Source organism: Culex quinquefasciatus, chromosome 1 (genome assembly GCF_015732765.1).
Source record: "Culex quinquefasciatus strain JHB chromosome 1, VPISU_Cqui_1.0_pri_paternal, whole genome shotgun sequence".
In the NCBI taxonomy this organism is placed as follows: Eukaryota; Metazoa; Arthropoda; class Insecta; order Diptera; family Culicidae; genus Culex; species Culex quinquefasciatus.
The window spans coordinates 7690962-7763050 of NC_051861.1; positions in this window are offsets into that span (position 1 = coordinate 7690962).

The window sequence follows — 72089 nt, forward strand, 5'->3', positions numbered from 1 at the left end:
ATTGATTTTAAATTGGATAGTGTGAGGATAAATCATGCTTAATTAATTAATCTAACGAGGGACCTCCGGACACGGCGTGGGTTGTGCGAAAACCCGCGCTGCCAGATAACGGAACTGGACGGATTGATCTGCGGTGACCCCCAGGGTGCAGCTGGGTGTGTGGGTGGTGTGACCTAGAAATACGGTGTTGAAATGGAGATGAGGAATTGTAGATTTTCCAAAAAAAGGCTGCATAAGATTTTTTTTTTTTTTTTTTGAAAATCTACCTTTAAGCTGAAACAGTGAAAGCCTTAACAAATAAAGTAAAAATTATGAAACAAAATCAAGAAGTTATGTGACATATTTGTATTACTACAAAAATTAGAATAAAATTAATATTTATATCGTTTTAATCATAAATGGTCTTCGATTTTCGTAAAACTTTACTTAGAGGTCATTTTTGTCCCTCCTCACGAATCAGAGGTCCATGTTTCATTATCTCGTAACGGTGGGGCGATACGACTCCTTCCAGTTCTTTTGGGTTTGGATTTCGTTTTTCAATTCTTTATAGCTCAAAACCTTGACTAAAATCTTGAGATTGAATTTTCTAAGGGACTTATTTGTAAAATTGCACACTCAATGTGATGGTGTGCTCAAAATTCCAAAAAACCTATTTCTACATTTTTTTATAAATAGTTTGAATACTGCTGTCATTTCCCGTTAAACAACTGTAAAAAAGAGACATGTTATGTTAACTCAGAGAGGTTATGTTGTGTTGAAGTGATTATTATAGCTGGTGAAATTTTTCGAAGATTATGTGTGTTGTTTCTGTATTTTTTTATAAGGTTTTGCAAATTTTGTACAAGAAAAAAAAAATAATTTAAAGCAAACGATTGAATTTAAAAGGAAAAACAGAGTTGAAGCAGTGTTGAAACCATTTTTACAACTTTGTAGAACATTGTTAAACTCCTTCAGGATTCCGTGTCTTAATACTCAAACAGAAAAAAAACTCCTTAAAATAACCCGGTAATAAGAAAAATGGAATTTCGGAATTAAAACTTTTTTTTCTTGATTAAAAAAACCTCTCTGGATGGGGCATGTTCAACAAGCTAAGGATAAGGAAATGATTGATAAACCCAATGAAAAAAGCATTTGAGCAATTTACTTATCCAATTTAATGCCATAAGCAATCCATGGTAAATTTTTTATTACAATTTTTAATGTATTTATTATTCTTTTTGTAAGACACATTGTTTTCAGTTTTTGTCAGTTTTTAAACACTATAATCTACTTTTTCTCAACAAAATACTTAAAACAATCTATTTAAAATCCAAAAGAGGATAGAACAGTTACTTTTATCATAATTGCAAGTAATTTAAAGGATTATTATCGGAGAGATCCGATAAAAATATTTCCAGACATTGGCTCCTTAGTCCAGACACGATCAAAACGCCATGTTGAGTTTTATTACAACTTTTTCAAAAGTTTGGCTAGTTTTTGCGGTCCTCAAACTATTTTCCTTGAAAGGTCAACTAACCACCTTTCATTTGCATCTAAGACAGCTAAAATCGGGTGAAATTTTGTGGAGTTATGACTTTTTGATAAATGATTTTTGCGAAAATTTACGAAAATGGCCATTTTTGGGACCACCCTATAAAGGTGTAGGTTACCCTAATGGCCAAACAAAAAAAAATACGGGTTTAATTATTTAGGCCAAGGAACATCGACAAAAATTTTGAGCCAGATTGAAGAACTTTTTTTCGGTTTGTGCCCTTTTCAAATGGGATTGCTGTATTATTATAACGTTATTGATAACAATCAAAACGCAACTTCGATTGAAACGCAAAGGCGTAAGAATATAAATAATCAAATTTGATTGTTTTCTTTCTGAAACAACAATCATGTAATTTCCTAATGCAAGTGAGCAACTCTCCACGAAATCGATTTTTTTTTGTTAGAATCTTAATTTTTGTATTTTTTAATTCGACTGAAACTTTTTTGGTGCCTTCGATATGTCCAAAGAAGCCATTTTACATCCTTAGTTTGTCCATATAATTTTCCATACAAATTTTGCAGCAGTCCATACAAAAATGATGTATGAAAATTCAAAAATCTGTATCTTTTGAAGGAATTTTTTGATCGATTTGGTGTCTTCGGCAAAGTTGTAGGTATGAATATGGACTACCAGGAGTGACCAAAGTATGGCCCGTGGGCCAAACGTGGCCCGCGAGGTGATTATTTGTGGCCCGCGGACCCTTTTGAATGATCATGTAAAATGGCCCGTTGACCACTTGTAAAGTGCTCTTATGCTTTTTCAAAATGAAAGTTTTTTTTTTACTTTTTTATGCTAATCTTTTTTTTTATTTTTTGCTAGTAAAAATTAATGATTTATCAATGTTTTGATCCCCATTTAGGGGAAATATTACCTTCAAATATACGTTCACAAATCATAATAATTTAAACAATTTCAAATGTTTCAATGTGTGGAATTTGTTAATATTGTTTAAACTTTCATCAAACAATTTTGGAAATTGTTTATAAAATCGAATACCAAATAAAACACGTTCAAATTTGACTTAGGTAGAAATCTTCACATTTTCCGATCTTTTCGATCTTTTTTTTTGTCTTGATTTAAAAATTTCAAAAATATTTTAACAACAATTTTCCTGTTTTTAAACCTTTGCATGGCAATATCTCAGCAACTAAGGGTCGTATCAAAAAAGTTCCAAAAATCAAAATATAGAGAATTCTATGTATCAGCTTTTCAAAAATATTTTTTTCAGAAGTGGGCAAACATGTGCACTAATTTAAAAAAAATTAAAAACTGCGACTATTTTCAGAAAAGTTACCTGAAAATGAATTTAACTTGAAAACGGTGCACTTTATCAAAATTTCACTAAAGTACTTTTTGATTGCAAATTTGATTTAACATCGGAAACTAAAGTTGAAAATTTTTGCGACCAATATTTAGATTTTTTGAAAAATCAGTATTGATTCCAAAATGCATAACTCGGTCAAAGATTTTTTGCAAAACCTGGAAATTTCTGAAAAATTGGTATTTTATGTCCTCTAAAACATATCAAAAAATAAAAATAGTGTTTTTTTTGCAAATCAAGTTTTAGTGACAAAAAGTTAAATAATAAAACATACATAGCTACAACTATGCCTAAGACACCAAATCGATCAAAAAAATCCTTCAAAAGATACAGATTTTTGAATTTTCATACATCATTTTTGTATGGACAGCTGCCAAATTTGTATGGAAAATTATATGGACAAACTAATGATGCAAAATGGCTTCTTTGGGCATACCGAAGGCACCAAAAAAGTTTCGGTCGGATTAAAAAATACAAAAAAAAATCGAATGACCGAAATCTGTGAGAACTGCTCAAGTGTGAAACCTAATTAAACTAAAACATTTCATTCTGTTTGAGTTTAAATTCTTCTTTAACGAATCCAGGTTTGTCAAACAAAGAATAAACTCTCATTATCCCTTTCTGGAGCACTTTCCATCCTCTGAAACGACGTCATTCGTGAGTTAAGTCCTTAATTGCCCGGTAAATTTCCCCGCCGAGCACGCGACACAATGTCAAATTTATGGTTATGGACCATAAGCTCGGTTGACGTTTACGGTTCGTTGTTTGTCACTACTGAATATCTCTGTTCGAAAGACTAATGGGTGGTGCTAACTTTAAGCTTTTGTGTAATTAAACCCAGCAAACGCTCGAAATGTTTGAAAAGGTCATTTCGCCGAGAATTCCGGGCGGTCACGAACAACCTATAAAGATCACAACTGTCCGGTTCGGGACAGGTCAGTTTCGGTGAAATTCCGGATAATGAACCCATTCTCAGGGGGAGTGCATTTGACGTTTCTCACTGGCATGCTGCCAATTTGGAGGTGTTCATTTTTTTTTCGCGATATAGGTAATGGGAACAACCCCTTCGATGTATCGTTCCGCCGGGTTGATGAAGACCATCAAAGTGACGGCAGTCAGCCACCACATTGCAAATCAATTTATCGATCAGTCATCCCTTTCCTTGTTCCCTGATGGCCGCGGCCAGCCAGCAATCAGGGCCCCCGCACAAAAGGCCTCCATTTTGAAGTGACCATCAGCAACATTGTGTGTGTCGTCCCGCGTGAAAATAAACCAACGAGATCCATACCAGCGCGATCCCATGCATGGTGGCGTTGCTAACCCTCGGGTGTCTTGTTTGTCAACATTTTCACTCAGATTAAAGTTGTTCATGATGCATTTATGAATATTTGCGATTGAAATAATAACAAAATTCAATAATAGAAATCTCACCTGGCACTTGAAGGTTTAATCATAAATGACGTAGGGTGTAGATGACTTTTCATTTCCACGGGATTGAACTTGAGGTTTTAAGATGTCCCACCCCCCCTCCACAGCAGATAATCGCTCCACCATTCCGCCACCAACCGCCCATATATAGACATTTTTATGATTGGAGCCCGGCCTGGACCCGGGGTGCAAAATATGGGTCATACGATGTTGTGAGAAATTAGTCACCATTTCGCGGGCCGCGGCTCGATTTTGCACCTTTTAAGCCTTGTGCTTGTTTACCATGATCGCGATGGAGTTTGACGGTTCGGAGGGTGGCAGAGGAAAATTTCAGAATGATCGAAAGTGGACGCGCGCGGCATCATTACTGTGTCGAGATGGCCAATTTACTGAGTCAGCGGATTTGGCCGTGCCCTTTGGTGGAGGAGGAGGTGGGGACAAAATGGACCGGCAGAGGTTCTCGTGATTTGATGGAAAATGCAAGTGGAACCTCTTTTGTGGGACGGGGGTGATTAGGGCTCGCGCGCGTTATCGATTTCTATTGATGACCTGAATATTTGCCATTTTTGCAATGTGAGAGTCTGGTCATGGACTTAAATTGTACTATTCTATCTGAAAAAAGCCAAAGTTTCTTTTTTCACACAAATTCATAAACTAAACAGAAAAAAGTTTATTTTATAATTGTTGTTTTGAATGGTTCGATTGGTAAATATTAATACTTTCTTTGGGTAAATTAAAAAAAATACGTACAAAGTTGAATGCAAAAACAGCCAACTGAAAATTTGTCGAGTTCCTGATATAAAATTTTGCTTTTTTAAAAGAATTAAAAAAAAAGAATTTAAAGGCTTTCAACAATTTTAACAATTTTAAAAAAATTAAAAATTTTGAGAATTTTAAGAATTTTAAGAATTTTAAGAATTTTAAGAATTTTAAGAATTTTAAGAATTTTAAGAATTTTAAGAATTTTAAGAATTTTAAGAATTTTAAGAATTTTAAGAATTTTAAGAATTTTAAGAATTTTAAGAATTTTAAGAATTTTAAGAATTTTAAGAATTTTAAGAATTTTAAGAATTTTAAGAATTTTAAGAATTTTAAGAATTTTAAGAATTTTAAGAATTTTAAGAATTTTAAGAATTTTAAGAATTTTAAGAATTTTAAGAATTTTAAGAATTTTAAGTATATTAAGAATTTCAAGAATTTTAAGAATTTTAAGAATTTTAAGAATTTTAAGAATTTTAAGAATTTTAAGTATATTAAGAATTTCAAGAATTTAAAGAATTTTAAGAATTTTAAGAATTTTAAGAATTTTAAGAATTTTAAGAATTTTAAGAATTTTAAGAATTTTAAGAATTTTAAGAATTTTAAGAATTTTAAGAATTTTAAGAATTTTAAGAATTTTAAAATTTTAAGAATTTTAAGAATTTTAAGAATTTTAAGAATTTTAAGAATTTTAAGAATTTTAAGAATTTTAAGAATTTTAAAATTTTAAGAATTTTAAGAATTTTAAGAATTTTAAGAATTTTAAGAATTTTAAGAATTTTAAGAATTTTAAGAATTTTAAGAATTTTAAGAATTTTAAGAATTTTAAGAATTTTAAGAATTTTAAGAATTTTAAGAATTTTAAGAATTTTAAGAATTTTAAGAATTTTAAGAATTTTAAGAATTTTAAGAATTTTAAGAATTTTAAGTATATTAAGAATTTCAAGAATTTTAAGAATTTTAAGAATTTTAAGAATTTTAAGAATTTTAAGAATTTTAAGTATATTAAGAATTTCAAGAATTTAAAGAATTTAAAGAATTTTAAGAATTTAAAGAATTTAAAGAATTTTAAGAATTTTAAGAATTTTAAGAATTTTAAGAATTTTAAGAATTTTAAGAATTTTAAGAATTTTAAGAATTTTAAGAATTTTAAGAATTTTAAGAATTTTAAGAATTTTAAGAATTTTAAGAATTTTAAGAATTTTAAGAATTTTAAGAATTTTAAGAATTTTAAGAATTTTAAGAATTTTAAAATTTTAAAATTTTAAGAATTTTAAGAATTTTAAGAATTTTAAAATTTTAAGAATTTTAAGAATTTTAAGAATTTTAAAATTTTAAGAATTTTAAGAATTTTAAGAATTTTAAGAATTTTAAGAATTTTAAGAATTTTAAGAATTTTAAGAATTTTAAGAATTTTAAGAATTTTAAGAATTTTAAGAATTTTAAGAATTTTAAGAATTTTAAGAATTTTAAGAATTTTAAGAATTTTAAGAATTTTAAGAATTTTAAGAATTTTAAGAATTTTAAGAATTTTAAGAATTTTAAGTATATTAAGAATTTCAAGAATTTTAAGAATTTTAAGAATTTTAAGAATTTTAAGATTTTTAAGTATATTAAGAATTTCAAGAATTTAAAGAATTTTAAGAATTTTAAGAATTTTAAGAATTTTAAGAATTTTAAGAATTTTAAGAATTTTAAGAATTTTAAGAATTTTAAGAATTTTAAGAATTTTAAGAATTTTAAGAATTTTAAGAATTTTAAGAATTTTAAGAATTTTAAGAATTTTAAGAATTTTAAGAATTTTAAGAATTTTAAGAATTTTAAGAATTTTAAGAATTTTAAGAATTTTAAGAATTTTAAGAATTTTAAGAATTTTAAGAATTTTAAGAATTTTAAGAATTTTAAGAATTTTAAGAATTTTAAGAATTTTAAGAATTTTAAGAATTTTAAGAATTTTAAGAATTTTAAGAATTTTATGAATTTTAAAATTTTAAGAATTTTAAGAATTTTAAGAATTTTAAGAATTTTAAGAATTTTAAGAATTTTAAGAATTTTAAGAATTTTAAGAATTTTAAGAATTTTAAGAATTTTAAGAATTTTAAGAATTTTAAGAATTTTAAGAATTTTAAGAATTTTAAGAATTTCAAGAATTTTAAGAATTTTATGAATTTTAAAATTTTAAGAATTTTAAGAATTTTAAGAATTTTAAGAATTTTAAGAATTTTAAGAATTTTAAGAATTTTAAGAATTTTAAGAATTTTAAGAATTTTAAGAATTTTAAGAATTTTAAGAATTTTAAGAATTTTAAGAATTTTAAGAATTTTAAGAATTTTAAGAATTTTAAGAATTTTAAGAATTTTAAGAATTTTAAGAATTTTAAGAATTTTAAGAATTTTAAGAATTTTAAGAATTTTAAGAATTTTAAGAATTTTAAGAATTTTAAGAATTTTAAGAATTTTAAGAATTTTAAGAATTTTAAGAATTTTAAGAATTTTAAGAATTTTAAGAATTTTAAGAATTTTACGAATTTTAAGAATTTTAAGAATTTTAAAATTTTTAAGAATTTTAAAAATTTTAAGAATTTTAAGAATTTTAAAAATTTTAAGAATTTTAAGAATTTTAAGAATTTTAAGAATTTTAAGAATTTTAAGAATTTTAAGAATTTTAAGAATTTTAAGAATTTTAAGATTTTTAAGAATTTTAAGAATTTTAAGAATTTTAAGAATTTTAAGAATTTTAAGAGTTTTAAGAATTTTAAGAATTTAAAGAATTTTAAGAATTTTAGTTTTGACCGTTTGTATGAGACGTTGTTTGGACATCACCAAGCTACCTAAAATATTCAGGATTTTTTTGGATATTTATACAAGCATCTGGGCCAAATATGAACACTCTAGGTTATCAGAAAGTGGGGCAAATTGGGACACAATGTGTGAAGGCTCAAAAGCGTCAAAAATCTTTTAAAAATCGGTAGTTTAGTAAAATTTCATAAAAATTTTATTTATTATTTTTCATTTTATTATTTTTTTTTAATTTAACAATTTTTTGAAATTTATGTTACATTTAAAAAGTGCAGTACAGCAAAAAGCATTTTTTTTTGAAAATTAATGGTTGCAAATCAGGACAGATGTGAAATGCCTATTTAAAACAAATTTCATTCAAATGTTAAAACCATGGCTTGAAAATAACATTTCTATTTATTTTCTAATTACAAAATAGATGACCGAAGCCCTTTTGAAATGTCAGGTTTGATTTTATAAATGAAATGGTTTTTACTATTTTTACATTGATTTTTTGACATTAATTAAGACTTTACAATTAGGAAACCATAATGCGGTTGAGAACCTCTTCAACTTTATTCCCGAAAAAACAACAACACCTCACTTTTACAGCCTGATCGACAAGGCTCGATTTCGTGCCCAAACTTTGATGTCTCAATTCAGAATCTGATTTGATAGACGGGATCATAAATCAGTTTAAGCCCAATTAAAAGGAAATTTAGGCGCATGGTCGTGCCATCTACCGTTCACCACACTCACACACACACACACGTCATAAACTAGACCAGACCGATCGTAAAATTTGAGCCGCGACACCTAGATTAGACACTCTTACCACACTCATTAACAGCGAGATGAAGGAGCCCAAAAATCGCTGATGCCGATTTACTGCCAACTCCTACTTGCTTCTAACCAGAGGGAGACGTCGCGACCCCCATTTTTCCTCGAACATTGTGTCAACTTTTCACTTTTGGCCACAGCACCGAGAGGTCGGTCGTTTGTAAGCGATTATATCGGACAAACATCGCTAGCAAGCAAAAAAAAAATAAAAACGGAAAGTGAGCCCAGAAAATAAAGCCACACGACCGACCGACGACTCGTAGTGATGTAAAACACGTTCGCCGTCGTGCCAGCCGGGCAATAAAAGCCAATTTCTGTGAAGAGAGTGACTTGAACGCGACAGACAGAGAGGACGGGGGGACATCGTTGAACTGCCAAACCGTGAGGACGCGTTTTTTGGGGTCGTTTCGGCGGAGAGACCCCTCGGACGGTGACCAAGTGCCAAGTGCATTTGCTTCCATGGTCTTGAAGAAGGAGCGGGGCAAACAAGTGTGGTTTGACCAATTTCTGGTTTTTAGAAATGCATACAATGTGACATTAATGGTCGTAAAAAATGGTCATCGCGACTGTGGTCGTAGTCATCGCCCTCAGGTGGCTTGTTTTCGTTGAGGGTTTCTGTGGAGGAACTCGGACTAGTTGAAAATTGCAAAAAGTCAACACGGTTCAGAGCAGCCTGGTAGCTAGTTTTAATTTGAAAAACTTTAAAATTAGACTTATTTTAAAATTATTTCTTTTTTTTTTATTTTATGTATAACACAACAAAGATTGTCAAGTTAAAAGGCTTTTAAACAAAAAAACGTGAGAATTTGAGTGATTTAAAGCCATTTCCTCAGTAGAAAAGGGATGCAAAAAGAAAGATAAAAATGAAAAGATGTTCAAAATGGAATGATACCTTTCTGAATTATTTCAGATTCAAAACATCATCAAATTTGTCATATAATTACATTTCCAAAGATTTTTTACAGTTGATCAATTCTTTACGAAATCAGTCGATTTGTGCATTTTTATTTTCGAAAAAATGTACCTTTTAAAGGAATTTTGTATGTTAACGAACGAACTCGAACTCGAAACAAATCACAGATATTCTTTGAAGCCTTGTATGGGTGCAACAATGATACAAAATGGCTTCTTTGGTTTTAGGGAAGGCCCCCTGAAAAGTTTGAACCAAACAAAAAAATACAATTAAAATTAAAATGTATCAAGTCGACTGATTTCAAAGAGAATTTCTCAACTGATTCTCAACCATTGAATTTTTATTGTATGACAAATTTGATTACCTTGAACGGATAATTAAATAATGGCATCATAAGTGCGCTGACCACGAGGACGCGCTGTCTTGTTTTTTCGCGATAATTTCGGTCGTAAATGATCGTAAAAATTTATTCCAATTGGCAGTTTTAGTATTAACTCATCAAACTATCGATATTATGAAAAGTAAAGCGTCATTTATTTACTATTTTTTAAATTTGCTCGCGTTATCTTAATTGTACCAACAGTAAAAATATACTGATAAGTCCAGCCCATAGCACTACTGCTCGGTTGGCACGCGTTCGATTAAAACAAACTTTTTCAATAATCAATTATTTATCTTTCCGCAGCCGGCTGCCTAAGATTTAAAATTTCAACCGATAAACAAAAAGCTCATGGTCACATCACTGCCACTCGTGAATCCTGACCTCATACCCATCTACTAACCCCCTCAAAACTCATGTGATACTTTGTCGGAGAAGCAGTCGATTGGGCGGTCTCTATCACTCAAGTATCGGACTAACATTCCCATCCACTTCCCCGTGACCCTACCACTGGTCGTGGCCGGCGCCGGTATTGATCAGCATGATAGGGGCCTTTGAGAAGTTGCGAAGCGAGGAAAGATAGCTCCCACTTATCTTCCACGGCTCGTGGATGTAACTTCTGGAGGTCCTGGTCAATAACGGAGTAGCAACTGCGGGTGGGCACCTATGCTTATGCTTATGCTTATGACAAATTTGATTACCTTGAGAATCTGCTACAATTCAGAATATAATTTCTGTTTCAGGCAAACAAAAATGGCAAAAGTTTTAAAATTATTTTTTATACATAAAAGTCTCTCCCTTGACGCCAAATTTACAGCTCATTGCCATTTCCTGCTGATTTTTTTTAAAAAGATTGTTATTTATGCAAAAAACTATGGCAAAGGTATACAAAATCGGACTTGATGTGCTTACAATACAACATGTTTTGAACATCTATTTATGAAATTTTAAAATATTCTCTCAATGAGCAATGGGCAAAAAATATAACGAATCTTTATTTGTATTTTTTGTCGATTTTCAAGTCCCAATAAGTTATTTTGCAATATTGTTTTCTGCTTACAAATATCCATTTAGATTTGGAAGCTGTCCATTCAGTATTTTCGAAAAAAAAAACCCTCAAAATGTTAATTTTTTTTAAATATGGGTATCACATTTTTTTTCATGCATTTCTTGTGTAATAACATTATTTTTTAAACAAAAAAAATACACAAAACTACTTATTTTCGTAAAAATTGAAATCAGAATTTTCGAAAAATTACTCAAAATTTCCGTTTTTTCTAATGTAAGTACCAAATGATCGGATTTTTCATACATTTCGAATATTGTAACAACATTTTGAGAAAATACTCGAACATTTCACAAAACTACGTATTTTCCAAAGAAAACTCAAAATTTCAGTTTTTTAACAATATGGGTATCAAACGAACGGGTAATTTTTCTATACATTTCGAATGTCATACCATTTTTTTAAAAGCTCAATATTTTGACAGAACTACGTATTTTTGAAAAAAATAATCTCAAAATGTCAGTTTTTTACAATATGGGTATCAAATGATCGGGTATTTTTCATGCATTCCGAAAGTTATAACTTTATTTAATACTCAAAATTTCACAAAACTACGAATTTTTGAGAAAATACTGGAAACTTAAGTTTTTTACAATGTTGGTTTCAAATGATCGGATTTTTTTCAATAATTTCAAATGCAATAAAATTTTAAATTTTGAGATTTTTTAGAAATGACGCTGTTTTTTGATTTTTTTTTTAGTATTTATAAAAATATTGTTTTTAATGTATAAAAAAAATTTGGTTGGCCAAGATGGAGGGGGAGGGTTGAGGTTATCAAAAAAGTGTCCACGTGGTTTATGGATGGTCCCTAAGCTTTGTGCTTCAGTCAAGCACAGGGCCGTGCTCAACCGAGGCAACTGAACGAATCAAAACCGGGGTACCGTAAACCGGAGTGACATTGATAGGATTTCATTTTTTTTTTAATATTTTCCACCTTACGTCCATGCACTATTTTTGAAAAAAAAAAATACTTTGATAGTCGTAGTTTTTCTTGTTCAAATCATATTTAAGGTGTTCAAATTTTATTTTTATGTCAAATGTCCATCACCAAGGTTGCTAGAATAGTTTTTTTAAGAAAACAAATCAATGTGTATATTTAGTTAACTAAGTTTTTTTTAAGCTTTTGACAAAATACATTGAAATTTTAGGTAACATTGTTAAACAGTCTGAATTTTGCCTGAAATGATTTGAAACCAGTTTTCATAATAAAATTATCGATTCATATTGCATTTTAAACAGAATTCGAAGCACGAATCAATTTTTTTCACATTAAATATCAAACTTGTTCTACTGGAAATGTCTTTAAAATTTGGAGGTTTTTTTTTTTTATATTATGTTCCATAAACACATTATATTAATTATTTACAAATTTATGTTACATTTCCTCAAGAAAATTATCCAGAGAATCCGAAAATGCACTCCGACATATTTAATTTGTACTCTTCATTTTACGGAAAAATCTCAAACCAAACAAAGTCACCCCGGCTGTCAAAGTCACCCCGGTTTACGGTAGTGCAAAACCAAGGCCCATGTTTGCCAACGTTAGAATGTTTTTTTTTTTGTTTTGAATAGCTGAGAATTTCCTATATTTTGCTATTTTGAACTTTGCTGATCCGGTCTTTGGTTACTGAAATGTGGCCAGGGAAAGATAAAATACATATCAGGAAAAATTAGAGCCCTCATTCTGAGCACCGATAACTCGGAATTTAATAAATCCATTTTAAATGCTCAAAGTAAAAATTTTGTTACATTTTGTGTTCTTAGAAAAAAATCAACTTTAATTTTTATTACTCCTTTTTTCATTTAAAAAAACTAGATTTTGATAACTTTATATCTATGGACAAGATTAGATTTTCAAAAAACGTGTTTTTAAAGAGGTAGATAATACTTCTGGAGTTTTTTTTAAGACCAATAAACCAAATTTTCATTTTTTTTTTTTTTTGCTCTTTGGGTGTTCTTTAATAGCCCTGACTCAAGGCGGTTTCAAAAACACCCAAAAAGCAAAAAAAAACTAGAAATTTGGTTTATTGGACCTTTTCAACAAAAACTCCAGACTTGTTGACAACCCTGAGTCTACCCATTCGAACTCTCGTTTGACGTCATTAAAAGCGCCAACTTGCAGGGGGAGGACAACTCCTTGCAGCAACATCTACGAGCCAAAAAGTGAGGTCCACCCGGAAGAGGGAGGCCGTGGAGGCGCAGAAGCTCCGTCGAATAAAAGTGAAGTAAGTCACTTTCACCCACGGCGGTGTCGTCGTTGTCGTCAGCGACTCCACAACCCACAGTCAATGGGGGGAATTTATGGGATGAGACTCAATCAATTGGGCTTTATTAGCGCGAGGGGCCTGACGACAAGCAGACAAACTCCTGCTGCATCTTCGTCTTCGTCGTCGTTGTCGTCGTGAAGGCATTGCTATCCGAAAGGGGGGGGGGGAAATGCAGTCAGTGCTGCTACTGCTAACGAATTGCACATTAGTACGTCTATTATCGGGAGGTGCATGAAAGTGATAGTTTTTCTTGCCCATTTTGGAGGGTTGTTATCGAATGATGTTCGCGAAAGAGGGAGTGAAGTTATGATATAGTGTCGTGACGATGTACAGAAGCTATAAAAACGACACCGGCGCGAACGTAGCAGCCAGTGAAAAGCTGTTGAAAATGGCAATGGTGGAAAAAAGGTCGAAACCATGCGAAATGCTCATTTAAGTTTTATGGAGTTTCATTTCAATTAACGTGGATGATATCGACGTAAATTTATACGAGGTCAAATAGAAAACCTTTCATTTTGCTAAGCTGTTAGACGATTCAAAATAAAAAAAATGGGTTCAAAAAATGTTTGTTATTTTCCAATGCTCAAATAATAAAAAGAAACTTGACAAATATCAACAGATAAGATAAAAAATTGATAGAAATTTTACATATTGCTGATCTTTCATAACTAAATACTCATTTAAAATGCATTCAAAAAAGTAATTTACCCTTAAAAATAGAAAAAATAACAGCAATTTAAAGCGTTGCAAAATAAAATGTCGCTCAAGTGGCAAAATCCATCCCACTTCACACCTATTAACAGGTAGCCTCCGAGCATTTCGCCCCTGCAAAAAATCCCAACCTGTCTCAAGAATCACCTTCAGCCCAGACGACGACGGTGCCGTGGCCATCCTCATCAGGTCAACGGCACCGCCCGACCGGCCAGCAGCAGCTTCATTGCACGACACGTCTTCTTGCTTCTAGCGGCGTTCAAATGGCGTAGAAAAGACTTCACGACCTTGAAGGTTAACGTGGCATGGGATGGGAGATACTCCCGAGCGCCTGAGTCAACCAGCTTGCTCGAGTTTACTTACCTTTTGGACACTGACTTCAAGATCACCTGACAGCGGAGGTTGCCGTCATGGTCGCTTGACTTGATTTTTATTAATTATATTTTTTTTTTTGTTTTGAGATACTTTGAGACTAAAAAAACTGATTTTTATTTTTAATTAACTTTTGGATAGTTACAAATCTGAGGCAAGCTACCACAACGCCACAAGTTCTGCTCCAACTTCAAACACTTTGCCCTGGCCCCGGAGACCGTTGTGACGACGACCCAGGTGCGAGCAGTTTGCATCAGCATCAACGGCAGCAGCAGATTACATCGCCAAGAAGCACGCGAATCCGTTGTTCTTTCCGGAGGGGTCTCGTCGTAGCAGGCCAGAACGAAAAAAAAGCAAACCCATTCCGACACGTCGTCGTCGTTTCGTTCTCAGCGGCCAGCATGAGGGAGAGCAGGCCGTGAAAGTATAATTTCATTTTCACATCGTCAAACGTCAACCGTGGTTTTTGTTGTTGTTTGTGAGCAGATATTTGCGACCAGGTGCTTGATAGAGAGCAGTAAATATAACAGTCAAGTGAAGGATTACATGGAGATGGTCATTTTTTTTAGTTTCAAATTGAATTTAAAAAATTGAAAATCAAAACAAAAAAAACAAAAACTAGAAACTAAAAACTAAAAACTAAAAACTAAAAACTAAAAACTAAAAACTAAAAACTAAAAACTAAAAACTAAAAACTAAAAACTAAAAACTAAAAACTAAAAACTAAAAACTAAAAACTAAAAACTAAAAACTAAAAACTAAAAACTAAAAACTAAAAACTAAAAACTAAAAACTAAAAACTAAAAACTAAAAACTAAAAACTAAAAACTAAAAACTAAAAACTAAAAACAAAGAATTATTTTTTTCAGCACGGGTCGTATTGACAATCAGGAAATGGTGACAGATTTTGTGTCAAAAAAATTAGAAAATGGTGAATTCATTTTTACACATCTTTTAGGTAATATTACTCAAAAAAGAGGTAATATTCAACCTACCAAATTTTCAACATTCCAAATTCAACTTTTTTGCATTGTAACCGTCAAACTTCAAAAAAGAATAAATTTTCGATAAAAGTAAAATTAATTATAAAATAGTAGTTTATGCAACAAGTGGCAAACAGATTTTTTTTTAGCACGAGCCGTACATTTATGCAACAAGGTTTACCGAATTGAATAAATACGATGAGTGCTGAAAAAATCAAGTTTTTGTAACAAACTGCCTGCAACATGTTTTGCAATTCCGAAAAACGCTTTTTAAATAAAATTTTGTGTCAAACATCCATGTGTGGAGTAAATTCATCGATCAAACCGAAAAAAAATGATTAATGTTACTTTTCGATACCAATGCTGAAAAGTTCAACCTTTTAACACCCATTTGAGTGCTGAAAAGAAGAACATTGCAGCACTGGTTTTGAAAGGTATTAATTGTCCATACTGTTAGTTTTGGTAGAAACAAGTAGGCCGTTCCGTCGATTTATTTCCTTTATTATTTTTTTATGCAAAATCTGTAACCACTTTAGGCCGTTGCAAATATTTTTCAAAGTTTATGTCGCCCTTGTAAATTGGTCTGAAAAATTAGGGGAAAAAAATTTTTTTTTCCAAAAAACCTCAAAATTTCCATGAAAATAGAAGTCTAATCAACTGAAAACAATGTAAAATGCATTTTTCTGCAATGATAATCATATTTGGGTAATTCTCTACCAACTCACACGAAATCGGGAAAAGTTGCCCCGACCCCTCTTCGATTTGCGGGAAACTTTGTCCTTAGGGGTAACTTTTGTTCCTGATCATGAATCCGAGGTCCGTTATTTGATATCTCGTGACGGAGAGGCGGTACGACCCCTTCCATTATTGAACATGTGAAAAGAGGTGTTTTTCAATAATTTGCAGCCTGGAACGGTGATGAGATAGAAATTTGGTGTCGAAGGGACTTTTATGTAAAATTAGACGCCCGATTTGATGGCGTACTCAGAATTCCGAAAAAACGTATTTTTCATCAAAAAACACTAAAAAAGTATTGAAAATTCTCCCATTTTCCGTTACTTGACTCTAAAATTTTTTGGAACATGTCATTTTATGGGAAATTTAATGTTCTTTTCGAATCTACATTGACCCAGAAGGGTCATTTTTTCATTTATAACAAAATTTTTCATTTTAAAATTTCGTGTTTTTTCTAACTTTGCAGGGTAATTTTTTAGAGTGTAACAATGTTCTACAAAGTTGTAGACAATTACAAAAATTTTGATATATAGACATAAGGGGTTTGCTTATAAACATCACGAGTTATTGCGATTTTACGGAAAAAAGTTTTGAAAAAATTACTTTTTGCGTTACTCTTAGTTTCGTCGTCTGTGTCTGTCGCGGGTGACCATGAGCGGCCATGATCGATGACGACCAACTTTTTCAAAACTTTTTTTCGTAAGCAAACCCCTTATGTCTATATATCAAAATTTTTGTAATTAAAAATACAACTTTGTAGAACATTGTTACACTCTAAAGCATATCAAAAATTAAACATAAAATATAGAATTCAAATCTTCTCCAACACCCCTACAATATTTCAACACTAATCTGCCCTCTTCGTGAGCAAAAGTCATTTCCCCACCGTCGTACTTCATGGTGAAAATCATCTTAATCCACCCCGCTTCAGAACGAAGAATCTTTTCCAGGGTGCTGAAACCATCAGCGGGCATCAGTCAGGCAGTTATTTGACGGTTTTCAAAATTAAAGGTCCCTCGAAATGGGTTCATTAACATTTATTTGCCATACACAAATAAGAAGGGCCTTTACTGCTTTCATGCTCTAATATAATGAAAAAAAAACCCTAGCACGCTCCTCTCTCGAGACGACGAAAGGGTCCCAACCACAATTTGCCATCGATAAGGTCTCGAATAGGGTCATTAAAGGGCCAGTTTTCAATTATGAGCGCAGTAGGCATTTTTTTCTGTCGTGCTCCCTTGAGCGCGTTTTGTGATTAAAAGATGGCAGTTACACCGTTATGCAGTTATGCTCACCTCGCCGTCGTCGTCACCGTCACTAAGCTAATTAACATAAATGGTCCAAGCGAGATGGTTCCCTCGAGATGTGCACATTAAGACGTCCACCTACACACGCGAAAGGGGGGGGGGAGGAAGCCCTCTTGAGACAACTCTTTCCGGGCGGGATTGTTCTAGTTGTGTGTTCTCCTCCAAGGAAGTGGTCGGCGGAGAGTGGTAGATTTTTCACTTTTTCCATCATCACCTCGTTGTTATTGCTTGCTTGCCTGGCAGTAATCACCGCACGTTATTCTGCTGAAGATTTCAACTCATTTTTATAACCCACCACCATTAAACAACACCCCCTCGCACTCACGGGTGAGGGCAAATAAAAGCGAAATGATTGACGCGGTGGGACCCGCAATGAGCAAACGCATGGGGCCCTTAAGAGTCTACTAGTGTTGTATGTTTTGATGGTTTTGTGATGCAAATTTGTTCGGGCTGCCCGGTTTTGATTGGGCACTTGGCAGTGGGTTCGAGGGCTGGTGTTGATTGCGGGCTTTTCATGGGCCTGGAAGAGTTTGCAGTAAAAGGTGTTTTGATTGTTTGCAGTTGAAAGTGCGAACAAGTGAAATGATTTGTTTTCAACAGGAATTAATCAACAAAACAACACATGTTTTTAGTTGTCAGCACTATGTGTTTTGTGAAAAGGCCAAAACAACATTTCATGTGTACTTAAATTCAATTTTAGCTGCGCCTTTGAAAAATATTTTATTTGTTCAATATTTAAGGAAATTTTAGAATCTGTCACATTAAAACAAACGTTTTAAAATTATGTAAAATATCAAAGTCACATTAAAATGTTTCACCTGACGAAAAATGACATGTTTTTCAATACTTTTTTTTCAATTTTAGGGGACAAATATTAAATTTATGAAAAACAAATGTTGTCTGTTCAAAACTTGCATGCAAGTATCTATTCAGCAATTCCATTTGAAAAGAGCCTAAGCCGAAAAAAAAGTTCTCCGATCGGGCTCAAAATTTTTTTGGAGGTTCCTTGGCCAAAATAATTAGACCCGTATTTTTTTGTTTGGCCATTAGGGTGACCTACATCGTGCTAGGGTGGTTCAAAAATGCCAATTTTCGTCGATTTTCACAAAAACCTCTTTTTTCAAAAAATCATATCTCCGCGCCATTTCATCCGATTTTAGCTGTCTTAGACGCAAAAGAAAGGTGATGAGTTTGGCTATTTGGGAAAAATAATAAAAAGTTTCAAAAATCTAGCTTAACATTTGAAAAGTCGTATGAAAACTTAAAATGGCGTTTTGACCGTGTCTTGACCAAAGAGCCTATGTTTGAAAATATTTTTATCGGATTCCTCGGAAAATTTCACATAACATATCAATAAATTAGCGATGTCAAACCGTACGTTTCGGAGACATGATTTTTTGAAAATAAAAACCGATTGTCGTAATTGAAAGACGCAACTTTTGGTACCATAACATCTATAGGTCATCGCTAAAATTTTAAAGTTATCGCAGTTTTAGTTAAAAAAATGATTTTTTGCCGATTTCGTCATTTTCCCGTTTTTGCGCGTGGCGCGTACGGTTCGACATCGCCAATTTTTTGATATGTTATGTGAAATTTTCCGAGGAATCCGATAAAAATATTTTCAGACATAGGCTCTTTGGTCTAGACACGGTCATAATGCCGTTTTAAGGTTTCATGCGACTTTTTCAAATGTTAAGCTAGATTTTTGAAACTTTTTATTAATTTTCCCAAATAGCCAAAATCATCACCTTTCTTTTGCGTCTAAAACAGCTAAAATCGGATGAAATGGCGGGGAGATAATATTTTTTTGAAAAAAGAGGTTTTTGCGAAAATCGACGAAAATTGGCATTTTTTGAACCACCCCAGGCACGATGTAGGTCACCCTAATGGCCAAACAAAAAAATACGGGTCTAGTTATTTTGGCCAAGGAACCTCCAGAAAAATTTTGAGCCCGATCCGAGAACTTTTTTTTCGGCTTAGGCTCTTTTCAAATGAAATTGCTGTATTTGTAAAAAGAGCAGCAGCTAAATTAATTCAATTCAATTAATGTTTTAAATACAATTTAGCAGTTCTTTTCCAGGATGTTTCTATTGCAATTCAGAAATTTGGAGAACCTTTAAACTGAGATCAATTCATAAGCCTTTGAAGGGAGGACAATTAATCAAATATTTAACCGAAACATTTGGAAAGCATTTCGATTTCAAGTTGAATGTGGTTTCATCTATTTATGTGCTGAAAAGATCATCATCATCATGATCTTTTCAGTACTTGTATCGAAAAGTAATTCTATTTGATACTAGGTTGGAGTATGACACTCATCTTGATGGCAAACAACATTCAAGCGGAGAAACAAAACCAATGCAAAGAGTATTTTCCGGAGTTGCAAAAATGTTGCAGTTGAGCAATTCTCTCAGATTTCGATCATTTGATTTTTTTTGTATTTTTTAATTCAACTGAAACTTTTTTGGTGCCTTCATTAGTTTATCCGTATAATTTTCCATACATATTTGGCAGCTGTCCCTACAAAAATGATATATGAAAATTCAAAAATCTGTATCTTTTGAAGGAATTTTTTGATCGATTTGGTGTCTTCGGCAAAGTTGTAGGTATGGATAAGAACTACACTGAAAAAAATGATAAACGGTATAAAAAATTTGGTGATTTTTATTTTCACTTTTTGTCACAAAAACTATTTTTATTTTTTTTCATTTTCTGATAAGTTTTTGCGGACATCAAATGCCAACTTTTCAGAAATTTACAGGTTGTGCAAAAAATCTTTGACCGAGTTATGAATTTTCGAATCAATACTGATTTTTCCAAAAAATCTAAATATAGGTCGCTAAAATTTTTCAACTTCAAAACTTCTGTGCTAAAATTTTAATAAAGTGCTCCGTTATAGCTTTTTTTTTTGCTAACTTTATTGAAAATGGCAGCAGTTTTTCATTTTTTTAAATTAGTACACAAGTTTGCCCACTTTTGAAAAAAAAATTATGAAGAGTTGAGAAAATTCTCTACATTTTGCTTTTTTGAACTAACTAACTATTATTTAGGGCAGGGGTGCCGAACCTTTTGGCCCTACGGGCCAGATCTGATATTTCTGAAGCAGTGGCGGGCCGGAACTGATATTTGATAAAAGTTGAAAAAGTAAACACATTTTTTTTCAACTTTCTTATGATTAAGTTCTTCTTAAGTAAATACATAAAAGAACTAGTGTTGCAAATATGATTCATATCTTGATTTAAAGAATGAAAAACAAAGATAACATTCAAAAATGTGTTTATTTGACTAATAAAATTGTATAGATATTGTTTTTGACGATTGCTATTAAATACCTTGATATATTTTTTTATAAAACAAACATTAAAATTTCAATGATCGTAACAATTTTTTGAAGTTTTTGATAAATTAGTTAATATTTTTAAAATATTTGTAGAAATATATTTTCAGTATGATTAATTTGATTTTAAAAGCTTTTTTTAAACTTTATCACTAAAAATTTGTTTAGGAAAAATACATTAGTTTTGCTTACTTATTTATAAAAAAAAAGAAAATAGAAAAAAAATCTATTTGAAGTAAACAAATTTAAAACTCACTTTTGTAAATTTTAAGACAACAATCCAAGTTTTTTCATAAATTTCACAATTTTACAAAATGGATAATTTTGTTTTCCTGCACAATTTTTCAGTTAAAAAATATCAATATAAAAATTATAAAAATTAAATTCAAACTGGGAATGTTCTTATAATATTTGAAAATTTGATCTCAAGCTTTTGTTTTTAATTCAGACAATAATTTTATTTATTTAATACTTCATGAGAAGCCTTAAGGGCCGGGCATAGACCTATTTTGAAAAGCCGTCGCGGGCCGGATGCAAAGGCTTCAGGGGCCGGATCCGGCCGCGGGCCGGACGTTGGGCAGGCCTGATTTAGGGTGTAGAAGTGTCCTACAAAGCTGTACTGCCCCTGCTCGCATTAATTTCCCATATACAATTTCATCTTTATTGAGTTATTAATGCAGTTTTGTTCAAAATCGTGTTCTCTCTCAGAAAAGCTTAAAACAGGAGGAAATCCAGTTTTTTCGTGAAAACTTAACACGTAGTTTTATGTGTGGGACAAACTTGCCTTGCATTTTTCTCATCTTGCTGTTTTTGCATATGGGACTATTATGTGAACATGGGCAGTGTAGAGAAGACAAAAATAAAAAAAATATTTATAAAAATAGGGGTTTTTTTTTTAATTTAACCTCTTAAACAAAATCGTGTGCATTGAAAGTTTTTTTTTCGGAAAGTTCAACCAATTTTGCATGAGAACAACCCTTTGGACGCTTGTTGTGGCTCGTGCATTGCTTGAATAAGGGATTTTCTCAAAAACATGTATATTATGAAAAGTGGCTATATCTTTATTTTAGAAAAATCTTTTGTAGATTTTTTATAGTATCTACGATTGCTTAATGTTACTGTTTTAATTCAAGTTTTTAATTCTTTCCTAGTTTTTAAACATATTTTTTTTTTAAATTAGCAACAGATATGATGTGATCATAAATTTGAAAAATCAGTGTTATCAACAACAAAACATTAACAGTTTTTGAATTTCAAAAATATCCTGTACCTTTTTTTTCTAAATCAATTTTTCATTATAATTATGAAATTTGGATATTTTTTTTTCTAAGACATGGAAAACATTTGTAAAATTTTGTGTTTTTTTTTCGAAAAAAAAGCATTTTGAAAATTTTGGAAACAAGCACGGATTTCAAAAATGTTTCATTTTTCTACATTGAAAACTTAACAATTAGTTGTGGGAATGTTTGCAAGCGACTTGAGTAATTTTCTACCAACTCACAAGAAAACGGGGAAAAGTTGCCCCGACCTCTCTTCAATTTACGTGAAACTTTTTCATAAGGGGTAACTTTTGTCCCTGATTACAAAACCGAGCTCCGTTTTTTATATCTCGTGACGGAGGGGCGGTATGACCCCTTTCATTTTCGAACATGCGCAAAAGAGGTGTTTTTCAATAATTTGCAGCCAGAGACGGTGATGAGATAACAATTCGGTGCCTAAGGGACTTTTATGTAAACTTAGACGCACGATTTGATGGCGTACTCAGAATTCCGAAAAAACGTATTTTTCATCAAAAAAAAACGCTAAAAAAAGTTTTAAAAACTCTGCCATTTTCCGTTACTCGACTGTACAAAATTTTGGAACATGTCATTTCAAGGGAAATTTAATGTACTTTTCGAATCTACATTGACCCAGAAGGGTAATTTTTTCATTAAGAACAAAATTTTTTATTTTAAAATTTCGTGTTTTTTCTCACTTTGCAGGGTTATGTTTTAGAGAGTAACAATGTTCTACAAAGTTGTTGTTGTAACTCGTGATGGTTACCCCTTATGTTTATATACCATTTTTTGTAATTTTCTGCTCTACAACTTTGTAGAACATTGTTACACTCTAAAAAATAACCCTGCAAAACTAGAAAAAAACACGAAATTATAGACTGATTTTTTTTTCAAATTCACTTTATGTTGTTTCCACATTTTTTTTTTTTTTTTCAAAAAAAAATCAAAAATTGGCGAAAAATATTTGTCCATACTTTCTGGATTTGGAGGCGATTTGCTCACGTCGATTTAGGGCCAAACTGAGTTTGAACGCCATTTTGTGCAGCTTACATTCTTAGATCCCCAAAATTCGATTCCAATCCTGAGATATTCAATAAAATGCATGCAAACCCCGTGCAAATCTGTCTAACCTTTTATAATTTTAATGACATTTTAAGGCTTGATGTCATAATCTCGATACAATTTATATCCGAATTTACCTCTGATGAGTCATAGAGCTTAATAAACTTGCAACTCTGTTTGAAATAATTTGATAATTTCAGGATGGTTCCATACAGATGGATGATTTAACGTTTTCCTTTGAAAAACCCCTGCCAACACAAAACATACCTCTAGACAATTGGTTAAATTCGCTTGGTTTTGTTCGGTGACAAGGAAAACACTATTTTCTTTTCTTGCGACGTTTCGACCTACTATTCTTCGGTCATCTTCAGACGCCTAAAATATAAACATTTATTTTTCTGGTCAATTCAAAGTTACAAAAAGCTCACAAAACACAACTTACAAATGCAACGCAGCTTTCTTCTGTTGCTGCTTGCTCACGACTACACCTCCTCTTGCATCGTCAGGTTCTGTCTGTCTTGTTGTTGTCGCTTCCGTTCGTTGGTAGTAGTGACCTCGCGTATTTTAACCACAACGCTGTTGTACACACTATTAAAAGCTCCACACTCTCTCTGCAAGTTCACGGTTTTCTCTTCCCCGGCAAGCTTAACGTGGAACATCTCCGCTATCTTCCTGCACGCCTGGTCATCAATTCGCTCCAAAATTTTAATCTTGTCGAAGTTGAAAAGATGACCAGCTTGCAGGGCGTGTTGTGATAGACCCGATTTTGGGTCGTTGTTTCTGACGTCACGTTTATGTTCCGCCATGCGAACGTCAACCTTCCGTTTTGTTTGTCCTATGTAGGTTTTGTGGTCCGCACCGCAAGGAACCTCATACACTACGCATGTCTGCTTGCCTAGTGGGAGCGGGTCCTTCAATTTACTGAAGATCCTGGTTTTCACTTTATTTTCAGGAAAGCTTCATGAAGGCGATCAAGCTTGTGTTGGACTCGACTTTCTTCGTGTACCAGGGAAAGGTATACTCACAAAATTTCGGTGTACCGATGGGATCTCCACTCTCTCCAGCCGTATCGGACGTAGTAATGGAGCGACTGGAACAGGTGAGCATACGCAGACTGGAGGAAGAAGGTGTGATGCTGGAACACTACAGAAGGTATGTCGACGACTGCTTTTGCGTGGCCAAAGAGGAACATATCCCGGCGATCGTTGAGGTTTTCAACAATTTCCATCAAAAACTGAAATTTACGATCGAAAAAGAAGTGGATGGGAAGCTTAAATTCCTGGATTTGCTTTTAACCAGGACAGGGCAACATGTTTCGAAGAGTTGGAAACCGAAGCAAACCAATGGGCGCTACTTGGATTTTCTCTCTGAAAGCCCATCGCAGCACAAACGAAACACCGCGATAGCCCTAACCGACAGAGCGATCAAGCTCACCGACGTGGACTACCGCCCGGAAGCTTTAAAGGTAGCCAGGACCATCTTGGAGGTAAACAACTACCCAGGCTGGTTTATCGACAAAGTGTTCCAACAGCGTGTACACAAACACTACAACACACTAGAAGCAGAAGAGCAGGAAACCTCCTCCAAGTTGTTTGTGTCGGCCCCGTACGTCCCATGTCTGAGTGAGAAATTGAACAAGATCCTGGGAAAACACAACATAACACTAGCACACAAACCTGAAAATAAAGTGAAAACCAGGATCTTCAGTAAATTGAAGGACCCGCTCCCACTAGGCAAGCAGACATGCGTAGTGTATGAGGTTCCTTGCGGTGCGGACCACAAAACCTACATAGGACAAACAAAACGGAAGGTTGACGTTCGCATGGCGGAACATAAACGTGACGTCAGAAACAACGACCCAAAATCGGGTCTATCACAACACGCCCTGCAAGCTGGTCATCTTTTCAACTTCGACAAGATTAAAATTTTGGAGCGAATTGATGACCAGGCGTGCAGGAAGATAGCGGAGATGTTCCACGTTAAGCTTGCCGGGGAAGAGAAAACCGTGAACTTGCAGAGAGAGTGTGGAGCTTTTAATAGTGTGTACAACAGCGTTGTGGTTAAAATACGCGAGGTCACTACTACCAACGAACGGAAGCGACAACAACAAGACAGACAGAACCTGACGATGCAAGAGGAGGTGTAGTCGTGAGCAAGCAGCAACAGAAGAAAGCTGCGTTGCATTTTGTAAGTTGTGTTTTGTGAGCTTTTTGTAACTTTGAATTGACCAGAAAAATAAATGTTTATATTTTAGGCGTCTGAAGATGACCGAAGAATAGTAGGTCGAAACGTCGCAAGAAAAGAAAATAGTGTTTTCCTTGTCACCGAACAAAACCAAGCGAATTTAACCAATTAAAAATTCCACGGTGATTACAACCAAATCAATAAATACCTCTAGACAGTTTACAGTTTTAATCCGCTTCTCAACGACCGCAAAGTGCACCCCCCGAAATCGTTCAAGATCGCATCCAGCAAAACAAGCGGCACAATTATAAATCCGCTGACAGCTGGTAATTAGCAAAAACAAAAACAGCCCTTTGCTGGAAAGCAGTGTCGGAGAAGTTCCCAGCAATGACATCTCCCCCACCAGGCCCTGTAGGAAGCTCATTTTGGGCCCACAATGTCCACCCCCGTTTCGCACACCACGCGGGGCTTGATTAGCGGTACACACCACATCTCTGGAGGACCGTTGTAGTAGGAGGGCGACGGTAATGGTAGTAATTAAAACTAGAACAATTGCAATCACCGGAGGTCCACCGTACTGCTGGTGTGGTGGTGCGACAATACCTTCTGGGCTTGGGTTTAGGAATTCTGCGCGCGGCTTCTGTCCAGGTGGTCCAGGTTCAGAGGGACTCTGCTGTATGCTTGCCCGTGAAAGAACAACAAAGCAGGAACATGGCAAATCTACCGGTATAGCTGTCCACCTCCACGCGAGTCGTGGTCTCGCGCCATTTATGAGCTGTAACATGTGTGTGATTATCAAGGGCGCACACACGTTTCAACGGCTAGGAAAGGGGCTTTGGCTAAATAAAAGTTGTACAAATTTATGCTCTGTGGCTGTGTTTTAAGAGTGTTCTGGTATGTTTGGAGCCGTAGGCGAATTTTGCTACCTGTCATGGACTGTAAAAATAAATGAAAACTGCTTTAGAAATGGTAAACTAAAATAAAATATTTGGAATCAGTAGATTCATTGCTGACTCAAGCTCGTTTTTCCAGTCCAAAATGCACAATGAACCTGAGAAAACGGCGACTTGGCGCGGTCTTTACAACCGGAACGGCGCAAACTAGAAGGCACAAAACCCGCGCGAAATTAAATTAAACTCCACATTAAGTCACTTTCAACGAGTGGGGAACACAATTGTACAACAGCAGCAGTGCCAAGTCAATGCCAGGTCATCTTATGCTTATTTTGGCGCTGTTTCGCTTCGGTTTATGCATTTGCATCGGCCAAAACCCAGAAGCTCGTCGTCGGCGTGGAGAGTTGAAAAGCCGATGATGGTTTTTTTTTTCGCTTTGCTTTAAATTAAAAATTAAACACGCGACTGAGAGTGCAGCACACAGTCAGTGTCGCTGGCGATGACCCCTGACGGCGCGCTGAGTGGACTCCCAGGAATCTGGCGGGGTTGGTGACCTTTCGGTCAACTTTGCAGAAGGAGGTCAAATGTACCTATTTTTGACCTAATGAGCGAGAGTTGTGTGATTTTGTGTGATTTTGAGCGATTTTGTGTGATCTTGTGTGATTTTGTGTAATCTTATCTGGTTTTGTAAAATTTTGTGTGATTTTGAGCGATTTTGAGTGATTTTGTGATTTTGTGTAATTTTGTGTGATTTGTGTGTGACAAAATCTCACAAGATGTTGTTGGATTTTTTGTGATCTTTTGTGATTTTGTGAAATTTTGTGTGATTTTGAGCAATTTTGTGTAATTTTGTGTAATTTTGTGTAATTTTGTGTGATTTTGTGAAATTTTGTGCGATTTTGTGTGATTTTGTGTGTGAAAAAATCGCACAAGATGTTGTGTGATTTTATGAAATTTTGTGTGATTTTGAGCGATTTTGGGTGATTTTGTGTGATTTTATGTGATTTTGTGTGATTTTGTGTGATTTTGTGTGTGACAAAATCTCACAAGATGTTGTGTGATTTTGTGTAATATTGTGTGATTTGGTGTGGTTTTGTGTGATTTTGTGTGATTTTTTGTGATTCTGTGCAATTTTGTGTGATCTTGTGTGGTTTTGTAAAATTTTGTGTGATTTTGTGTAATTCTGTGTGTGACAAAATCTCACAAGATTTTGTGTGATTTTGTGTAATTTTTTTGTGATTTTGCGCGGTTTTGTGTGATTTTGTGTGATTTTGCGTGATTTTGTGTGATTTTGTGTGTGACAAAATCTCACAGGATGTTGTGTGATTTTGTGTGATCTTGTGTAATTTTGTGTGTGACAAAATCTCACAAGATTTTGTGTGATACAATTTTGTGTGATCTGTGAAATTTTGTGTGATTTTGTGTGATTTTGTGTGATTTTGTGTGATTTTGTACGATTTTGAACGATTTTGTGTAAATTTGTGTGTGACAAAATCTCACAAGATTTTGTGTGATTTTGCGTAATTTTTTGTGATTGTGTGATTTTGCATGATTTTTTGTGATTGTGTGATTTTGCGTGTTTTTTTTAGATTCTATGTGATTTTGTGTGATTTTGTGTGGTTTTATGTGATTTTGTGTGATTTTTCGTAATATTGTGTGATTTTTTGTGATTGTGTGATTTTGCATGATTTTTTGTGATTGTGTGATTTTGCGTGATGTTTTGAGAATTTATGTGATTTTGTGTGGTTTTATGTGATTTTGTGTGATTTTGCGTAGTATTGTGTGATTTTGTGTGTTTTTGTGTAATATTGTGTGATTTAGTGTGGTTTTGTGTGATCTTGTGTGCTTTTGTGTGTGATAAAATCTTACAAGATGTTGTGGGATTTTGTGTTATCTTTTGTGATTTTGTGAAATTTTGTGAAATTTTGTGTGATTTTGTGAAATTTTGTGTGATTTTGAGTAATTTTGTGTAATTTTGTGTAATTTTGTGTGATTTTGTGAAATTTTGTGCGATTTTGTGTGATTTTGTGTGTGAAAAAATCGCACAAGATGTTGTGTGATTTTGTGAAATTTTGTGTGATTTTGAGCGATTTTGGGTGATTTTGTGTGATTTTATGTGATTTTGTGTAATTTTGTGTGATTTTGTGTGTGACAAAATCTCACAAGATGTTGTGTGATTTTGTGTAATATTGTGTGATTTGGTGTGGTTTTGTGGGATTTTGTGTGATTTTTTGTGATTCTGTGCAATTTTGTGTGATCTTGTGTTGTTTTGTAAAATTTTGTGTGATTTTGTGTAATTCTGTGTGTGACAAAATCTCACAAGATTTTGTGTGATTTTGTGTATTTTTTTGTGATTTTGCGCGGTTTTGTGTGATTTAGCGTGATTTTGTGTGATTTTGTGCGTGACAAAATCTCACAAGATGTTGTGTGATCTTGTGTGATTTTGTGTGTGACAAAATCTCACAAGATGTTGTGTGATACAATTTTGTGTGATCATGTGTGATTTTGTGAAGTTTTGTGTGGTTGTGTGTGATTTTGTGTGATTTTGTGTGATTTTGTGTGATTTTGTACGATTTTGTACGATTTTGTGTAAATTTGTGTGTGACAAAATCTCACAAGATTTTGTATGATTTTGCGTAATTTTTTGTGATTGTGTGATTTTGCATGATTTTTTGTGATTGTGTGATTTTGCGTGATTTTTTTAGATTCTATGTGATTTTGTGGGTCTCGTGGCGCAGGGGTAGCGGCTTCGGCTGCCGATCCCGATGATGCTATGAGACGCGGGTTCGATTCCCGCCTTATCCACTGAGCTTCTATCGGATGGTGAAGTAAAACGTCGGTCCCGGTTTCTCCTGTCTCGTCAGAGGCGCTGGAGCAGAAATCCCACGTTAGAGGAAGGCCATGCCCCGGGGGGAGTAGTGCCAATAGTTTCGTTTCGTGATTTTGTGTGATCTTAAGTGATTTTGTGTGGTTTTATGTGATTTTGCATAATATTGTGTGATTTTTTGTTGATTGATTTTGCATGATTTTATGTGATTGTGCGATTTGTGTGATTTTGTGTTATATTGTGTGATTTAGTGTGGTTTTGTGTGATCTTGTGTGATTTTGTGTGTGACAAAATCTCACAAGATTTTATGTGATTTTGTGCGATTTTGTGTGATTTTTTGTGATTTTGAGCAATTTTGTGTGATCTTGTGTGATTTTGTAAAATTTTGTGTGATTTTTTGTGATTTTGTGTAATTCTGAATGTGACAAAATCTCACAAGGTTTTGTGTGATTTTGTGTAATTTTGTGTGATTTTGTGTGATTTTGTGCGGTTTTGTGTGAGTTTGTGTGACTTTGCGTGATTTTGTGTGATCTTGTGTAATTTTGTGTGTGACAAAATCTCACAAAATTTTGTGTGATGCAATTTTGTGTGATCTTGTGTAATTTTATGAAATTTCGTGTGATTTTGTGTGATTTTATGTGATTTTGTGTGATTTTGTACGATTTTGTGTAATTTTGTGTGTGACAAAATCTCACAAGATTTTGTGTGATTTTGAGCGATTTTGAATGATTTTTTTGTGATGTGTGGTTATGCGTGATTTATTGAGATTTTATGTGATTTTGTGTGATCTTGTGTGATTTTGACTGATTTTGTGTGATTTTGTGTGTGACAAAATCTCACAAGATGTTGTGTGATGTTGTGTGATTTGGTGTGATTTTGTGTGATTTTGTACGATTTTGTACAATTTTGTGTAATCGTGTGTGATTTTGTGTAAATTGGTATGTTACAAAATTTCACACCATTCTGTGTGATTTTGTGTAATTTTGTGTGATTTTGAGCGATTTTGTGTGATTTTGTGTGTGACAAAATCTCACAAGATTTTGTGTGATTTTGTGTTATTTTGTGTGATTTGTTGTGATTGTGTGTGATTTTGTGCCTTTTAGTGTGACTTTGAGTGAGTCTATGTCTGTTACAGTCTACATTCCACGTTCAAAGGTCATCCAGCGCGCCGAGTACTTGCTCTGGACTGTTATTTCATCCCAAATAAGGTTCATTTTAACGGAAGATAATGGGAATTCCTTACCAGCAGTAGCAACCACCGCTCTCGATTCCATTGATCAGCACGCCAGCAGCACCGGCAGCTTTACGATCAATAAAACAACAGTAGAACATTCGTCACGCAGCTGATACGACAAGTCCTCCGGTTGAACTCCGGCAGCAGAACTAACTTTTTTCGCCGGTACGACCAACGTCTGCCAACCTCACATTTTATAACATTGGCTCCACAAGGTCTTTGATTTTATTGATCTCGTTCAGGTTTGCTCCCCCTTCAAATGTGTATCAACAGCTTTCCTTCACCGGGAAAAGGGCGTGGAAAACGTGCTCCCTTTTGTACAAATGAATATTGATATGAAGATTAATTACTTTTTTATTTATTTACAGCTATAATAACCAATCAATTTCAATTTAGCAAAGCCCCCCTCGCCCTCCTCGGTGGTGTCTATTGGTGGCGGCGGCGGCATCGATCAGCCTTAACCCGGCTATCAGTTTCTTTCATCTGGCCACCTCGCTGGTCCAGTCAGAAAGGCGCGTGAGGAGCGTGCCCAAGTCCAAGGGTCTTTGGCGGCGGCGTCGTGTAGCCGTCATCAAAAGATACCCAACCACAACCAGTGGAGGACGTGAATGCCTCCGGGGAAGGTCGTTGGACGGTTTTGGCCTGCGACCGTTGCAGATTCTTCAGCTGGTGGGGGGACAGGGTTGGAGCAAGGGGTTGGGTTCGAGAAGACTGAAGACACTGAAGACTGAAGACTGAAGACTCTGAAGACTGAAGACTCTGAAGACTAAAGACTCTGAAGACTGAAGACTCTTTAGACTGAAAACTGAAGAGTCTGAAGACTGTAGCCTCTGAAGACTCTGAAGACTCTGAAGACTGAAGACTCTGAAGATTTTGAAGACTGAAGACTCTGAAGACTGAAGACTATGAAGACTCTGAAGACTTTGAAGACTGAAGAGTCTGAAGACTGAAGACTATGAAGACTCCGAAGACTTTGAAGACTGAAGACTCTGAAGACTTTGAAGACTCTAGCGACAGAAGACTCTGAAGACTGAAGACTCTGAAGACTGAAGACTCTGAAGACTGAAGTATCTGAAGACTCTGAAGACTAAAGACTTTGAAGACTCTGAAGACTGAAGACTATGAAGACTCTGAAGACTTTGAAGACTGAAGACTCTAGCGACAGAAGACTCTAAACAGTAGCCTCTGAAGACTGAAGTCCTTGAAGACTGAAGACTTTGAAGACTGAAGACTCTAATGACAGAAAAAAACTAAAACTAATCCCAATCCTTCCTGACTACGGGCCTGTCGCATCGCGAAAAGTGATGAGTGATGAAAGTTGAGGGCAGAACAAAAAACAACAACAAGCGCGACGCCGTACCACCCCGGCCCGCAAAGACTTGAAACGAATCGTAAAACTTAATCGACCTGAAAGCGATCAGAACTATTTGTGGGATTGCTCAGCCGAGGGGGTGGGACGGGAAGAAGTTGGTGCAAAAACCACGATCTGAATCGCCTCTCTTGGATTTGATATTGTTTTGTTCCACTGTCTTGCGAATATTAGAAGGCGAGGTCGTTGTTCTGAACAAGTTGCGCGGACCAATCACCGAACCGTGGCCCTCGGGTCCGATGTAGCGGATCTTAACCGACACGAGAGGGTGCCGCGAAATCGAGGAAAAGGTCGTAAATCGCGGGGCAATTTGGAGCTCTGATTTTGTTCGAGCAAAAGCAAAAAAAAAACCTGGCTGAAAAGTGGCGGCTCACGAAGAAAGTGTGAAGGAACTTTTTCATAAAATAAATATGAATTAGCAGGTTACGGGCTCAAAGGTGGGGGAGGATTACGAAACCCGGTCCCGGTTCAGGAAAGGGGCACGCGTTGCGAAAAAATCCGAACCAATTACGGACAAATCACCTGTATTGTTAATGTTTGTTCCGATTTGTTTCCGCTGCTGGAAGGGGCATGGCGAAAAAGTAGTGAAATAAATATACAGTAACCTCTCGCGGAAGGTGCCACGGTCATTGAATGTGTGGAACATTTTTTGGCCAAACGGAACAGCTTCAGCGCCGAGGGGGCGTCGTGAAGATAGCTGTGAAATGGGCGTTAAAAGTTATTCGATGCAGCAGTTTAGTGTTGAAAATATTAAGCTAAAGTTCCTCATGACCGCTTCAATCCAACAGATATAGCACAGTTCAAATCTAGCAAAACAATGTAAAAAGACTGAGCAGTGGTATATGTTGGTATACAAACCCTATTTGACTTTTTTAAATTGTTTGGCTTATACTTAAGACTTGACCATGACAGAAACCTACACTATTGACAGCTTAAACATAGATTAATACTTACCTGTGCAGTTCACAACAGAACCCAGAACGCACTTTCACTGAACACTTCACATCAACCGGTATCGACAGCCTCCCCATGAACCTAATTATTGAAGTCCGTAATTGAAAGCTCACATTACTCGTCTTGCCTGATTTGATGCTCACGCTATCACAAACCTCCCAAAAATCATTATTAAAGTCCGTAATTGAAAGCTGATTGTACTTCGCACAAACGACTTCAACGCCTTCAAGGGATGAACCTCCGTCGACAACATTTGTACGGTTCCCCAACGATCATCGATGAACTGCCTCGCGAAGCAATCATTGCTGAGCGGAAAACCCGAACCCCACCGCGCTCACTCTCTCAAGAAACACTCAAGTTATGCAACGGTTTCTAGCTCGCTCGCAGGGAACTCACCGTCAGCTGAGAGAGCTCGAGACTTGATCTTGACCAGGAGCGAGGCGACGAACCGCGACTGCAAAGTCAAAGTCAATGCCACAGAGTGCAGCCAAGCCAGTGCGCGAGAATGGCAAGGACGGTTATTGGCCGGTGAAGAGGCTCGTCCGAAGCGGGCGAGCAAAGTTGAGTGAAGTCGAGGCACTCGCGAGCGTGAGAAACGGGCTGGGTGAAAATTTGCTCTCAACAAAGAGAGGTTTGGTTCATGAAGATCGCGGAATGAGTTTTATTGGCAGTCATCGAGCAGACGTTGAACTGTGAACATCTGGGTTGGAATGTTTAGCTCAGCAAAAAAGTTGGTTGGAACGATTGCATGATTTTATTCTTCACAACATAATTGATAAAAATCAAATAAAATCTTAATTCTTATGCTCTAAAATAAAATTACTGCAATATACATGGAAACCATTGAATTAAGTGTTAAAGATTCTTTAAATAATTCCCTGAATTTTGTATAAATTTTAATGGAAATTGATAAATAAAATAGTTACAATTATACTTCCAAATAGTACCCCGAGACAACCCAAGTAACATTTTTTTTCCAGGAGTTCTACAAGAGCTCTTCAAGATAGCTACAGCATAGCAGTTTGGACCGCGGTAGGATAAAACTCTCTTCAAGTACTCTTCCAAACTCCTGAAGAAGTTTTGAAGAGAATTTTATCCTACCGCGGTCCAAACTACTATGCTGTTACTTGTTACTTGGGAAACCAATTTAACTAATATCAAGCCTTAATTTGATTCAATCTATTATTTATACTTGACATTTCGAAGCATCATTTTTTTTAATCTTGTTTAGTTTTTCTTCAGATTAATAAACAAGTTTTTAAATTGAGTATTTCCGACCTATTTGTTTCTATTTGCTTTTTTTTCCAATTTCAGCTATCCAAATAATGTTTTTTTTTTGCAATTCCGTCGTGAAACTACTTACTTTTCCTGTCATTCTTGCACGACGAAATAGCCTACTTTTCTGTACCAAAAATAACAGAATCGAATAGCAACACTTTTCAAAATAAATGCTGAAAAGTTCTATTTTTCAGCACTGAAATGGGTGCTGAAAAGTTGAACTTTTCAGCACTTGTTTCGAAAAGTAACACTTTTCAACATTTTTTTGATTTAAACGATTTATTGACAAAATACATAAAAATTTGACTTAAAATTTCACTCAATGGGTGTTTTTCGGATTTGCAAAAATGTTGTATGGAACTCGTTGAAAAACTTGATTTTTTCAGCACTCTTCGTATTTATCCAACTCGGTGAACCTCGTTGGATAAATGTACGACTCGTGCTGAAAAAATCCTCTTTTTGCAACTTGTTGCATAAACTACTATTATAACATTGGTCAAATTTGATTTCAGTATTTTGAAATTGGCTTTTTCGGACTTACTTTTTTAAGAGATTTGCTTCAATTACAATTTTGGAAAATTGGTATGAAAATTGCATATTTGAAAAGAACGTTAAAAAGCTTTTTTCAAAGTTGTGTTTTTAAATTTGACTTTCAGCCTTTTAAGTAAAACTTACTTTTTTGCTAAAATTTTGATAACTAGGCAAATTCCTGCATTTGTTCTATTTTTGAGAATTTCAAAGTTTTCTAGAAATGGGTCTCCTATGACTTGTCTTTTACAGCAAGTTTAAAAATCACCTTACATTCTTTCGGGAATGACCCCTTTCGAGATTATCTAGTGGAGATAAAGTAGATTAGACGCTTGTTTAATATCCAAATTCACATTACTCAATTTTTCATAACAGTACGACTCCAAAGACCCTGAACTGTACCAAAACGAACAATTTGAAACCACTCAAATGCGAACCTCCAATTTACATTCCAACGCGGTGCAGTTCATAACCAATTCCAGCTGCATAATTTCCATGAAATGGTGTCGACCACAAAGCCCTTCAAGGCCGGCAGTTATTCGAGGCCAGCTTCGGGCCCCAAAAACAAGGGCCCTCCAATTGGCCACCAAAATTACCATTTTACATAACTGAACTCCAAAATGACCATTACAGCCGGCACCCGCACGGAGATGGGCAGCACTTGTTGCCGCCAGTTAACGGTTTGGGTACACGGCATAATTCACTCCACGTTCGATCACCCGAAATCCCACGCCTTCAATCATTCGTCGGCCAATGGACTACAATTTTCGTACTGTGGAGGGAGTTTGGTCCATAACAATTATATTCAACAAAATTTACACCGAAAACACATTTCAAACCATCTCCAAACGACGGTACTCGAGTTTTTGGGCCGTTTTGAACTCCGCACGAGCTGCTCGTAACTCTCCAAGAGCAGCAGCAGTTGCATCGTGCAATTTGAATTCGATTAACCGATTCAAGCTGGCTCAAATTGGCTCTAATTCTTTTTTTATTCTTTTTTTCCCTCCAAATACCCACAAAAAAAGAAGAAAAAGTTAGAGGAAAATTACACGAAAAAAGGAAGAAGGGGAAACAGTGCGTTTAGACTTTTTTTTCGGTCTTCACTGCTTTCACGAAATTGACGTAACGTTCTGGCTGGAGTTTTAAGCTGTTCCGTTGGAAAGTAGGTCAGTGGAGATGCAAGGTCAGGTTTTGAGATATTTAAACGCTGCGGTTCTCGGCGTAGGCGTAATAACAGGGCCCGGACCCCGGATCGAGTTTCTCTCTGTTGAACAAATGACCGGCTGCCGACTTGTGATTGACAAAATTTGGAGGCTCTCCAATGTGGGTTCATCGTTTATGGCAAGAAAAAATCCTTGAAAATTGATAAATTATGCTAAATTTTATGACCAAATTGGAGCAGTAAAATTCCTGCTTAAAAAGGTAGTAAAACCGTGTTTGTTTATTGATTGCGATTTTTGAACAAAATTCAAGCAACCAAGCATCATGATCATTTTTATTCAGATTCAGTTTGTGAATTCCAAGTTGATTGGAAAATTATACAGAGCAGAAAATGTTTCTTCAAAATTATGGCACTCAACACTGATCTAGGAATTGGGGAGAAATCAGATAAGACATTTTTAGCGTGATTTTTTAGTCTACTGCAAAAATGCTTGACTTCTACATCTTAGTTTTAATGGTGTAAAAATCTGGATTCATGCCCATACCATACCATTTCTCCAAATATATTTTATTAAAATTCATAATTTCCTTTCAATAGAAAAAAACAAAGAGAAAAAAAAGTTTTTCTTTGACCTTTAAACCGGGTGATTTGAAAAGATTTAAGTTTTTTCAGTATACTCTAACAGGAATGGCTTGATGTAAGATTATATTCGTCTTATGAAGATTACGTGCTGGATTTGAGATGACGTTTTTATTTAATGAATTTAAAAGTTACGGTGATATAACAAGCCATGGTTTGAACGAGCTTTCCGGTAAAAATATTTTCGAGACTGAAAATCAAGTCTGTCATATAGAAATGGCCAAAATCCATCGAAAAAACATTTTTTTCAACATTTTTATTTTTAAAACCGCTGTAACTTCACGAAGATTTGACTTAGGACAATGGTCAATATGGAGACTTTTATGTAAAATTGTCTGGAGAATCAACTCTCGTATTCGGTTTTTGAAAATTTTCATGTTTAGAGCACTTTTGAAAAAAAAACAGTTTCAGTAAATGATTTTTGTATTTTTTTAGGTGAGTTGCTCCATTCTGCATTTTTCGTGAGTCTTTTTTAACATCTTAATTTGAACGAAAAATCGTTGGCTCACCTTCAAATTTGACTTTTAAACTTAAAAATCAAGAAATCTCATAAAAGTGGAGTGATTTTTTCTTTCAGTGTATTTTTTCGGGGATCCCGTCAAATTTCCTAAAAACTTGTCTTTAACCATTTTTTGATACGATGCAACGGCTTTGAGATACAGCAATATTTAAATTACAAAATACATTTTTTAAACACTTACGTCCTTCTCAAATGTAATTATCGAGTGAAACTGGCTCCATATACGCAAAAAATGCTTATATAAGCGTAGGATAACATGTCTAAAAAGTTTCATTGAAATCAGAGAGGGTCGAGAAAAAAAAATACCTGTTTTGGGATGGAATTGCTCTTTTACATATTTCAAAACGAGCCCAAATATGCTGAATATGTAAAGCAACACAGAGTTATCAATTACAGATTGTTTTCAGTTGATTGCAAGTCTGTTTCCATTGAAATTTTTTAAGTTTCTTTAAATATTGTTTTTGTGCATGTTTTTTTTAAAGCCGATTCTGAAGGGGACGAGGTGCAACATAAATATTGAGAAATGACATGGAACAGTAGGGTAACAATAAAAAAACGACATCAAAGATACCTTTTGACTCGATTTTTCATGCAAAAAAGTACCTTTGCCAATTTTTTGAAAAATCGGTTAAGGTTTAAGGGTACCTTCTTATAAGGTTCTCAAAAATGTATGCTGAAAAACATCGTTTCAGTATTGGTCATCTGTGTGAGATTCTTGTAGGAAATCCAATTCCCTACAACTTTGCCGAAGAGTGCAAAACGATCCAAGTTGATCCTGATTTTCGTGATTTTTTTTAGTAACAAGTATTTTCTTATATACTTCCTACACGGAAAAAGAGTTCCCAAAATCGTGAACAAGCGTTCATGAAAATTGTTCGAGGTTACCATTTTCATGAACGCTTGTTCACGATTTTGGGAACTCTTTTTTCTCCGTGTATACACCCTTTATACACCATCAAGCATTGCTGATAACTAGGACTGGTGATTTTTCGCGATTTCACGGAAGCCACGTAATCCGTGAAATTCGCCGCAAATTTGAAATATTCAATTGATAAATCGCTAACGAGTGCATTAAAGCTTTATTTTTTTAATTCAAACACTTCACAAGATTTTTAACAAGAATTATAAAAGCAGTTTGCAAATTAAAAGTATTCCATGTTCTATTTCTTAAAGATATTGTTCATTAGAATATTCGACAAATTGCAGAAAGAACATTAATCAATATTACTTTGAGAAAAAGCGCCAAAAAATACTTTTAAATTTGTTTTAAGTTTGTTATAATTATTAAACGATGTTAAAAAAACGATAAACAAATTGCATTTAAATATTTTGATTATAAATGTTATTGCATTCAATTTGTTTATAAAACAATACACATTGAGTTCAAATTTACTATCAATTTTGCATAGTATTATTATTTTTTGAATTATAAATAAATTAAAAAAAACTGCCATAAATGAAGCTTTGCCTGAACTTTATTAAAATACTACAATTTCCCAATTGCTAAAATTTAGGAATGCAAAATTATTGCCGTGAAATGCAAAATTAATGCCGTGAAATTTTAATGTTTTGCGAAATTTTGATTTTTTTTGCCTTGAAAAATCACTATCCCTACGAATAACTCATCTGGATCAACTCGCACTAGGGAATTAAATTTCCTGCAAGAATCTCACACTTGAACAATTTTGCGCGAAACCTGGCCACCTGCTGCCAAAATCCTGAATTTTCGTGATTTTCTCCCGATTTGGCTCAAAATTGGCACAGTTACTTATTACTGCCTAAAGAATCGAGTCAGGGGGTATCTCTTGAGATTTTACAAAATTTTAATTTCTTTTCTTGTCACCATAATGGCCAGATTTTTCAATTGTCTGCCAGAATTAAGAATCACCCTTCTCTTTGCCAGATATTAACAGATATTGACAGATTTTTCACTTTATGCTTATTTTGAACAATTTTTCGATTAACATGATTGAATATAATTGGAAATGGAATGTGTATTTCTTAAATTAAATGCAAATTCAACACTTTTAAGGCCTTAAAATCAGTTAAACCATCAAAACTCTACAAACTTTTGAATAAATTTATATCCTCCCTCCCCCTTACCATTCAAGTTTGTTAGATTTTCATCTGCCAGATTTTTCCAGATTTTTAATAAACATTTTGTCAGATTTTTCAAATTTTGACCTGGTAACCCTGATAATGGAACAGGCATTTATTAACTGAATTTATCTACTTCTATAATAAACTTTTTTTTCTAAGGAGATGTTTCTGTGAAAACATGTTCTGCTCTTTATTAGCAATAGTGCGAAAAATCCCAATATGTATTCCCTTTTATTTTCCCTTGATATTTTGACAGTTTTAAAAACTGATAAATAGGTAGTAAAAATTCTATTAACAATCATCCTGCTTGTATTTATACCGTATTTTTTTATTTTTCTAAAAAGTTTACCAAATAATAGTGTATTTTTCAATCGGCGCTTCGGCGGGACATTCCAATAGTGTCCAAGTGTCAATGACAAAACCTTTTAAATTATTTATTGATTTAGGGGACTTTAAAACGTTGTCTTGCTCATTTAAGCTTTTAAGTTTTGCACTCAAAATGATTCTCATTGAAAACACTACTCGACAAAACAAAACTTGTGTCAAGGGATTAACGATATCTCATCCGTTCCTGAGAGAAAAGGCATCCCCGAATCCGATGCAATCGACAGAATTTGATTTTATGTCCACGCGGACTGACGAGAAGTTTGTACATTTTTTAACATAAAAAATCGAACAATTTAAAAAAAAACCATGCGTCTCCTCCAAATTATATGAGCCATCTACAAGAATATGGAAGCGCCTGGTGCATAGCCATTTCCTTTAAGCACAACGGAAACAACCAATACAAATGTATAAAAAAGTTGTCAAGTTCTCGAGGGGTCCACAGCTAGCATTTTTTGTACGATTATAAAAAATAAATATTAAAAGATTAAAATTAATTTATTTAAAAAACATATTTTTTGATTTATTTGTTTACTAAAATTTTATGTATCTCAAAGGTCTAGGGGTAATTCGGGATGTCCATGGGCATCCAAGAACTGCCTGGAGTTAAGATCTACGAGTCTACCGCCGTAGCAAGCAAGAGGTCGTCGGATTTTGACCCCGGATCATGTGCGTATAGCATCAGTGCATATGGTAGACTACTATATGAATGTGTTGGGATGTTCATGGTCATCCAAGGACTCCCTGGAGTTAAGATCTACGAGTCTACCGCCGTAACTAGCAAGAGGTTGTCGGATTTTGACCCCGGATCATGTGCGTATAGCATCAGTGGATATATTAGACTACTGTATGAATGTGTTGGGATGTCCATGGTCATCCGAGGACTCCCTGGTGTTAAGATCTACGAGTCTACCGCCGTAACAAGCAAGAGGACGTTAGATTTTGACCCCGGATCATGTGCGTATAGCATCAGTGCATATGATAGACTACTATATGAATGTGTTGGGATGTTCATGGTCATCCGAGGACTCCCTGAAGTTAAGATCTACGAGTCTACCGCCGTAGCAAGCAAGAGGTCGTCGGATTTTGACCCCGGATCATGTGCGTATAGCATCAGTGCATATGGTAGACTACTATATGAATGTGTTGGGATGTCCATGGTCATCCGAGGACTCCCTGGTGTTAAGATCTACGAGTCTACCGCCGTAACAAGCAAGAGGTCGTCGGATTTTGACCTCGGATCATGTGCGTATAGCATCAGTGCATATGATAGACTACTATATGAATGTGTTCGGATGTTCATGGTCATCCGAGGACTCCCTGAAGTTAAGATCTACGAGTCTACCGCCATAGCAAGCAAGAGGTCGTCGGATTTTGACCCCGGATCATGTGCGTATAGCATCAGTGCATATAGTAGACTACTATATGAATGTGTTGGGATGTTCATGGTCATCCAAGGACTCCCTGGAGTTAAGATCTACGAGTCTACCGCCGTAACAAGCAAGAGGTCGTCGGATTTTGACCCCGGATCATGTGCGTATAGCATCAGTGGATATGGTAGACTACTGTATGAATGTGTTGGGATGTCCATGGTCATCCGAGGACTCCCTGGAGTTAAGATCTACGAGTCTACCGCCGTAAAAAGCAAGAGGTCGTCGGATTTTGACCCCGGATCATGTGCGTATAGCATCAGTGGATATGGTAGACTACTGCATGAATGTGTTGGGATGTTCATGGTCATCCGAGGACTCCCTGGTGTTAAGATCTATGAGTCTACCGCCGTAACAAGCAAGAGGTCGTCGGATTTTGACCCCGGATCATGTGCGTATAGCATCAGTGCATATGTTAGACTACTATATGAATGTGTTGGGATGTTCATGGTCATCCGAGGACTCCCTGGTGTTAAGATCTACGAGTCTACCGCCGTAACAAGCAAGAGGTCGTCGGATTTTGACCCCGGATCATGTGCGTATAGCATCAGTGCATATGGTAGACTACTATATGAATGTGTTGGGATGTTCATGGTCATCCAAGGACTCCCTGGAGTTAAGATCTACGAGTCTACCACCGTAACAAGCAAGAGGTCGTCGGATTTTGACCCCGGATCATGTGCGTATAGCATCAGTGGATATAGTAGACTACTGTATGAATGTGTTGTGATGTTCATGGTCATCCAAGGACTCCCTGGAGTTAAGATCTACGAGTCTACCGCCGTAACAAGCAAGAGGTCGTCGGATTTTGACCCCGGATCATGTGCGTATAGCATCAGTGGATATGGTAGACTACTGTATGAATGTGTTGGGATGTCCATGGTCATCCGAGGACTCCCTAGAGTTAAGACTCCTTGGAGTTAAGATCTACGAGTCTACCGCCGTAACAAGCAAGAAGTCGTCGGATTTTGACCCCGGATCATGTGCGTATAGCATTAGTGCATATGGTAGACTACTATATGAATGTGAATGAATAAAGCACATGATCCAGGGTCAAAATCCGACGACCTCTTGCTTGTTACGGCGGTAGACTCGTAGATCTTAACTCCAGGGAGTCCTTGGATGACCATGAACATCACAACACATTCATACAGTAGTCTACCATATGCACTGATGCTATACACAAGATCCGGGGTCAAAATCGACGACCTCTTGCTTGTTACGGCGGTAGACTCATAGATCTTAAAACCGGTGAGTCCTCGGATGACCATTAAGATCTACGAGTCTACCGCCGTAGCAAGCAAGACATTCATATAGTAGTCTACCATATGCACTAATGCTATACGCACATGATCCGGGGTCAAAATCCGACGACCTCTTGCTTGTTACGGCTGTAGACTCGTAGATCTTAACACCAGGTAGTCCTCGGATGACCATGAACATCCCAACATATTCATACAGTAGTCTACCATATCCACTGATGCTATACGCACATGATCCGGGGTCAAAATCCGACGACCTCTTGTTACGGCGAGACTCGTAGATCTTAACTCCAGGAGTCCTTGGATGACCATGAACATCCCAACACATTCATATAGTAGTCTATCATATGCACTGATGCTATACGCACATGATCCGAGGTCAAAATCCGACGACCTCCTGTTACGGCGGTAGACTCGTAGATCTTAACACCAGGGAGTCCTCGGATGACCATGAACATCCCAACACATTCATATAGTAGTCTATCATATGCACTGATGCTATACACACAAGATTCGGGGTCAAAATCCGACGACCTCTTGCTTGTTACGGCGGTAGACTCGTAGATCTTAACTCCAGGGAGTCCTCGGATGACCATGGACATCCCAACACATTCATATAGTAGTCTACCATATGCACTGATGCTATACGCACATGATCCGGGGTCAAAATCCGACGACCTCTTGCTTGTTACGGCGGTAGACTCGTAGATCTTAACTCCAGGGAGTCCTCGGATGACCATGAACATCCCAACACATTCATATAGTAGTCTAACATATGCACTGATGCTATAGGCACATGATCCGGGGTCAAAATCCGACGACCTCTTGCTTGTTACGGCGGTAGACTCGTAGATCTTAACACCAGGGAGTCCTCGGATGACCATGGACTTCCCAACATATTCATACAGTAGTCTAATATATCCACTGATGCTATACGCACATGATCCGGGGTCAAAATCCGACGACCTCTTGCTTGTTACGGCGGTAGATCGTAGATCTTAACTCCAGGGAGTCCTTGGATGATCATGAACATCCCAACACATTCATATAGTAGTCTACCATATGCACTGATGCTATATGCACATGATCCGGGTCAAAATCCGACAACCTCTTGCTTGTTACGGCGGTAGACTCGTACCATCAGTGATGCTATATGCACATGATCCGGGGTCAAAATCCGACAACCTCTTGCTTGTTACGGCGGTAGACTCGTAGATCTTAACTCCAGGGAGTCCTCGGATGACCATGAACATCCCAACACATTCATATAGTAGTCTACCATATGCACTGATGCTATATGCACATGATCCGGGTCAAAATCCGACGACCTCTTGCTTGCTACGGCGGTAGACTCGTAGATCTTAACTCCAGGCAGTCCTTGGATGCCCATGGACATCCCGAAGTACCCTAGACCTTTGAGATACATAAAATTTTAGTAAACAAGTAAATCAAAAATATGTTTTTAAATAAATTAATTTTAAACTTTTAATATTTATTTTTATAATCGTACAAAAATGCTAGCTGTGGACCCTCGAGAACTTGACAACTTTTTATACATTTGTATTGGTTGTTTCCGTTGTGCTTAAAGGAAATGGCTATGCACCAGGCGCTTCCATATTCTTGTAGATGGCTCATATAATTGGGAGGAGACGCATGGTTTTTAAATTGTTCGATTTTATATGTTAAAAAATGTACCAACTTCTCGTCAGTCCGCGTGGACATAAAATCAAATTCTGTCGATTGCATCGGATTCGGGGATGCCTTTTCTCTCAGGAACGGATGAGATAACGTTAATCCCTTGACACAAGTTTTGTTTTGTCGAGTAGTGAAATCATTTGACAGGTTGTTTTTAAAGACACTATTTTGCGTTACAAATATTGCAGAGATCGCTGAGCAATAACTGTACCGAGCATACCCGACCACATACCACACAAAACGCTTCTATTAATTTGATGATAGCTCTATCCACCTCCCAACAGGACCCGCGTAAATTCCATCGTGCAATTTTCCCTCCATCAATCAGTTCGATAACACGGCGTGGATTAGTCCCCCGTGACTTTACAAGTAGCCACTTCCCATTAGGCCACCTCTCAGGCTACCTCGGCGCGCAGGTCGTCGTGATTATCAACGCCACGCCACACTACTCTTCCAATAACCATCCACTTTAGACCCCACCGTCATAACTCTTTGCCAATATGCACGCAATAGTCAATCAGCTATCAGGGCCGTTTAATAAATATTGCACTCTTCTCTTCCTTGTTGCGTATAGACGGCCCCGACCAAATGTCATCACTTCTTCGTCCGGGGGTCGGTATCCGATTACCGGGACCGGCTCCTCTCCGGCAGTGTCACATCAAAGTCCCGTTCAAACCCAGGACGCATCCTCAGCTCAGCTGGTGTCCGCACCAACCAACCTCAGCCGGCTAGGGTCATAAATTAATCTAACACTCACAGTTAGGCTGCGGGGGAATGCCGTGAGAGTTGCGCAGAAATTGCTTCCCCAGGCATCATTTTCACCCTTATTGACACAATTTATCAAAATTAACAGGGAGTGCATAGCTTCGGGCGCACCGCACGTAGGAGTCTTACAACTTTAAACTGTGTCAAGCGGTATACCTTTAGGCGTAACAGACAACATTCCACTCGCTACGCGTCGACACGACATTCCCAAAAACGTGCAGTTACTTCAAGCAGCAGTGACAAATAAATCATACGGACCCCCGAACAAAAAAAAAACTCCAAGTACATCGACGGGGAAGAACCGGTAAACCGTCGATGTTGGGACCAGGCGCGACAAATCTGGGATCTCTTCGTGGAGGAAATTCGCAGGCAGGCAGGCGCGCGCGTTCCAACGACGACGACGACACAGCAGTGACAGCAGCCAGCAAAGAAAATTGATGGGAAATCCCAAGAGTTAGTCAGCTTGGTGAGGCAGGTGGGGGAAGGAGACAGGAAGATACGATTACAATTCGGTACATCGAACAGTATTTATCATTTGAGCAGACCGTTCGAGCCGTTTATGTGGCGCGTTTTGTACAATTTTCCGCTAGCGTGGTCGTGGATGGGGAGGGGTACGTCGGTCGCAGCAAAAAGGCCATTTCGGTCACAAATGTGCGATGTTCATTCATCTTTTTATTTGTGCTAAGGTGGCCGGTATGTTGGCGCAAAGTAGTACAGAAAGGGGTCGTGGTCAAAAGTGGCATTCGTATTAAAACTCGGAAAAAATGAAATGAAGAAAAACATGCTGCTTATATTAAAATTGTGCCAGGATTCAATTAAAGCAAGTTTACACGATTGTCACGTGCATTTTTTTAATTTATTCCAATTTAAAATGGCAAAATTGTTAAATTTTTTCCAATTTAAAAAAAAATGACAAAATTCTTAAAATTCTTAAAAATTTTAAAATTCTTAAAATTCTTAAAATTCTTAAAATTCTTAAAATTCTTAAAATTCTTAAAATTCTTAAAATTCTTAAAATTCTTAAAATTCTTAAAATTCTTAAAATTCTTAAAATTCTTAAAATTCTTAAAATTCTTAAAATTCTTAAAATTCTTAAAATTCTTAAAATTCTTAAAATTCTTAAAATTCTTAAAATTCCTAAAATACTTAAAATTCTTAAAATTCTTCAAATTCTTCAAATTCTTAAAATTCTTAAAAATTTTAAAATTCTTAAAATTCTTAAAATTCTTAAAATTCTTAAAATTCTTAAAATTCTTAAAATTCTTAAAATTCTTAAAATTCTTAAAATTCTTAAAATTCTTAAAATTCTTAAAATTCTTAAAATTCTTAAAATTCTTAAAATTTTTAAAATTCTTAAAATTCTTAAAATTCTTAAAATTCTTAAAATTCTTAAAATTCTTAAAATTCTTAAAATTCTTAAAATTCTTAAAATTCTTAAAATTCTTAAAATTCTTAAAATTCTTGAAATTCTTAAAATTTTAAAATTCTTAAAATTTTAAAATTCTTAAAATTCTTAAAATTCTTAAAATTCTTAAAATTCTTAAAATTCTTAAAATTCTTGAAATTCTTAAAATTCTTAAAATTCTTAAAATTCTTAAAATTCTTAAAATTCTTAAAATTCTTAAAATTCTTAAAATTCTTAAAATTCTTAAAATTCTTAAAATTTTAAAATTCTTAAAATTCTTAAAAACTTAAAATTCTTAAAATTCTTAAAATTCTTAAAATTCTTAAAATTCTTAAAATTCTTAAAATTCTTAAAATTCTTAAAATTCTTAAAATTCTTAAAATTCTTAAAATTCTTAAAATTCTTAAAATTCTAAAAATTCTTAAAATTCTTAAAATTCTTAAAAATCTTAAAATTCTTAAAATTAAAAAAAAAATAAAATTCTTAAAATTCTTAAAATTCTTAAAATTCTTAAAATTCTTAAAATTCTTAAAATTCTTAAAATTCTTAAAATTCTTAAAATTCTTAAAATTCTTAAAATTCTTAAAATTCTTAAAATTCTTAAAATTCTTAAAATTCTTAAAATTTTAAAATTCTTAAAATTCTTAAAATTCTTAAAATTTTAAATTCTTAAAATTCTTAAAATTCTTAAAATTCTTAAAATTCTTAAAATTCTTAAAATTCTTAAAATTCTTAAAATTCTTAAAATTCTTAAAATTCTTAAAATTCTTAAAATTCTTAAAATTCTTAAAATTCTTAAAATTCTTAAAATTCTTAAAATTTTTGAAATTCTTAAAATTCTTAAAAAATCTTAAAACTCTTACAATTCTTAAAATTCTTAAAAATCTTAAAATTCTTAAAATTCTCTATCAATCTATCAATTCACACGAAATCGGGAAAAGTTTCCCCGACCCCTCTTCGATTTGCGTTTGTAGAACATTGTTACACTCTAAAAAATAACCCTGCAAAGTTAGAAAAAAATACGAAATTTTAAAATGAAGAATTTTGTTTTAAATGAAAAAATGACCCTTCTGGGTCAATGTAGATTCGATAAGAACATTAAATTTCCCTTAAAATGACATGTTTCAAAAAAATTTACAGTCGAGTAACGGAAAGTGGCCGAGTTTTAAAAACTTTTTTAGTGTTTTTTTCGATGAAAAAAACGTTTTTTTTTCGGAATTCCGAGCACGCCATCAAATCGGACGTCTAATTTTACATAAAAGTCCCTTTGACACCAAATTTCTATCTCATCACCGTTTCAGGCTGCAAATTATTAAAAAACACCTCTTTTTTCACATGTTCAAAAATGGAAGGGGTCGTACCGCCCCTCCGTCACGCGATATCAAAAACGGACCTCGGATTCGTGATCAGGAACAATGTTTCACGCAAATCGAATAGGGGTCGGGGCAACTTCTGTGTGAGGTAGCGGAGAACTACCCAAATTCTTAAAATTCTCAAAAATTTTAAAATTATCAAAAAATCACTGTTTTAAATTTCTGAGAAAAAATTAAATTTAATTTTTATAAAAAAATTTAAATAATATTCAATAAAAAAAAAAAGAGTTCATAACTAAGTTTTTAAGGTTCCTAGCTAAATATTTAAAAAGGTCAAAGCAATTTATACTTTAATAACACAGTTCAACAAAAAATCAAATGTTTCTTGTCTCTGAGACGAGAATATGTGTTCCTAGTAGATTTTTGCCTGCTGAATCCGAATCCGGGTCCAGAATTGCTCCAAATGGTCCCAATTTTGAGATACACCCGTTTGAAATGTTAGTTTAGGCCAAAATAAGCTACTTTGTTGACTATTTTACAATAGAACTATTGAATAAACAAATAAACAATACATGTATCTTAAAGTTCACGTTCTCCCCTTTCTGAAACACCCCTGGTTTTTAAAATTTGATTGTTTCTACGCATATTTATAGCCATTTTAAAATTATAATTTGACTTGCATGCAAGTTGGAAAAACTTGAATGAGAACCAACTGAAAATATAATTTTAAAATGGCTATAATTATGCGTAGAAACAATCAAATTTTAAAAACCAGGGGTGTTTCAGAAAGGGGAAAACGTGAACTTTAAGATACATGTATTGGTTTATTTGTTTATTCAAAAGTTCTTTTGTAAAATAGTCGACAAAGTAGCTTATTTTGGCCTAAACTAACATTTCAAACGGGTGTATCTCAAAATTGGGACCATTTGGAGCAATTCTGGACCCGGATTCGGATTAAGCAGGCAAAATTCTACTAGGAACACATATACTCGTCTCAGAGACAAAATCTTGTTGGACTGTGTAATTTGTAGAATTTGAGCGGTTAGTATTACAATTCTGTTTACTTAATGATTTTTGAGGAAAATGTGATTTTCCACAATAACTTTTTAAATTTCTGTATATGGCTTCAGAAATTGTAAATTTCAATACTTAAAAATTTGTCGTATTTCCAAATCGATCAAAAAATCTTCGGACATTTCTCAATTGTGTTTAATGTTTTGCCCATGTGCATCTTTCAGATATGTTTGAAATTTTTATCGACGTTGCCGGTTATCTCAATTGGACCATTTATGGACGTAAATAAGTAGCGTTATAATGTTATTCAACAACACACAACACGGAAATCACATACAGGCGCGCGCAAACACATGTGCGTTTGAGATGTGTGTATACAAACATTTATGATTGCCACTTTGCTCGCGGTAGCTCTCGCGGAATGGGAGCAAAGTTTGAGAAGTGGAAAAGTAAGGCAGCAGCAGCAAGAAACGTATGTTTTGAAATCATAATTGCACTGGTTAATTATCGCAGTGGCCGAGAGTTGGAGTGCGTCATCTTTGGATAAAAAAGTGGAACTGGATGGGAATCGGTATCGTTTTGCACAATGCACTTTGCTGAACCTGCCTCCAGCAGCGGCGGGGGATTGAACTGGAACAAATCGCGGTGCACGGCCATGTCAGGGGTTATTATTCAATTTGTTGAAAGTTGAGAGCATTTTGGTTGTTTGTTTTGAAGATGTAAAACAAATAGAAAAAATATGATTTTCTAGCCAATTTAGATTTCAATTAGGCAAAAACCTACCCCCTAATTGCGAAACCGCAAACTTGGCCTCCGGAAATGCTCTCAAGCTAGTTCGCGAGAAACCTTCACTTTCTGCGCGCAAAACTTTCGATCACACTTTCGCTGTCCGCCCAAATCATGCAAATCCCATCAGATTTGTGACCCAGTTTTTGATAAGACCCCAATCTGTGTCGCACCGTCGATCAATCTCGGATCAGCGCTGGAAGCGGTTTTTGGCGGGAACCACGCCAGCGTCTGTGTGGCCAATGTGCCCACTAAAATCGACAATTGCGAATTTCCTCTTTAAACTAAACACTTTTTTCCGCTGCCGGGGCGAGCAACAGAGCAAAAAAAAATGAAACAAAAACGCACCCCTCGACGTTCGTCAAAATCGAAGGTAAACTGCAGCAGCAGTAGCAGCGGCACCTGAGAGAGCAGTAGCCGAAAATGTTGAATGGGCTGGATGGATGAATGAATGAATGGAGCGAAGAATGAATCAAGTCTAATCAGTGGCGAGCGTAAATTGCGCGAGCGATTAACTCCATTAAATGCGCATCTCTGCACAAAAGATACAATGATGGACCATTATGCTACTACCAAACCCGGGAGCTCTTGATTTGGGTTGAGGGATTAGGGTTCAGGTTGTACAAATAATTCAAGAATTAATTAAATATTTGAATTTCAAAAACATGTCGAGTTCTGCCAAGGTAGCAGCCATTTACGCTAAAACAGCAGAAAAAATTGCTAGATACCAAACTTTCAATCTAATGTTATTCATCGTGATTTGATTGATTTAAGCAACAACTTTTATGCTTTCTTTTGCAAACGATTACAGCTTCCGTCGTTACTTTGTGTTCAAGACCAATTCACATGTTTATTATTTCCACCCCAAAACACTTCACTTCCAGCACAACCCTTCAAAAAATTCCCACTCCCAGCCGCGTTTGAAGTGGCCTGCAAAATTTCGCTTTTCAATCAAGCTCCCCATCGCCGCTACAATCAATTCGGAAGAAGTTTATCTCCAACGAAAGGAAAAACGAATCTCACCACTTAAGGGTCCACCTTCTCCCACTTGGGCATGGATGATTGTCGTCGATCTCACCCCCGCGCGAACTTAGCCACGTCCACGTCCAGGTGAGAGTGAAAACAAGAAGTGAAAACACACGCACTTCCTAACGAGCTGGATCGCCGTCGTCCGACTTGGTCGTCGTGACTTAGGGGGAAGCCTACTTTCCTCGCTGGGCTGTTGCGGAGGTTCGTCGCTAAATAAGTGTTTACTTCGGACCGATTTCTGGTTTTTCACCACCTCTCTCGATACAGGCGGGCTGCTCAAACGGGAAATAGGTGGGATGAAGGTGGAAAATTAAGCGCAAGAAATCAACTTGTTTCTGGTTTGAACGACTGGCGACTAGGGGTGACGAAAAAATCGAGGAATGTGGGCACGGAAGCTGTGGAAAATTATAATTTCGCAACATTTGCTGTGGGGTATAATTTTCCACAAATTCGATTTGTCTTTTTTTCTTATTGTTAACTTGGAAAACTAATTTAAATATTTGCATGTGAAATTTCTAATGACTTTCAACACCGTTGGTGGTCCAGCAAGCCCAGTTAGAAGAACAAAAATACAAAAATACAAAAATACAAAAATACAAAAATACAAAAATACAAAAATACAAAAATACAAAAATACAAAAATACAAAAATACAAAAATACAAAAATACAAAAATACAAAAATACAAAAATACAAAAATACAAAAATACAAAAATACAAAAATACAAAAATACAAAAATACAAAAATAAAAAAATACAAAAATACAAAAATACAAAAATACAAAAATACAAAAATACAAAAATACAAAAATGTCACCTTTCCGTGCCATTAAGCCCCTGCGGCATGAAAATCAAGGTCTAAACAAGAGTCAGTGTGCGTGTGTGTGCCGATCATACCCCGAGGGGCACACCGCTCAAAACTAAACCGCAATCAACGTGGGTCTTAATTCGCGCGCGCACTTTTCTCCATGCGACCACGATGCGTGCGCATTTTGTTTGTTCCGAAGAAAAGCAGTAGTGTTGTTTACAAAATGATGACCGCGAAAAAAAAAGAGTCGCTCCAGCCGAGGATGAAAGTGACTTTACTGGTTGTTGCAAATGAACACACGGTCAACAGCTAGTTGTTGGTTGTTGCATTGTGGCGCGGTGACATTCAACGGACGACCTGGACACCGGGCTGGACTGGATTCCACGGGAGCTGGTTTCGTTTTGCTTGGCGGCAGCAGCGTTGTGAGTTGGGAAAACCTGATGTGTGCTAGCAGGAAAATAAATGTAATTCATGTGTTAATTTCCTGCAACCTCTGTGCGATTTTTCAATGAAGATAAATGATCGTTTCCATTAATCGCATTGTTTGTGATTTGAATCGCCTTTTGCTGGCCGACAATGATTTTTGTTATTTCAAGAATAACAATTTAAAAAAAAACTTATATCAACACAGTAAAATCCGGCAGCTCCCACATCAAAACCAAGCCATCAAATCTAATCCAAGTTCTTCCTCATTTTCCAGCGAAGAAAATAAAAACATTCTGAACAGCCATGGCGTCCGATGCGTAATTGGACTCGCGTTGCAAATTTACGACACTTGCTAGTGGGTTCCGTTTTATCCCGGCTTTCAATCGAATCTAGATCATCTGAGATGGACGTAGCCCGATCTCTCCTCTCCCCCTACTGCAAGCCCTGAATCAGAACGAGATGATGCCAATTTATGATGATTTCTGGGCTGGCTTTTAGATGGGCCGTTGAAAGGTTGGGACGAGATCGGGTACAGGGTAATATTGGCGTTTTTTTCGTTTCGAGGATGAAATTGGCTTGAATTGAGGCAATCAAATAAAATCCATAGGATATAAAGTGCCAATTAACAATTTATTTTTAACAAAAAAAAAACGTTTATGAGCCTAGTTGCACGTCATGTGGCGAAAACATCTTGGTTTTGTTTTTATTATTCATTGTTAAGTTATTCAATTTATGTATTTATGACGAAGGTCTACTCGACCGATTTATGGCGGTATGAAATTTACGCCTCTGACCTCATTTGAAAACAGTTTTTCGCGATGTTTTCTGAAATCCCATGTTATAGCGGCCCCCCTTGATTTAATGCAATTTGCGTATACTTCACATCCCTTTTTATAGTTTAGTCTGGTTTCACTTTTTTTTTTGAAAAACAAAATAATCGTCAGAAAGTTGAACTCAGCACACCCTATAAGGATCTGCCATTACAATTTATCAAACTAAAATATCGTACATGCAATTTTGTCACTAAGCTGGTTGAAAATCTATTTAAAGTTTTTGTATAAATGTATTCATTCATTTTCCCGAAATTGTTGCGTGCATTTCTGATGCGTGTTCCAAAAAAATGCAAATTTAAAAAAAGTTTAAAGATATTTAAAACACAATGATAAAGGTTATACGGTGGCCGCTTAAATCCCATTTTCGAATACTCGCCTAGTACAGACTTTTCCAGAAACTCAAATACCTAATGGGAATTTATAACCCAAAAAAAATATTGCGCAAACTGTTAATGAAAAATTTACCACCGAAACAAATCTTGAGGCATGGAAGCATTTACTATTCTGACAAAAGGCAAAATTTAAGCAAACTTTAAAAAAATATATAATCTCATAAGAGTTTATGTTTTATTTTGAACATCGTTTTTTGGTGTTTGGTTTCAATAGAAAAAGAAAAAAAGAATGGCAAAAATTAGAAAAAAAATTATTTTAAAATTTATTAATATTTTTTTTTTTTTTGCAAGAATCGCCTGAGGACAGTTTACTTCATTCAAAATATCGAAATATTGAAGAGCTCACGCAATTTGTTTAATGTTGTGTATTTGATAATAAATTCTCTAAGTGCATGTTGGTTTATAAATTTGTCAATAATTTTTTTAATGATTTCAATTTTATTTCCAAAATATTTTTTTGTATTGCATACGTTTAACGTTTGATTTCCAAATTGCTAGTCAAGTTTTTTTTCGATAAATGCAATGAAATCAACATTTTTAACAAAAACTCATAAAAAAGTTTAAGAGTATAACCATGCAATCGATGCAAACAGTTTTTGAATGGTGGGCTAAATTTGAAGTCCACATGGCCTGGCGGATGCCGAAAAATGTATTTTCCTGGGGTCAATTTTGACCGTATATTTTACTATTATGTCCTACTTTTTAAATGTCAAAATATGTGGCAATTGTTGTTATTGCCTATATTATACTTTGACACATTGTGTTGCCATTTAACTGCTAATGGTTCAAATTTATTGTTAAAAAATATGAAAATTCTTAAAATCAAAAAAGCTAAACTTTATTGGAGATTGCAAAAATTACCTTATGTGAAAAGATGTTTTACTACAGCAATTTCATTTGTACAGAGTCTAAACCGAAAAAAGTCGTATGAAAACTTAAAATGGCGTTTTAACCGTGTCTGGACCAAAGAGCCTATGTCTGAAAATATTTTTATCGGATTCCTCGGAAAATTTCACATAAAATATCAACAAATTGGCGATGTCGAACCGTACGTTTCCGAGATATGATTTTTTTCAAAATAAAAACTGAGTTTTTAGACACGCCACGCGCAAAATCAGAAAAAAATGACGAAATCGGCAAAAAATCTACTTTTTCCACTAAAACTGCGACAACTTCGAAATTTCACCGAACGACGCAATGTATAGATGTTTGGGTACCAAAAGTTGCGTTTTTCAATTACGAGTTCTCGTTGTTTTGAAGATACAATAATGTCGATAACAAAAATCTGGGTGCAAAAGCCCTGGTTCATGTGCACCTTTAAGTGATAAGATAACCTGAGATAAAATGCTAAAAATGAATGAAGAAATAAACATAAAAAAGAAGTAAAGTTTTTCGATAGGCATAAATTGCTCAACATTTCCTCCAACAAGAAAAAAAATCGAGAGAAATTGAAGCAGTAGAATGTTATTTTTGTGTACACATGTTAAGCCTTTCTCTACTTTCATTAACTTGAAACGTCTGGTAACCCTATCATATGTTATCAATATTTATATATTTTTTAAAAATACGGCTCCTCGGAAAACTGATGAAAAAAGGGGCCAGATTCAGCATGCGACACATCATTAAAAATATTCTGACTTATAAATACTTGTAAGTGCAACATGAAACATTTCTGGAAAGAAACATTCTAACAGTTCACAGATTTTACCTGTCAAAAATCGCATTTATATTATTTTCATTAAAACATTATAAGGCCGTTGCAAATATGTTTTAAAATTCATGTCCCTCGACGCTAACCGAAAATTTAAAAAAAATTTAAGCGAGCCCAAATATGCTAATAATGACTATTAAGGGGTTATATACATGAATAATATCAGCAAAAAAAAGCAGAGGTTAGTATGAGCGCACACTTCAACTTTTTGCCTTCCTCACCTTACAGAGGAAAGGCTATAAAATCACTCGAAAAATGAACTTCTTAATTCGACCGCGTAGACCCACCTTCACGTATACCTATCGACTCAGAATCATGTTCTGAGCAAATGTCTGTGCGGATGTGTGTAGGTGGATGGACAAAAAAATTGTCACTCGATTATCTCCGGACTGGATGAACGGATTTTGACCGTATTAGTCTCATTCGATCCGTCTTGGGGTCCCATAGGTCTCTATTTAAAATCAGCAAGTTTAGTTAAGTACTTCAAAAGTTATGCTAAAAAAACGATTTTGGCGTATGTCCGGAAGATTGTAAAAAGGGTGGCTTTTGCAAGAAACCCTATCATTTCATACATTTTCAGAAAGATATTAAAAAGACCTTTCCAATGAGCCCAAAACATTGAAGATCTGACAACCCTATCAAAAGTTATTAACACTTGAGTGTTATTTATACACTTTTTGGAGGCCGGATCTCAGATATTTCAGTAAAAATGATGTCTGGGTCCATCATGCGACCCATCGTTAGTTAGATAATTGAAAAACCTTTCAAATGAGCCTAAAACATCAAGGATCTGACAATCCTATCAAAAGTTATTAGCACTTAAGTGTTATTTATACACTTTTTGGAGGCCGGATCTCAGATATTTCAGTAAAAATGATGTCCGGGTTCATCATGTGACCCATCGTTAGTTAGATAATTGAAAGAACTTTCATATGAGCCAAAAACATCAAGGATCTGACAACCCTATCAAAAGTTATTGGCAATTAAGTGTTATTTATATACTTTCTGGAGGCCGGATCTGAGATATTGTGATATAAATATTGTCTGAATCTTCCATGTGAACTTTCGTTGGATAGGTTTTTTTTATCAGACCTTGCCGATGAGCCAGAAAAATTGAAGGTCTGCGAACCCTATTAAAAGAAATCAGTAATAAAATTGATTTGTTAAACATGTTAAGGGAATGTAGCTATTTTTACTGAATGTATTGACTTTATGAATGTGAGGAAGGCACCAACCACCTAAAGGTGGATTAAGTATCGTTTTTTAAATTATTTTTCAGGCCATTAAAATATATACATTTTCACCTACTAACAAAACAAACTTGAAGATATCTGGTTGCATCATTGCCGAGGCATAGCAATTTTAAGTTAGCAGTTCCAAAAAACGTGTGCCACGATACCTCAACACTGTCTTGACCAAATCGGCTCAAAATTTTGGTGAAGACTCGTCAACCGATTCCGGGTGCATGACGAAGACCGATTTTCAAAAGTTTGTTTTAAAAAAAGATAAAAATATTTCTGTGTTTTTCATATAAAAAACCGTTAGTTTTTGATACATCATGCATACGGGTAACATCTTGAGAGTCTCTACCAAAAATTTCAGCCAATTTGGTCCATCCCATCTCGAGATATCGTGGCACCCGTAAATCAACTCGTGGTTTAGAGAAAAACACCTATCAATTTTGACAGCCCGCTTTGCGCATGCAAAATTTTGAGCTTAAATTGTCACTTACTCAGTTTATCATGAAATATCTTCATGGAACTTTCAGGAGTGATTAATAATCATCTTTAGAGTGGATTTGACAAATATTCTGTAATATAAAAATAAAATTTTAAGATTTTCTACATGTTTATAACCCCTTAATTCTGAAAAAAAACAAAAAAATGTTTTTCCCCCTGATTTTTCGGACTATTTTTGAAGGGGGGAGGAGTGGGAGGCGACTTAAACTTTGAAAAATATTTGCAACGACATAATTTAAAACAAAACCTCGAGTCATTTTTAAGCAAATTCCACGTCAATAAATGGCAATAACCGACAAGAACTAAATTAGAGCAAGGTGTGAAAGCAATATATTGTCGGTAGCAAACACGAAAAAACACCGCCAATTATGCCAACCTCTCTTGCTCTAGTCATCTTGATACCATAAATCCTTGCAAAAAAACCTCCTCTTGTGGGAGTTTTTCTTATATCGGCAGGGAAAAAGTAGTGCATACATTTCGCACACCAAATCACTACTAACTACCAAACGGCTTGATCGAACCAGTTCAGTGTCGCAACCTACTAAGGTAAACTAAATGGCACCTGGACGCGTACACTGGTCCACAAAAATAAATTTGCAAGTTTAGAGATTTTTAAAACTACGATTTTTACACTCCTTAAAATGTTTTTTTCTTATTATTACAACTTTATTTTGTAATCACATCGGTCACAACCAAACCGCGTGTAACGGTAGATTCGCCGGCGGTCCCCAACGTTATGATTATCGCCGCCAACGTCTGAACCACTTCGTAGGTGGCAAAACTGGCACCCTCTTTGGACCCATTAAGACCCATGCGATTACGATTACGCCAAGGTTGCCACTTCGTGCCGCCAAACGCTTCCCTTCTTGCATTATAAATGTTTTGCGTACATGCTCGCCGATGTTCGGTAGTCAGTGTTTAATTGCCACCTTGCCCGCGCGGATGCAATGTCTTTGGGTCGGCTTCTGCTGGTGTGTCCAATAAAAGAGCGCGAGACTGCCGCCGGTCCAGAGCGCGGCCCGGGGCGGTCCCGAAGGAAATCCGTTGCGCGTAAAGTGAATTGCATGTCGCACACTCTCGGCGGTCAGCAATGCAGTTATGCATAAGTGCAGGGCAGCTGGAGTACTACACACGAGGAAGTGCGGTTAAGTGGGTTATTTTTTAAAGTTGGGTATTATTCCACTTTTAGAAATTGTATTGCCAAAAAATGTGTCCAGAATTCGTGACTTTGAACGAAAATTACTTCTAAAAACAAAGTTTCGCGTTAATTACATAAGGTTCACGACAACTGGTAGGCGAATCTGGATTGCATGACCCATAAAAAAAAGTTGCAATAAAACCAGTACAAATCTAGGCTAAAACCACCATAATCAAACTATTAAAGTGATTAGATTTACAATCAAATTGCATGCAATATTCAGCTTTGACACAAATGTAGATTTAGAAAGCAAATCGAGTTTAGCACTAACTCTTGCTGCCTCAAAGCCCTCAGGCTTCCTGGGGTTCCGCATATGACTCAACGGAACCTCGTTGATAGTCCATGTCCTGGCCCAACCTGGAAGACGCGCACTTCCTCTGGACCTGATTCACCCATTTTATGACCCCACTAATTACGGCGCTCCGGCCTTCCAGTTTTATAGGGCTTGTAAGCATTTAAGCGAGCTTAAATCGTCCAACGGTTCTTCCTCTTCAACTCCAACTGTTCCGAGAAGCCAGTTTCTCCGAGTGAGTACATCTCAATTTCTTCCAATAAATCCACGGCACTCACTTTGTCAGAATTTAGATAGTGGTGCGGCCACAAAGAGTCAGAATGTAGCGCCGTGCCGCGAAGTGGTTCAGCGCAGTTGCTATAAAATAATAAATTAGTATTTTTTCCCCCTCGAGTTTGATTTACGGCCGTCCTGAAGACCGCCAGCCAGCCAGCAACGTTCCCGGGCGATGAGGGATGATCTTCCCCCATCGCTCGATGCAATCGTAAATACTTCAACAGTGCCCGGGCCGCAGCAATCGTCGGCGGTGTCATGCGTGGAAATCGAAGCTGGAGACCCCAACCGGCAGCAGCAGAAGCTGCTGGCAGGAGAAGTCGATAAATTGAAAGTTAGAACCCATCATTAGCTGATTGGAAAACAGTTTCCCAGTTGGTGTGTGTGTGTGTGCATCCAAGGTTGGCCGCCAAGGCTAATACCGAGTTCCGTAACGACTACAGTTGCTCGAGTTATTGATTTCCTGAGAAGCGGCGAAGGTGCAAGAACTGGGACAAAAGGATCCCAGAGGAATTTCGCGCTGGAACGACTTGCAGTCATTACGTAACCCACCATAAGGTGGTAGGTGTCTTCCTCATAAAAAAAATCAAATCAATATCAAATTATTCGCTCTACAGCATTGCCTTGGCGTTCTCGATTGCGAGATTGCCTTCCTCATAAGTGTTAAATAATATCCAAAACTGCAATATCCATATTCTCTACACTCAAAGTCAGAAGTATCCCTCAAAAGGGTACTTTCAATCCTCAAAAAGGATACTTTCTATACTTTTTTAAAGTTCACCCGGCGTCACCCTTTAAAAAGGGTATGTCAAATTCAATACATTTTCGATACCCTTTTAAAGGGTGATGACGGGTGAACTTGAAAAAAGAATATTTTTTACTTTAAGTGTACCAGCCTAGGGGTTAATCACTTCGAGTATACTGCATACGCGTATCATACGCACATAATATTCTCATTGTCTGCATACCGTATTGACGATATAGACCCCATATTCGTCATATTTGAGGTCATATGTACCCAAATATCAGCGTGAATATCATACGCGCGCAATACTCGCGCAGTATTCCTTGGCTGCATACCGTATCGACTCCAATATTGGCTTCATATTGGTGCAATATCAGAAGTGAATTGCCCTTTGGTACCAGCTCACACGAAATCGGGAAAAGTTGTAGAACATTGTTACACTCTAAAATATTACCTGCAAAGTTAGAAAAAAACAAGAAATTTTAAAATGAAAAAAAATGTTCTAAATGAAAAAATACCCTTCTGAGTAAAAGTACATTAAATTTCCTTTAAAATGACATGTTCCACATTTTTTTTACAGTTGAGCAATTCTCTACCAATACCGGAAATGGATTTTATTTGTATTTTTTTATTTGGCTCAAACTTTGTGGGGGCCTTCCCTATGACCAAATAAGCTATTTTGTGTGATTGGTTCATCAATACAAGTCTCCATACAATTTTGGCTGCTGTCCATACAAAAATGGTATGTAAATATTCAAACAGCTGTAAAAAAAACAAGTTTGACATTATTTTTAATGCAAAATTGAATTTGCAATCGAAAAGTACTTTAAAGATTTTTTGATAAAGGGCTCCGTTTTCAAGATATAGCCACCGAAAGTTTGATTTTAGCGAAATATTTGCAGTTTTTCAATTTTTAAAAATAGTGACTATAAGTGACCGTTTCTAACAAAATATTTTTTTTTAAAGTTCAGAAAATTTGCTATAAAATTGTCTAAGATACATTGAAGATTGGACCTCGGGTTGCTGAGATAGAGCCGCTTAAAGAAAAAGAAACACGAAAATTGAAGTTTTCTAAATCTCACCAAAACAACCCACCATTTTCTAATGACCATATCTCAGCAAATAATGGTCCGATTTTCATTTTTAATACATGAAACATTCGAAAAATTTTCCGATCTTTTCGAAAAAAATATTTTGATTTTTTTTATCAAGACTAGCATTTTGAATGGAAGAAATATTCAATGTTTGGCCATTTAAAAATGTTAGTCTTGATTCAAAATATTTTTTTCCAAAAGATCGGCAAATTTCACGAATGTTTCATGTGTTAACATTGATAATCGGACCATTAGTTGCTGAGATATCGTCATTAGAAAATTGAAGGGCTATTTTGGTGAGATTCAGAAAACTTCAATTTTCGTGTTTCTTTTTCTTTAAGCGGCTCTATCTCAGCAATCCGAGGTCCAATCTTCAATGTCTCTTAGACTTTTTTGTAGCAAATTTTCTGAACTTTTCAAAAAAAATATTTTTAGAAACGGTCACTCATAGTCACTATTTTTAAAAATTGAAAAACTGCAAATATTTCGCTAAAATCAAACATTCGGTGGCTATATCTTGAAAACGGAGCCCTTTTATCAAAAAATCTGTTAAATACTTTTCGATTACAAATTCAATTTTGCATTAAAAAATAATATCAAACTTGTTTTTGCATGAAACTCCGATTTTTTCCAAAAATCACTGTTTTTCAAAAAAACCATGACTCGGCGGCAGATTTTTTGACCATGTTTCTCTCTGGCTCAAAAGTTGCGGATTTTTGTCCCCTAAAACAAATCAAAAAATCTCGAAAATAAAAAAATACATATTTTGGGAAATTGAGTTTTAGTGAAAAAAAAGTTGATTAAATAATCTGCAATTTTTTTCCGTGTACCTATTTTTTCTCAAAAGTCTTCAACAATACCTACAACTTTGCCGAAGACACCAAATTGATCAGAAAATTCACTCAAAAGTTACAGCTGTTTGAATATTTACATACCATTTTTGTATGGACAGCAGCCAAAATTGTATGGAGACTTGTATGGGTGAACCAATGACGCAAAATAGCTTATTTGTTCACAGGGAAGGCCCCCACAAAGTTTAAGTCAAATCAAAAAATGCAAAAAATAAATTGGTCGAAATCGGCCGATTTCGTAGAGAGTTGCTCAGTTGATTAACCGTAAATGGCAGTATTTAAAAAAAAATGTATTTTTTTCGATGAAAACTTCGTTTTTTTCGGAATTTTGAGTACGCCTTCAAACCGGGCGTCCAATTGTAGATAAAGGGTCTTTGATACCAAATTTCTATCTCATCACCGTTTCAGGCTGCAAATTATTGAAAACACCTCTTTTTCGCATGTTCAAAAATTGAAGGGATCGTTCCGCCCCTCCGTCACGAGATATCAAAAAACGGGGCAACTGCTGTGTGAGTTGGCGGAGAATTACCCATCTTCAAAATTTAAAAAAATAATCTAGCATGCCTTAAAAAGTTCATATACTTTGGTAGTGCGTTGAAGTAATTACAGCGTAAGCTACACGCTTCCTCGAGACCCCATAATTTTGAGATTATGTTGGAATTCACCTTTTTTGTATCGATTTAGATCTTTGTTTTATGGAACTCTTAAAAAACTTTATTAAACTTTTGAAGATTTGCTCAACTGTACATTAGCTCAAGAATCAATTGACTCTTTTAACTCAATTGACCTAAAAATTCTACAATTGTGCGTCTTTCGATTACAGCATTGATTCTCAACGGGGGTACCGGGCCTACTTGATTTACATGGTAGGGGGTACCGGCGTAGAAGAAGGTTGAGAATCGCTCGATTACAATAAAACTAAATTTGAACGTCTACAAATTCCCTACCCATAACTCAACTCATTAGGTCAATGGTATAGTAGGCCAAATAGCTATATTTTGCCAAATTCCCCAACGTTCATTAACGACCCTTCTCTCCCCCGAAAAATATCCCCAGAATAATTGAGCTGTCAAACATCGCACGGGGTATCGCTAAAACAAATCCCCTCGTCGTCAATCAGCCCAAAAACGACATCTTAATCCAAGTCGCGAGCCGGCTTAAGCTATCACTCACACACACACACTCGCTAACAGGAAAACCTTAATCATCGTACAAATTTGATGAAATTAAACGTGCGCGGCCGCGGCCCAAAAAGTTCAAGCCGTCGCGTGCACCATTTCGCCATGTTTGGGTCGGCGGCCTGATGAAACGTCATAAATTTTACGGTCCACAAACGGGCGGCTGCAAACGCACAAGAAATGGTCAAATTTCCCTAATCAGCCCATAATCACATTAAGACCCGCGACGACCCCGGTTGATGAATGAAGCGAACTTTTTGTTTTTTTTTTCGGTGCAGAAAAAAGCTTCCTTTCTCTTTCGAAAAGTGAGCTTTTTTCCCCCTGGGAGAGGGTGCACACATCCGAATTACTCACGCAGCCGTACATACAGGAACAACCGTGACCGTTATTTCCGGGCGCACTCAATGAGCGAAGTGCCTTTTTATGTTTGTTTTTAATGTCTGACAACACGAGCTTACTACTACTTATTGGCAGCAGGCATTCTTTATGACTTTTTCGCTAATATGGGTTAAATCGTTTGGGCAGCCGAAACTGTTAGATTGGACGATTTATTATAAGTTGATTCATTCCTAATATGTACAATGCGATAAAATGTCTGGTTTTAAGCTGGTAAAAATTAAAACGAGAAAAATCTTATTTTTTGCAATTCGATTGTGAAACCACTTACTTTTCCTGTCATTCTTGAACAACAAAACAGCCTACTTTTCAGTACCACTAATAAAAGAATTGAATAGTAAAACTTTTCAAAATAAATACTGACCAATTCTACTTTTCAGCACTTGTTAGCAAAAGTAATTTTTATATTTAGACGTCTGAATCCATGGACATTTGACTTATAATCAGCCATGCCAGATGTACAGATAAATCTGTATTTTACAGATTTTTTGATCCCAAAAAAACAAAAATCTGTACTTACAGATTTTTTTTTTAAATTTTTATATTTGAAAGTTTTAACAATCTATGTATATAAAAAATTTCGTCGGTTTTGTACAAACGCGAATCAGTTCAATACGGAGCGTTGGATCGAGGTGCTCTTTGTTGCGTTGGGTTCGTATAAGTCCATGGAAGGTTCTTACGCCAAAAAGTGATAACTTTGAGCACTCTGGAACCGATTCCGGAAAATCTGCAGATTGTATGGGAAAAGTTACATAAAATCAAATTTTGATCACAGGAGGCTGAATAGACAAAAAAAGTATAAACATCAACAAATGAAAAAGGCAGAACGAAGTTTGTCTGGGTCTGGGCATCGTTTTTTTGAGGAAGCCAGTTTGAGCAAATCTGTTCTAGAGCATTTCTTCTCAAAATCGATCGATTTAAAAAAAAAAATCATGTTTGCATTTTTTTTATTATTAGACCGTTGCAAATATTTTTCAAAGTATATGTCCCCCCCCCTCCTTTTTCCAAATTGGTCCACAAAATCAGGGTGCAAAAAAAATTCAAAAAACTTCGAAATTTTAATGAACATAAAAATCAAATCAACTGAAAACAATCTAAAACGCATTGTATTGCATTGATAATCATATAAAACATGTTTGGGCTGGATTAAAAATATTTTGATTTGAGTTGAGGGAAAAAAACTTCAAAAAAAATATTTGCAACGGTTTTTTAGGCCGAGGACCCGTGGTGTAGGGGTAAGCGTGGTTGCCTCTCACCCAGTCGGCCTAGGTTTGATCCCAGAAGGTCCCGGTGGCATTTTTCGTGACGAGCAATTCTCTGAGATTTCGGTCATTCGATTTTTTCTGTATTTTTTAATTCGGCTGAAACTTTTTTGGTGCCTTCGGTATGCCCAAAGAAGCCGTTCTGCATCCTTTGTTTGTCCATATAATTTTCCATACAAATTTGGCAGCTGTCCATACAAAAATGATGTGTGAAATTACAAAAATCTGTATCTTTTGAAGGAATTTTTTGATCAATTTGGTGTCTTGGGCAAAGTTGTAGGTATGGATATGGACTACACTGAAAAAAAAATGATACACGGTAAAATTTTTTTTGATGATTTTTAATTTTACTTTTTGTCACTAAAACTTGATTTGCAAAAAAACACTATTTTTTTTTTTTATTTTCTGATATGTTTTAGAGGACATCAAATGCCAAATTTCCAGGATGGGCAAAAAATCTTTGACCGATTTATGATTTTTTTAATTAATACAATTTTTTTCAAAAAATCGAAATATATGTCGCAAAAATTTTTCAATTTCATTTTTCGATGTGAAATTGAATTTTCAATCAAAAAGTACTTTAGTGAAATTTAGATAAAGTGCACCGTTTTCAAGTTAAAGCCATTTTTATGCAACTTTTTTCAAAATAGTCGCAGTCATTTTTGCCTTCCTCACCATACTGAGGAAAGGCTATAAAATCACTCAAAAAATTAACTTCTTAATTCGACCTCGTAGACCTACCTTCACGTATACCTATCGACTCAAAATCAAAATCTGACCAAATGTCTGTGCGTGTGTATGTCTGTAAGTCCGTGCACCGAAAAAATGCACTCGATTATCTCCGGAATGGCTGAACCGATTTGGGCCGTTCTGGTCTCATTCGATCCGTCTTAGGGTCCCACGTGATCTATATTAACTATTATGAAGTTTTGTTAAGTATTTCAAAAGTTATGCTAAAAAAACGATTCTGGCTAAAGTTTGAAAGATTGTAAAAGGGTGGCTTTTGTAAGAAAACCCGTCTGATCATACATTTTTAGAAAGGTATTTGAAAGTCCTTTCTAATGAGCCCAAAACTTTGAAGATCTGATAACCCTATCAAAAGTTATGAGCACTTTAGTGTCATTTGTACACATTTTAGAGGCCGGATCTCAAATATGTTGATGAAAAAGTTGTCCGGATCTATCATGCGACCCATCGTTGGATAGGTAATCAAAAGACCTTTCCAACAAGCCCAAAAGATTGCAGATCTGAGATCCCTATCAAAAGTTATGAGCACCTAAGTGTCATTTGTACACATTTCAGAGGCCGGATCTCAAATATTTTGATGAAAAAGTTGTTCGGATCTATCCGGAGATCTGGCTCCCGGGATTTTGTTGATTTGAAACTCCCGGGAGAAATGAACAGATATATTTTTTTTTACTGCCTTAAGGCTTAAAAAACTTTCAAGTAATATAACTTTAAGTAATATAACAATTTTCATGAAACAGCCCCGTAGGTGTTGTTCTAATATTACGTCCAATGATTTTTGGGATTCTAGACCCCATACTCCATGTAGATATGTTGTAAGAAGTAAAATTTAGATAAAATTTGTAGGTTTGACATTCTTACTACAGAAACAAATATGTACATAATTGTGAGGAAGGCACCAACCACCATCGGTGGATTAAGTAACGTTTTTTTTAAATAGTGTCCATGTTTGCCCACTTATGAAAAAAATATTTTTGAAAAGCTGACAAAATTCTCTACATTTTGCTTTTTCGGACTTTGTTGATACGACTTATAGTTGCAGAGATATTGCTTTGCAAAGGTTTAAAAACAAGAAAATTGATGTTTTCTAAGTCTCACCCAAACAATCCACCATTTTCTAATGTCGATATTTTAGCAACGAATGGTCCGTTTCACAATATTAAAATATGAAACATTCGTAAAATTTTCCGATCTTTTCGAAAAAAATATTTTCAAAAATTTCAAATCAAGACTAACAATTCAAAAGGGCGTAATATTGAATGTTTGGCCAAGGCAATGCTGAATAATTTGATTTTGATTTTTGCAAATATTTTTCAAAGTTTGAAAAATTGAAATAACAAGGCATAATCTCAACATTTGAATGAAAAAGGTGTTTTAAAATGCATTTTACACTCGTTTAGTTGTTTTGCAATCATTAGTTTTCAAAAAAATAGAATTTGAGGAAAATAAAAATTATAACAAAAAAAACTTATTCGGAATTGTAAATCGAAAATATTCAAAAAATTCCAGAGCTTTTTGAATAAACCTTTACATGTTGAAAATTATTCTTACCGCAGGGGAGTGCATTTTGAATTGATTTTAGCTGATTGCACTGAAAATTTAATTAAAATTTCGAAGATTTTTGAAAAAAAAAATTTTGCCCTCTGATTTTACGGGTCCATTTTCAAGGGGGAGGGACAAAAACTTTAAAAAATATTTGTACCAGCCTTATTATTGCAAGGCTTAATTTTTCTGGCCTTCTCTTAAAAATGTTACCACACTTTATACTCATTACTAGGGTTAGTGAAATTTCACGATTTCGCGGACAGCGTGAAATCCGCGAAATTTGGCATTTTCCGCGAAATCCAGTGAAATTTTATTTTTTGTGAAACTGTAAGGATTTTTCTCAAATTAATTTATCGAACTCAAATAGGAATAAAAATAATCTTATGAACTACTGTTGATTTAAGGGAGTGAATACCCTGGTTGAATTACTAATATAGGATCAGTGATTTTTGATGATTTCTTTGACGGCGTGAAATTCGTGAAATTTATCAATTTCTCAAATATTTTTTTCAATGTCAACACAGAAAATTTTTCATGCATAAAGACTATTTAAGTAAATTTATTAGTTTTCAATCGAAAAGCTTGATATGAGCCATTTGAAGAATAGTTAAGATTTTTCAGGTTTTATTAGGAACTAACTTAATTTAGTAATATTTTTATTCGCAGTTATAGAAATTTTTCTGCTATTTTATTTGAAAGGTTTTACATTTAGTTTTTGAAATGTGTGATGAAATTCTTGAAAATTATTTTAAATGGGCTAAAAGTCGCAGAAAGTTATTAATTATTTTTCTCATTTTGGCTTTACAAAATTGTTGAATCTTGTTCTGATATGAAATTCAATAAAATGTAAAATGATGTAACAGAAGCAAATCAGCGAAAAAATTTTAGCTTTATTAGTCGAATATTAAAAAAGCAGTTCAGTTAATGAGAATACGTTTGCCCTACATTTTGTTTCAAAATATGTATTTTTATAGCCCATCCATAAAACAGATGGAAACTTTTTTGAAAATTTGGAGATTTTTTTGTGTCACGTTCAAATCAAGTGAAGTTTTTTTTTAGTTTGTTGAAGAAAATGAAAAGTAGTTTCTGTTATTTTTCAGAGTTATTTTAACATTTTTCACGTTCCGCGAAATTTGCGTGAAATTTAGTGTTTTGAAATAGAGGTCCCCGTGAAATTTGCAATTATCAAGCGTGAAAAATCAATAAGCCTTCTCATTACGAAAAAAATAAATGTTAAAACCACCCATGGATTTAAAATCTGGCCTTTTTCAAAAGTGATTCTTGAGTTTATAATCAACATTTCTTAATTCCAAAACAACAAAATAACTCGTATAGTTCGATTGAAAAAAAAATCCTGGGTTAACGGCATTTCAAAATTAAGTAATATAGGAATACAATTATTAAACCAATTTTGAATATTTTTTTTTATTACCTGTTTCTTAGGTAAAAATACCAATCTATACAATTTCTTTGAAGAATTATTGAAATATTTTCATATCACTCCAAAAAAAGATCAGAAATCTTAAGTGGTTTACAATCCAGAAGCAGTTGGATCTCAGCAAGGCTAAAACAGTCATATAATGTTGTACATTTAATTTTTTATAATTTTTAGTCAACTGAAATTTTCATTGACCGCGAAAGAAAAAAAAAATCTGAGAGTTATGTTAACGAGCTCAAAATATTGGATATTACTAAATCAGTGCACCCAGGTCAAGTCGCAGGCCAAAATTAACCACTACTCGAGCTATTAGCTTTCATTACGCGTGCCGACCCGTGCGCACAAGAACTTTGCAAAAAGAGAAGCCGCCACACAATCTTCATATTTCAAAGAGGGCTGATATATCACCACGTGTGCGGCTCGACAGTCCAACTGCCCCTGACGGGGATCGTGGACACTCAATTAGGCACAAACCGAAAAATTCCAAAATGATTCATTCAGAAATGTTGAAGATCGAGTAATTACGGAAGCGTGATAGGGTGGTTCTAGATTTGACATTAAATTATTATTTATGTAACAACAAAATAAAAAATTAAGCAAAATAAAAATAATACCATTGAGGTAAGTATTAATATGACAAAGGATAATGAGCAGGAGAAAATGAAGAACCACCCTACTTCCTTCACACCCATTACGAACTGCGCAGTTGCGGCAAAAGAAAGTTTCGGTCAATTGACCAATCGAGCATTCTTGGGCAATAGCTTAGCGCGCCCTACCTCTCCTCAGCCTTTGATGAAGTTGATTATGATGGTTTGCGCGAGTTGAACCGAACGTTTCTCATTCCTGGCACGCAGTGAAAAGTACTTCATATTTTCATTTTTGGTTTCCCGAGCGATATGGGCGGAACGCGCCGCCACCGCCACCGGAATTTGTCCACCATGTCCGCCGTTGCTGGTGGGACCACGACGGCTGAGCTCTTAATTTGTTTTTAAATGTTATCTCGCGAGCAACATCGCGCATCTGACGCGGTGTGGAAGATTTTAATCTAATAGCTACCGGAAGATGAAGCTTATTTGAACGAAATTTTTAAATAAATGTTTGATAAGAAAACCAACTTGAAATATCAGAAAAGTATGAACAATAATTAATGTTAATTTAAAGTTATTAAATTTTCAAATCAGATACAATGAAATCACCCCACCCAACGGTACCACAATCTTTGGTGATGAAAAATATAGAAATCTGGAGTGAATTTTCGTGAGATTGTCCCCTCGCCGGAGGAGAACTGGATGTCGTCGGATGTATGGAGATGAATCATAATTTAAGTCCAACATCATGGGAGCGCGCGCGCGCACGGTGCACGCTGAATCTAATCTTTGGTTTTGATTTTTGGGGTTGGTGCAGGAAAAATTGGAGCGTTTAACTTTCGCTAGGCGATCGTGGTGGTGAGAATGGCTTTTCCCGGCCAGCCCCCACCCCCCTCCCCCCCGCAGCTTCCTTGATCTGTTTGTCATTGGGGTCAATTTCGCGCCCAAAACACACACACACAGTTGGGAAAGCCATCACACACAATGGTGATGGCTTTAATGTCATGTTATTAATTTGTCATGCCGGTGGACGGGAAGTGATATCTGGCGGTTGTGTGACAACATTAGAGCAAACTGAATGTTGCTCATCGTCAAGGGAGACACAGAAACTCAGTTATATATGGCAATTGGAAATTCTAGAAATGGTCTCCCCACAATTTCAAAAGACAACCAATTTGAAGCCTCGACTATACGAAGCATCGATTTTTCGAAGGTTTGTATGAGACTTCTGATAATCGAATCACAAAAAAATGTTATTTTTTCATAATCTCGATTTTAACATTGATTCTCTAAAAACTAAAATGCATTTTTTAAATTGTGGTTTGGTTGATTGTGGTTTGGTTGAGCGTTTTAGCAGAATGCATTACTGTGAATACAAAGAGACGAGTTGTTCCTTTTAATTCCGCTATATATTTTTAATATCTTGACAGATACATTTTTTAAATATTGTACCACCACCATTTTGACCACCATCTTATAGTTTCAGTGTGTGTGAGTGGTTTCGCTATGTTATTGTATAATTAATGTTTTGAAACCCAACTACCTTTACCATTACAATTGTTTATTTGTACATTTGGCATAATGGACGTTTGGCATAACTCTTTCAAAAACCATCAAGGACGTTTGGCATAATTATTACTAGTTTTTATTTTGTTTTATTTTATAAGTATTTCTCATTTTTACGAATGTTAATGTATTTTTTACCATTTTTATATTACTTTAAGAGATAATATGGAATCTCTATATTTTTTCACCAATAGTAAATTGTTTCCTTCTTGAATAATTCACATTAAGCATTTTAATGAAGTTATGATATTTTTATATAAAATTTAGTTAAAGAAGGAAATATCTCTTGTTAGCTTTACATTTTTCCTCTTTCAATATAATTAGCAATAATATTTTTTTTAAATGAAATTTTTCCTTCTTTTATATGAATTTCAACTTAAAGATGAGAAAAACCTCTTCAAATCTTCTACAATGGAGACAGTTTAGCTTTTCTTTATATTTTGCTATTAGGTTTTTTTTTTTGCTTTTTTCCCTTCTTTTTTATATTCTACTTGTTGAAGGGAAATTCTCTTATAAATGTTGTCTTTCAACATTTCTATCACTTCTGCCATTTTTTTCTCTGTTGGTTTATTTTTTGCAATAAAATTGTTTATGCAAGTTTCCTTCTTTTATTTATTCAAAACTAATCTTAAAGATGGAACAATTGTAAAAAAAAATGCTAAATTGATTTTTTTAATCGATGTAGGTGGAAAATACAAAAAATAATGAGATTGTAAAACATTTAAAGAGTGGCAAAATCAAACATTTAAAGAGTGGTAATTTAATCTTTAAAGGGACTTTTCCTTCTATAAGTTGAATTTTATATAAAAGAAGGGAAAATTTCATAAATAAACTCAATTTTCAAATAATCAAAAAGTATTTTTTAGAGTTTAATTTAAAATAAAAGAAGGGAAAATTTCATAACAACTCATTTGTCAAACATTTAAAGAAAGAAAAAATGTACATCCATTAGGTTGAATATTAAAGAAGATAAAATTGCATAAAGCTTTTGAATGATTTTGCCTTCTTTAAGTTTTAAAATAATAGAAGAGAAAATTGCTTTGAAAAATGTATTACATTTCTATAAAGAAGAGCAAAATGCACATACATTCTTAGGTTGAATTTTAAAAAATGAGGGAAAAGGGAAAATTGTATAACATCTTTATTGCAAAATATTTGAAGACTGGCAAAACTTACATCTTTTTATAAAGTTGAATTTGAAATAAGAGAAGGATAAATTTAATACAAAAAATTTGCAGCAAAGTGTTTGAAAAGGAAAAAAATCTTTATATTATAAAAAAAAACTTTTTAAATTTATGAAAAATTGCATTTTAAAACTTTTTTAAGAAATGTTCATAAAAGGGGAAAAATTACATCTTTTAGGAGAAAATCACAAAGACACTTGATTTCTTGAAAAAAGAATCATCTTTTCAAGTAAAATTATCTGCTTCGTTAGAAAATAGGAAAAAAGCTATACATTATTACTCTTTACAAAAAATAAATACTTTATACTTTATGTAAAATAAAAACAAAAAAGCTAGCAATAATTATGCCAAACGTCCTTGATTGTTTTTGAACGAGTTATGCCAAACGTCCATTTTGCCCAATGTCCATTATGCCAAACGTCCCCGATGTCTTGGACCAATTATGCCAAACGTCCATTATGCCAAACGTCCTTCTTGAAACCCCGTTATGCCAAATGTCCATTATGCCAAATTGGGTACACCCGCCTGAAACGGTGATGAGATGGAAATTTGGTATCAAAGGGGGTTTTATGTAAAATTGGTCGCCCAAATTGATGGCGTACTCAAAATTCAAAAAAAAATGTATTTTGCATCAAAAAAAAACATTAAAAAGGTTTTAAAACTCTGCCATTTTCCTTTACTCAACTGTAAATTTTTTTGGAACTTGTCTTTTTTACATTAACCCAGATCTTCATCTCGAAATTTGTTTTCTAAAATAGCCCTCGTGAGCGCTCAAAGCCCTCTTTGTGAGTAAATGAGGAAGGCCCTCACACTAACCGAGAGTGTTGAGTAATTTACTTGCAGGTAACTTAGTTTTTCCTCATGGTTGAGTAACTCGTGAGTGAGTTTCCGAACTCTGCCCAGAAGGGTTATTTTTGTTTCATTTAGAACAAAAATTTTCATTTTACAATTTCCTGTTTTTTCTAACTTTGCAGGGATATTTTTTAGAGTGTAACAATGTTAACAAGGTTGTAGAGGTAGACAATTATAAAATTTTGATAAATAAACATAAGGGGTTTGCTTAAAAACATCACGAGTTATCGCGATCTTACGGAAAAAAAAAGTTTTGAAAAAGTTACTTTTTGCGTTTCTCTTTGTTTTGTTGTCCGTGTCTGTCGCGGGTGACCATGAACGGCCACGATCAACGACAACCAACTTTTTCAAAACTTTTTTTTCGTAAAATCACGATATCACGTGATGTTTTGTAAGCAAACCCCTTATGTTTGTAAATCATTTTTTTGTGATTGCCTGCTCTATAACTTTGTACAACATTGTTACACTCTAAAAATAACCCTGCAAAGTTAGAAAAAACACGAAATTTCAAAATGAAATTTTTTGTTCTTAATGAAAAAAATACCCTTCTGGGTCAATGTAGACTTGAAAAGTATATTAAATTTCCCTTAAAATGACATGTTCCAAAATTGTTTACACTCGAGTAACGCAAAATGGCAGAGTTTTTAAAACATTTTTAGTGTTTTTTTTTTTTTTTGATGAAAAATACGTTTTTTTCAGAATTCTGAGTACGCCATTAAATCTGGCGTATAATTTTACAAACACCAAATTTCTATCTCATTACCGTTTCTGAATGCAAACTATTGAAAAACACCTCTTTTTCGCATGTTCAAAAATTGAAGGGTCGTACCGCCCCTCCGTCACGAGGTATCAAAAAACGGACCTCGGATTGGTGAAAATTATAAACAATAGTGAGTGAGATCCGGCTTAATAAAATTACATAAATATTACTTAATTTGTCATAACTTTGGACAGAGTTGCCAGATTTTCGAACTATTTTTGTTTTTTTTTTTGCGATGAAAAATTTTATAAACACCACTTTTTCGCATATTCAAAAATGGAAGGGACTAAAACAAAGTTTTACTGGGCACCTTTTTCCGATTTCGTGTGAGTTGGCATAGAATGTCTCTTTCGTAATACATGGGCAGTTTGCAC